Below are 71,641 nucleotides of genomic sequence, written 5' to 3' on the forward strand. Positions count from 1 at the left end.
CAAATCTGGCTGAGTGGAGTTAAGTACATGCAATGAAGCTTTCAACAGTTGCAGGGGTTCTGATGCAGGTGGTGAAGTGGGGTTTTGTTGGAGCAGGAGGCTGGTGAAGTTGCCTCTTGGTGTTGAGGTGGGAATGGGAATAGATGTGGGCAAAGGCTGGGGATCTGGCCTTGCTAGGACTTTATTGGGTCTCTTAACCCAGACTTTGTCACCTGGTTCAAAGCAATGGAGGTTACGGGGAGGAGTAGACTCGAACCTCATGTACAGCAGGCCAGAGTTCCTTCTGGACTCTATGGAGAACCTCCAAGCATTTTAAGAACTTATGTTGGTCATATTCAACTAGAATGTCAGACTGGAGTTTGGCAGTATGGGAGGGGGTTTCCCATCTAGGATTTCAAAGGGGGTAAGACCGAAGGTATAAGGAGTATTCCTGGCCTTATACAAGGCATAAGGTAGGAGAGACACCTAATCACTGCCAGTTTCAAGGGTTAATTTGGTCAAGGCCTCCTTCAGGGTCCTATTCATCCTCTCTACCTACCCAGAACCCTGGGGTCTACATATACAGTGTAATTTCCAATATGTGGGGAGCACATCTGGAGTCAACTTTGGCTGACTTCTTGCTTGTGATTAATCATGAATGAGTCCGCTGACATCTTTGTTTTTAGTTCAGGCATGTATTATATCCTGCCAAGTTCCTCCACTTATGCATATGTCCTTGAAGGACTGTCCAAGCCTGAAGGAAATGGCCTTGATCAAACAGAGATACTGTGTACCATAAACTTGCCAGGCAAGCATGTGGCCATTGTTTAACTTCCTGGAATTGGTCGTGCGTTGTCTTCTTTGCCTTTAAAAAGACACTGAGAGAATAAACTCACCACACAGTACTTACTGTTAGCCCTCCTGACTCCTAATCTCTCTGACTTCTTCTTTCAAATCCTCACTCCCCCAGTTGTAGTTTTTCCTGTTGATTGGCTGGCAGGCTCTGGCACCAACTGGTCCCCAGAACCTAGGAGATGGACGCTGGTCATTGTCAGACCCAAGCAGGGTAAGAAACCATACCTGGGTATGATGTCTTCCCCAGTGTCTGTGTTACTACTCTGGCAGTCTCCTCTGTAGGGTAGGCTTCTACCCATTCTGTTTATAAAAATTAGCAGATATTTGTATCCATATATGCCTGGTTTTACCTCAGTGTAGTCTATGTCTCAATAGGCTCCTGGTCGTTGGCTTCTGATTCTGGTTTCTGAAATTTCGATTGGTGCCAGAGGGGTTCATGGCCTGACAGGTAGGGCAATTTGAAATTACCTAGTCTTTTAGTTGGCCTATATTAAATATTTTGTATCATGGCTCTCAGAGTAGTTCCTTTAGCTTTTAGTCACCCAGTTGTGATGATTGATGAATCTGATGAATGGGTTGTTTAGTGAACTCGTGGATAAGATGGTAGAGCCCTTTGCAGTATGTAGCCATCTCTTTCCCTGGTAAAGCTCTTGACATTTGGCCTGATCCTATTTGTCCCATTCAGGGATGGCTGGGAGTGCTGTGATGGTAAGGCTACCAGAGTGTTGGTAGTGAATGCTTGTGTGGCCTCCCTGGCTGCTTAGCAGAACTCCATTGGTCAATATTAAACTTCAAACCTTCAAAATAGCAGAGGTAAGAAATCTGAAACATTTTTCTTACCTTAGATTGCTTTCTTATACCTTTATAACTTGAATTTACTTACCTTAAAACACCAACTTTCATATCTTCAGACACTTTCTCAGACCCTCAGAACTTACTTAAGGTCACACGTTTTCCATCTAACCATTTTCCAGAGACAGTGGTAGTCCTTACTGAGAGCAGTCATTGCAAAGTAAATTCCTTTAAATCTGTTTGTCTTGCTTTGCCCTTCTTTCTCTTCATAGTCAGGTGGCCTTCCAAATATAGAACAGATTTTACAGAAAAACTTTTAACAATCATGTTTGGTTCTGAAGGAGAGGGAGCTATAACCCAGCCCCAGAGCCAGCTTCCTAATAAAGAGGAACAGCATAAACCAACTTTAATATTATCCATACCCAAACGACATTTGAATTCTTGCTAAACATAATCTACTAACCAGAAAGCCCAGAGATAAATTCTGAGTCCTGGACAACAAAGCAGCCAAAGCGAGTGGCATTGGCATTAATGGTAGTGACCGGTTCAGCAGCATCAGGGAAAGCAGAAACAAAACCAACATAGACCCAAGAAAGCTCACACACACAGAAACAAAACATGTGATGGCTACCATCATTTATACATTCAACTGAGTCTGACCCATTTCCATCTTCAGTCCTTTGTTTGCCACAAGAAAACACCACTTGTGTCCAGAAAACAAGGACACACCAGAAAACACAGACCCACCTGCACACATAATGAAAAGTTCTCAGGGAGAACTTTCCCTCGGGATGGAGACCCTCCAACTCAATGACCAGACCGAGTCCACAGGATGCAATCAGCAAGAGGATTTGGTTTATTGTCGGGATACACAGGCACCTGTGGGCGCTTCAGTCACTCGGGGGACTGGCGCGCCCCACAGAACCAAGGATGGGCTTTTTATAGGATTCTGGGGAGCAGAAGCAAGCATACAGAAGCAGATGCATGGTTACAGGGATATAATTGGTGGATTCTAATGTGGCAAGGGTTCAGCCCGGGGGCAAGTTTCCTAGCTACCTTCTTGGAACATAAGGACTGACTCGGCCCCCCAAGGGTTCAGCCCGGGGGCAAGTTTCCTAGCTACCTTCCTGGAACATAACGGCTGACTCGGCCCCCCACCAGGGTGTGGGACCTCTCCCGGGGCTTTTCTCATTGTCAGGCACTCAACCGCAGTCGTCCTGTTGCCAGGCCTTCAACCATACACATCCTGCTTGGCAGCCACTGTGTACTCAGTGTTCTAACCTTTCCCTGAACCAGTCATCTTAAGTACATCCTTGCAAAATGGCGTTACTGCTGCTAAGCTGGGGTCTTTCAATAAAACAGACAAAAATTTCCAAACAACTAAAACTAGGGTGGGAGATATATCACGGTTTTGCTTTTGACAAGAGTAAAAGGTTTTTGTAGTTGAGGATGACATTTGACCATAGAGGGCTTTTGGGTATTCCATACTCAGAGATGTCCTTGGGAGGTTGACAAGAGATAAGGTATGTCACATTGAGTGATTTGGAAGAGAAAGAGGAAGGGAATGGTTGGTGAACCTTTTGTCAAGCTGTTGGGGAAAGTGAAGGAAATAGAGGCTCCTGCTTTGGCTAGGAGGTCCATCCCTAGCAAGAGGACAGGACAGGTTCATACCATTAGGAAGAAGTAGGTAAGAGGGTGTAGTGGCTATTCCTGTTTGTCAGCTTGACTAAATCTGGAATGAACTGCAATCCAGAATTGGAAGGCTCATTTGTGATCCTGATCTTGAGGCTGGGAGATACAAGTTTCTAACCTGGATCTTGAGGCATAGCAGCTATGAATCCCAGAAGCCCGAGGCAAGGAGATCTCTGAGTTCAAGGTCATTTGGAACAAAGCAAGTGCCAGCTCCAGGTGTGGTGCTACACAGCTTTAATCTGGGCCACACTGAAAGACTCTCAGCGAGAATCTTCCCTCAGGAGGGAGATCCTCAAGCCCCAATGACCAGTCCGAGTCCACAGGCTGCAATGTGCAAGAGGATTTTTATTGATCAGGAAACACAGGTATCTGTGGGCGTCCCAGTCAATTCGGAAGACTGGCGCGCCTAGCAGAACCAGGGTAGGCTTTTTATAGTATTTTGGGGAGCAGAAGCAGGCTTACAGAAGCAGATGCATGGTTACAGGGATGTGATTGGTGGAATAAATGAAACATACATGTACATTACCTATTTTGGCTATAATCATAACAATGAGTTAGCAAAAAGTACATGGTGGTCGGGTCTCCCGGGGGGTCAGGGACTGTTTCTTTTTCCCTGCCAGGTGGCCCATGGAGCAATGCCCATATTTTAGTCTAGTTTCTGCATTTTGTTTTCTTTTCGGGGCTATTTTGTCTCAATGCTGGGTCAGCTTGTCCCACAAAGCTTGGGACTCATATGAACTTCTTGAACTTTCTCATAAGGCTTATTTTAGTTTCAGGCCTGTGTATTAAAATTCATCTGTCATTTCTATGGTTGAGGGCCTAGGGATAGGCTTGTATAATCCCTTTTCTGGAAGGGGGTCTTTCATTCCCCCATTTTCTTTTTGTCCTTGAGTGGAATCTTTCACTCATTCATTGAGTCATTTAAGGTACTTCAGTCGGTTGTTGTTCTACTAATTGGTACTGTTGTCTTAACACAAAAGTTTGAATAACTGAAAGCCTATCTTTTATGAACTGTACTAATTTGTTTAGGATGCAGGGTCCAAATAGGAGAATCAGGAGAAGGATTATCAAAGGTCCCATCAAAGTTGATAGCAGGGTAGCAAACCATGGGGATCGATTAAACCACCCTTCAAACCATCCCTGCTGGGACTCAGACATCCTTTGCCTATGTGCTAAACGCTCACGGAGTTTGGCCATATTGTCCTTTACTATCCCAGTATGGTCAGCATAAAAGCAGCATTCTTCCTTTAGAGCAGCGCATAATCCACCTTCTCGGAGGAACATCATATCAAGCCCCCTTCTGTTCTGTAAGACCACCTCTGACAGAGATGTCAAAGACTTTTCTAAAGCACTTATAGATTCTTCGATTGCTTTCAAATCTGCATTCATAGCTGCTTGTAATTGACGGAAGTGGCCTGTCTCTATAAGGGCAGTCGTTCTTGTCCCTATCCCTGCAGCTACTCCTCCAAAGGTAATTCCTCCTATCAACAGGGCTAAAGTTAGAGTGATGGGCTCTCTCTTAATCCGTGGATGTTCCTCAAAATAAGAATACACATACTCAGGCTCATGATAGATGACTTTGGGCCAAATCTCTGTCAGTACACAATAATCAGATGTTTGATTTAAAATAATGGCTGAAATGCACGAAGTTAGTCCAGTATTACAGGCCCAATAAGTGCCTGGTGGGGCAGCCAAATAATATTTCCCAGTGGGAGCTTTTCTTGTGACATTGCAGAGTGCCTGATGAGTGGGTGGCACGGTTCCTATACAGAGCCCCTGTCCTGTGACCTCGGGCAGTGTCAATCTATGGTTGAGACTAGCAGAACATCTCTCTGGGGCTATAGTCTGGTTGGCGTAATTGCCTAAAACTGCTACTCCTTCATAGTAAGGTGGGCTGGAGACTAGACATAGCCAGCACTCTTGAGTTCTAAATGGATCTGAATAATTGAGAGTTAGATATGCACCCTTTACTAGATTAAGTAGCCGATCCCCTGTACCTGGGGCGTGAGTGGTCGGAGCGGCAGAATCTCTACTTGTGAAGGAGTGGGTTACTAGAGGGGTTTGAGTGAATCTAGGCAAATGGGCTGGAGCCGGAAGTAAGGGGGTTCTTTGATCCTTTAGGACTAGATTAGGTCCTACGGCTGGGGCAATTCACTCTCGAACCAGTTGGAGAGAAAACAACAGGCCCGGATGGGTCTGCCCAGGGGTATTGAGGCGGAGACCCCACCGTACCCCAGATTTCCAATCATGTTTCTTTCCTGCCTCAGTGAACCTCATTTGGATGTTGGATTCCCCAGCTAAGCCAGTAAAAGTCACGAGATCTCCCCCTTTAGCTTTCCAGGGTCCATTAGTATGAGTCTCACACCCCCATTTAGCACAGTAAAAGGTTTCTGGCCCCCCACATTGGGCGGTCCTTTTCCCTCCCGGACAGACATACCAACTAGAATGTCGGCAAGGGGGGTAAGAATTGCGGGGAGATTTCGCAGTACGTCCCCATGAATCTTTTGCCAACTGACATAAATCAAAGGTTAGAGTAGGCCACCAGGTGCCTGGAGAGTGAGCACCGTTGGCTAACACCTGTGTCCACCCCGTCTCCAGGTTGCCTATAACCCAAGAAAGGTTGACAACCTGGTGAGGGCTTGGTTGTCCAGCAACCCCCTCCCTCCAGCACAAGCTCAGGGTGATTAGTGACAGGAGTGTACGCGTGTGAGTCGCAGCTTTAAGGGGTTCCGGGTGCGTTGGGCTCTCCATGTCTGCTGTGCGGTGGCTTCCTCCGGTTGGGCTGCCTTGACGTGTGAAGAGTGGATCCACGCAGCAATTCCGTCCACCTTCAGGGCGGTTGGCGTCGTCAGGAGGACAGTGTAGGGTCCTTTCCACCGGGGCTCAAGATTCTTAATCTGGTGCCTGCGTACCCATACGAGGTCTCCCACCTGGAACGGGTGTGGCACAGTCGGCTGATCAAGTCTGTCCCGGTATGCCGCAGCTAGAGGTCTCCAGATGTCTCTTTGCATGAGCTGCAAAGCTTGTAGATGGGTTTCCAGGGAAGGGCTATTAGCAAGATTAGCAATATTGGAATTAAAGAAATCAATAAGTGGGGGTGGTGCCCCATATACTATCTCAAAAGGAGTCAACCCATGAGAGCCCGGTGTGTTCCGGGCCCTGTAAAGAACTAAGGGGAGGAGGGAAACCCAATCCTTTGTGCCAGTTGCAAGCGTAAGTTTGGATAAAGTCTCCTTAATTGTTCTATTCATACGCTCTACCTGTCCTGAACTCTGGGGTCTGTATGCACAATGTAGTTTCCAATCAATCCCCAGTAATTTGGCCACCAACTGACTTACCCGGGAAACGAAAGCGGGCCCGTTGTCCGATCCCAGGACTTGCGGCATACCATACCTGGGAAAAATCTCTTCAAGAAGTTTCTTGGTGACTACCTTTGCAGTCTCATGTTTGGTGGGAAAGGCCTCGACCCATCCTGAAAATGTATCCATAAACACCAGCAGATATCTGTAACCATACATGCCTGGTCTGATTTCAGTAAAATCAATCTCCCAATGGATGCCAGGACGATGCCCCCTGGGACGAGTCCCAATACCATTTTTCACCTTCCCTGGGTTCACTTGGGCACAAGCTTTACAGTTTTCAGTCGCTTCTCGCAAGGCCTGACCCTGTCCCAAAAGGTAAAGACCTACTTCCTCTCGCTCCAGGAGAGTTCTCATCTTCTTGATTCCCAGGTGAGTTAGTTTATGTAAATAAGATATTAATTCAAAAGTCAATTTTGTAGGCATGACAATCTTTTCTTTATAGACCCATCTTTTTAGTCGAGGAGAGTATACTGCCCCCATTTTCTTTAGGAGGTTTATGTCCTCTGAATCATATGGCCATGGGGAAACTTGCTCATGGTCATCTGCACTGACCAGAGTCAGGATCTGTCCTTTCTCCGCAGCCTTTCGAGCCGAAGCGTCGGCCAGCCGGTTTCCCCGGGCTTCTGGACTCTGTCCTTTCTGATGCCCTGGACAATGTATGATACTCAGTCCTTTTGGTAGGAATAGAGCCCTCAAGAGAGCTAAGATTTCAGCCTTATTTTTGATCTCTCTTCCTTCTGATGTAAGTAATCCCCGTCTCCGGTAGATTTCACCATGAATATGTGCGGTAGCAAATGCATAACGGCTGTCAGTATATACATTTAGTCTCTTACCTTCTGCCATCTTAAGAGCCTGTGTCAAGGCAATGAGCTCGGCTCGTTGAGCGGAGGTACCTGCAGGTAAGGCACTTGCCCAGATTACCTCATCTTCGGTGGTGATGGCAGCTCCGGCCCTCCGCTCCCCATCCGCAACATAACTGCAGCCATCCGTATACCAGGTGTAGTCAGCATTCGGAAGAGGCTGGTCCATTAGATCTGGTCTGGTTCCATGTGTTTCTGCTAAGATCTGCAGGCAGTCATGTGGCTCAGCTCCTTCCGGTAAGGGGAGTAGGGTAGCCGGATTCAAAGCCACTACTGGACCAAACTGGACCTTCTCCGTGTTTAACAACATAGCTTGGTAATGAGTCATGCGGGAATTAGAGAGCCATCGGTCAGGAGGTTGTTTTATCAGGGCCTCTACCGCATGAGGTGCCAAAATAGTCAGAGGCTGTCCTAGGGTCAGTTTATTAGCATCCTTAATCAGGAGTGCAATTGCTGCTACCATCCTCAGGCAAGGTGGCCATCCTGAAGCAACGGGGTCTAACTTCTTTGATAAATAGGCCACTGGCCGCTTCCAGGGCCCTAGTCTTTGTGTAAGAACTCCTTTTGCATAGCCTTTCTTCTCATCTACAAACAGCTCGAAAGGCTTGGTAACATCTGGGAGGCCAAGGGCAGGGGAGGACAATAAGGCACGCTTGATGTTGTCAAAAGCCTCTTGTTGTTGTGACCCCCATTGGAACAATGTCCCTTGTTTAGTAAGCGGGTATAGGGGAGCAGCCATCTCGGCGTAACCCGGGATCCAGAGGCGGCAGAATCCTGCCGTGCCTAAGAACTCCCTCAGCTGACGGGGGCTTTTTGGAACCGGGATGCCAGCCACAGTCTGTTTTCGAGCTGAGGTTAACCACCTCTGTCCATCTCTCAGCTGATATCCCAGATAAGTGACTTGAGTTTGACATATTTGGGCCTTTTTCGCTGAGGCCCTATAGCCCAGGCGCCCCAGAGTCTGTAGGAGGGATTCTGTCCCCAAACGGCATGCCCTCTCAGTGGCACCTGCCAAAAGCAGGTCATCAACATATTGCAGGAGTATAAGAGAGGGGTACTGGACTCGAAAATCAGCCAAATCTCGATGTAAAGCTTCATCAAACAGAGTGGGACTATTTTTAAATCCCTGGGGCAGTCTAGTCCAAGTCAATTGACCCGAAAGTCCCAAATCTGGATCTTTCCATTCAAAAGCAAATAAAGGTTGGCTTTCCGGGCTGAGCCGGAGACAAAAGAAAGCATCTTTCAGGTCCAAAACCGTATACCAAGTATGTGTGGGGGGCAGAGTACTGAGTAAGTTGTAAGGGTTTGGGACAGTCGGATGGATGTCTTCTACCCTTTTATTGACCTCCCTTAAATCTTGTACTGGCCGGTAATCTCCAGTTCCTGGCTTTTTGACAGGTAGCAAGGGCGTATTCCATGGCGACCGGCAAGGGACTAAAATGCCCTGGTCTAGAAGCCTTCTAATATGTGGTCTTATTCCCTGGTAGGCCTCCTGTGACATGGGATACTGCTTTATAGAAACTGGAACTGCCGTGGCCTTTAGTTGAATAATCAAAGGAGGCTGCTGAAGCGCTAGTCCCATTCCCCCAGTCTCTGCCCATGCTAGTGGGAACTTCGTGACCCAAGAGTCTATTTCTGTAGTTTGTGGCTTGTCATGTCCCGGTTCATATAATCTATATTCGTCCTCTAATTGAAGGGTCAAAACTTGGAGAGGGGTCCCCTGGGGACCAGTTATCCGGGCCCCTCCTTCTTCAAAATGAATTTGTGCTTTTAGTTTAGCGAGCAAGTCACGGCCCAGTAGAGGGTATGGACAATCCGGAACATGTAGAAAAGAATGAGTCACCTTACCAGTAGCCAGCTGAACCCGGCGGTCTGTTGTCCATCGATATGTCTTGCCACCAGTGGCTCCTTGTACCCAGGCTGTACGGTCACTGAGCTGTCCATGAGCCCGGGTGAGGACTGAATGTTGAGCTCCAGTGTCCACTAGAAAGGTAACGGGCTGCCCCCCTACTTCAAGAGTTATCCTGGGCTCAGGGGGGGGCTCCTGGCCCTGACCTCCCTAATCTTCATCTAGGGTCAAAAGGGAGGTCTCTGGCTTCTTCCGGGGTCCACGGGAGTTCTTAGGGTTCTTAGGGCAATCTCGGGCCCAATGTCCTTTCTCCTTGCAGTAAGCGCACTGATCCTTGTCCAGCTTCAGCCCCTTTCGATTTCCCTTCCTGTCTCCCTTCCTTCCCTGACTCTGAACTACGGCGGCCAAAATCCGATTCAGCTCCTTGCTCCTCTTTTTCTCCCTCTCATCTTTCTCCCTACGTAATCTTTCCTCCTTCTCTTCTTGGGTCTCTCTCTTATTAAAAATCCTTTCTGCTTCCTTAAGCAAGTCCTGCAGTGTATAACCCTGTAGGTTTTCTAACCTCTGTAACTTAGCCCTGATATCTGGCGCAGCCTGCCAGATAAAGGACATAGAAACACTCGTCATCTGCCCTGGGTCATCTGGATCATAGGGTGTGTACATGCGATAGGCCTCTTTTAGTCTTTCTAAGAAAGCTGAGGGGGTCTCATCGGCCCCCTGTAATACCTGCTTCACCTGAGCCAAATTGGTTGGGCGCCGGGCAGCCCCTCGGAGACCCGCTAAAAGCAACTGGCGGTAAAGGCGTAGGTGTCCCCTACCATCAACCGTATTGAAATCCCAGTTTGGCCTTGTGAGTGGAAATGCATCATCAAGTGCATCAGGCAGTTGAGTAGGACGCCCATCATCTCCCAGGACATGCTTCCTGGCTTCCAGAAACACCCTCTGTTTCTCCTCCGAAGTCAAAAGGGCCTGTAAAAGCTGCTGACAATCATCCCAAGTGGGCTGATGTGTAAGTAAAACAGATTCTATTAATTCAGTAAGGGCCACTGGGTCCTTGGAAAAAGGGGGGTTGTGCTGCTTCCAGTTGTAAATATCGGCCGCGGAGAAAGGCCAATACTGGGTCTGCCCTCCCGTTCCCTGTCTAAGGGGAAAGGCCTGCGAAGTCGAATCCGGTACTGTTTCCCGCTTATGGCGTAGTCTCCCTGCTATTGGAGAGGATGCTGCCTCAGACTGGGGTTCAGCTTCTGGGAGGGCAGACGATCTTGCTTCTGCCTCCTGAGGTGACCTGGTAGATACAGGGTATGGAGGAGGCTCCTCAGATAAGAGATCTATAAGGGGAGAGTTAGAATCTTCCGGAAGCACCGGCTTAGGTTTAGATGTAGTTTTAGGAGATTCCTTCTTGGTCCGGACAGGAAAGAGAGAGGAAGGGGTTGAGAGAGGAGCAAGTGGGGCCGAGGGAGTAGGGGGCCAACTTAAATCTACAAATGGTTGCACCCAAGAAGGGGGCTCAAAGGCAAGGCTTTCCCAGGTGATAATGTAAGGCACCTGGTCAGGATGTCCATGTAGTCCTTTATGGAAGATCTGATCCTTGACCTGTAAAATAACAGTTTTGTTAAAAGTACCATCCACCGGCCATCCGGCTCCAAAAGTGGGCCACTCAGAAGTGCAGAGAGTCTGCCACTTCCCCTTCTTAATTTCGACCCCTTGTTCATCTGCTCGGTCCCGGACGTCCTTCCAGTGGTCGAGAGTAAGACTCAACGGCGTTGTTAAAGACTGTCCCATGTTAGTTTCAAGGTAAATTAGAGAGCAAACAAGACAAACACACCCAACAATCAAACAAGCAACAGTCAAGCGCGCCACTCGGCTATGGCGCAAAATTGAAAGTAAAAAGTAGGAGGGACGCACTGAGGGTCCGGATCCCTCACCCTCCACCAAAACTACGTATCCTTCTGATACGGACTGAGCTCCGACAAATCGGGCTCCAAACACCCTTGGAACGTCTTCCAGGGCTGCGGGGGAGAAGTCTGAGCTCGTCAGCTCCTTCTCTGGCCCGCCCAAATACAAATGGTCTAGACCCAAGCCAAGTAACTAAGCATTTACAGAACAAGTCACAAAGCGAAACAAGACAAGACAAGACAAATGCTGGCCAGCTTACCTCCCGGTGGGTGGTCGGTGGTCTCTAGGCAGAGGATCTCCGATCCCGGACGAGCCCCCAACTGAAAGACTCTCAGCGAGAATCTTCCCTCAGGAGGGAGATCCTCAAGCCCCAATGACCAGTCCGAGTCCACAGGCTGCAATGTGCAAGAGGATTTTTATTGATCAGGAAACACAGGTATCTGTGGGCGTCCCAGTCAATTCGGAAGACTGGCGCGCCTAGCAGAACCAGGGTAGGCTTTTTATAGTATTTTGGGGAGCAGAAGCAGGCTTACAGAAGCAGATGCATGGTTACAGGGATGTGATTGGTGGAATAAATGAAACATACATGTACATTACCTATTTTGGCTATAATCATAACAATGAGTTAGCAAAAAGTACATGGTGGTCGGGTCTCCCGGGGGGTCAGGGACTGTTTCTTTTTCCCTGCCAGGTGGCCCATGGAGCAATGCCCATATTTTAGTCTAGTTTCTGCATTTTGTTTTCTTTTCGGGGCTATTTTGTCTCAATGCTGGGTCAGCTTGTCCCACAAAGCTTGGGACTCATATGAACTTCTTGAACTTTCTCATAAGGCTTATTTTAGTTTCAGGCCTGTGTATTAAAATTCATCTGTCATTTCTATGGTTGAGGGCCTAGGGATAGGCTTGTATAATCCCTTTTCTGGAAGGGGGTCTTTCAACACCTTCTGCTGGGGACCTACATAAGGACATTGGAAGAAGGAAGACTCTCGTTTCTTTGCCTGCTTGCCTTGTGGGACCGAGCCACTGCTTGATCCTTGGACTTCCATTCACAGCTGCTGCTGACCACTGTTGGGGAGTTGGACTATGGACTGTAAGTCATCAACACATTCTCTTACTATATAGAGACCACCCATAAGTTCTGTGATGCCAGAGAACCCTGACTAATACAGAAGTTGGTACCAGGAGTGGTTCTAGAGGAGCAGAAGTATAAGGATGAATCTTTTAAGAATCTGGAATTGGATTAATAATTCACCAGCATCTTCAACTACTGAAACCTCTCCAGATACTCTCCTGGGAGCTCAGAGAATATTGAAGATCCATGGTTGAAAATATATTTCAAACTTAAAGAAGCTAATGTCTTTGATTATCTTGATGGATTAGGTGACTCAGTGTACAAAACTTTCTACATGTTGGGGGAAAATTGAAAAATGACTTTGCTGGCTTGTTGCTTTTAGTATCTCTGGAAAAATTAGTGAAGGAAAAGAATGAGCTGTATGATAAAATCAAAAAGCTCCAGATGCAAGTACACAATCTAAAGGTTTCTAAGCTTGCCCTTGAAGAGAATCTTCTCTCCAGCAGCCATAGAGCTTGAGTTGCAGAAAATCAAACTAAAGCCTTCATTATAAGGCTGGGTGAGTTATAGCAAAATTCCAGTCTCAGCCTCAGAGGGTGTCAGCAGTTAAAGTAAGGACATTAATTGGCAAAAAATGGGATCCTATAACTTGGGATGGGGATGTGTGGGAGGACCCTGTTGAAGCAAAGAATTTTGAAATCTTCAAATTCTCAATGGTTCACCACACCTGAGGAAGCAGTACCCTCAGACCCACCCCTTGAAATAATTCCTCTTCCACATGAGGAAATTAACCCTCAGAGTCTGATAAACCGGCAGGGACTTTCGTGGAAGAAAATGCCAGACTAGACAATATTGATGTTTCTCAAGGTCCACCAATAGTTTCTTCTAGATCCATAACCAGACTCAGGGCAAAATAGGACCCTAGAGGGGAGGTAGAAAGTGTAGTCCATGAGGAAATGTGCTACACTACTAAGGAGCTTAATGAGTTTGCTAATTCATTCAAGCAGAAGTCTGGGGAATATGTGTGGGAAAGGACTTTGAGAGTGTGGGATAATGGTAGAAGGAACATAAAACTGAAAGGAAAATTATACACATTTAAGATTTAACAATATGAAGTTAAAAGAGTAAGTTTCGAAATTCACAAACTCAGGGCTAAGCACTGTGAAAAGCAAGTCCAGGCAGCCCCGTAACTATGCATCTGCTTCTGTATGCCCGCTTCTGCTTCCCCAAACCCTATAAAAGCCCCATGCTGGAGCTGCTGGGCACGCAAGTCCTCCAAAGAGACTGTGTGCCCGCAGGTACCCGTGTTTTCCAATAAACCCTCTTGCTGATTGCATCCGAGTGGACTCGGCTCGGTCATTGGGCGCTTGGGTCTCCTCCTGAGGGAAAGGTCCTCTTCGGAGGTCTTTCAAAACTAGATCAGGCTGAGTTTATTGACATAGGCCCTCCCAGTGGAGATTCTAGATTTAATATGGAAGCTTGTGAAGTTAAAAAAAGAAAAGGTGTCAGAAGTCTGTTTGAATGATTGGCTGAGTGTTTATAAAAAGATGGCCTACTGAGAGGGAGTTGGGGATTTCCTGATATTTCTTGGCTTAGTGTTACCAGAGGGATTTTACGGCTCAGGGAAGTTGCAATGCTAGAGTGGATATGATGGGAAGGCCCAGAAGATATGCCCTTCACGAAACCTAACTACCACTTGTAGTAAAAAATAAAAAAAAGGCAGTGGAACCAGTTCTTGCACATACCATGGCGATCGTGTTCTCTCACCAGTTCTGGCTCCAGTGGGCCATTGGAACTAGCACTAATTTATCTCAGTGGTTCCACCCTGCCCCCATCTACTTTCTGATCTGCTGTCCAGGAACCACTCCAACACTGCAAATTCCATGGCTGGCCTGGTGCCTCCTGCCATTATACACTCTCTTGAATTCAATTAAGTCGCCACATGAAAGAACACATCACACAATATCCTCTGATCCAACTGATACAATATAATTTGCTCATCTAGACAACACAAAATCCTGTATACACCTATCCCTTAAGAATAGTCATAACAGGGGTTGGGGATTTAGCTCAGTGGTAGAGCGCTTGCCTAGCAACCACAAAGCCCTGGGTTCAGTCCCCAGCTCTGAAAAAAAAAAAAAAAGAAAAGAAAAGAAAAAAAAAGAATAGTCATAACAACCCGTAATATGTGCAGAGGGGAATCTTAACATCTGCCTCCATGTTCTTTCGGCTCCTTCCTTGCTCTAGCCACCTCAGCCTCTCTAAAAATTTTCTCATCCAATGACAGGCCTAGTTCCACCCTGCACCTGCCTTCATCTGCATAATGACATCAACCTTCCAACTGAATTCCAACGACTAACTTAACTGACAAACTGACACCCTGTGCTCTTTTAAGTAGCCTCTCCTGTGCTGTTCTTGTGAAAGTTGAGTATATCTTATTTTGTCAATGCTTTCTCTGATTTGTCACCTTATCTGTTCCTCAATTAGACAACATTGTTTGGGATTGAAGGTGTGTATTAAGGGCATGTCTGTATTCAAGCCAGAGGGAAGGTGTGCCGCATGTCTGCATTCCAGCTAGAGCCCATAGACCTACAAAGTCTTGAATGTGATCAGAGCAGCCATGCTATGGGATTAAAACTCCTCTACAGTGATTTAAGAGGGCTCAGGCAGGCCTGGGCCCAGTGACTGGGCCCAAAGTCCTCCAGCTTTGGGAGGCAAGAGAGTCTGTGCAGTTGCTATAGTCAGTTGAAAGACCTTAGCCAACATCAGGTTCTTTTGTTTGAGGCTTTTTAGTCTCTCCCATGGTACACACCTTGAAGGCCACCTCTAAGACTTCTTCATTTAAGTTTGGCTCTAATGTTAGGGGAACTCTGGGAGAAGTAGGTCATGAACAGTTGTTTTCCATCAGGGATTTTGGGATCCAGATTGGTATTGTTAGGGTCCAAGAAATGTCCCACAAAATACTCAGACACTGATGTCAGTTAAACAGAGATATTTTATTGAATGTGATTAGTCATGGACTGTCTTAGTTTGGGTTTCCATTGCTGTGAACAGACAATATGACCAGGGCAACTTTTATAAAGGACAACAGTTAATTGGGGATGGCTTACAGGTTCAGAGGTTCAGTCCATTTATTGTCATGGCAGGGTGTCTGGCAGCATCCAGCTAGGGCATGGTGCCAGAGGAACTGAACATTCTACATCTTGTTCTGAAGGCAAAGAGAAGTCTTGCTTCCAGGCATCTAGGAGGGGAGTCTGAAATACTACCCCACAGTGACACACTTCCTCCAAGGTTACACCTACTACAACAAGGTCACATCTACTAATAGTGTTCTGCAATGGGCCAAGCATATTCTAACCACCAGAGAGACACAGGTCAGAATCAGGAGCTGAAACTGCAACCCTAAGTCAGAATGCTACATATCTTTTATGGCTGAAATCTACAAACATCTGTGCCAAATTATCCTACCAATCAGGATTTAGGAATATGGGACTTCCTTAGGAATGTCTTTGTGGTAGACTTATCCTCTTCCTATTGGTTGGGTTATTCAATTGTGGTGGGGCAACTTACCTAGCATTCATGTCTCAACTTGCCAAACAGGATGTCAGTTTCCAAGGGAGGTCTTTAATATTTAATGCATATGAATACACTGTAGATGTCTTCAGACACTCCAGAATAGGATAGCAGATGCCAATAAAGATGGTTGTGAGCCACCACGTGGTTGCTGAGAATTGAACTCAGGATCTCTGGAAGAGTGCAGTCAGAGCTCTTAACTGCTGAGCCATCTCTCCAACCCTCCCAGGGAGATTTTAAGAACTTAAACTTTACTGTGATTGGTTCTAAAGTAGGGCAATGGCTTGGGGGAGTTTCCAAGATCACCAAAGCATAGCACATAACAACGTACAATCAACTCAGGCATGAGAAAGTTTCCTAGTAACAGTACATAAGAAAGTTTACTTAAAAAGCATAAGATGGCTGGCTGCAGGCACAAGACAAAATGGCTACAGTAACATCAGATGGCAGCAGTTATCCAGGCCTTAACGGTATATTAGAAAAGGGCCTTTATAAGGGGGCCTAGGGTTTTTATGACTTGTCGTCCTAGAGGATTATTGCATTTTTCATAATTTACTGTTTTAATCGTTGCCTTAGAGAGACCAGTCAAATGTCAAGTTATACATTGATCCCTAACTAGAATACCCTCACTACCTCTCCAGAGTGTTGTAGTTCCTTTCAAGGTCCCAGTTGGGGACTTAGGGAGTGGTTTTGATGCCTTGATCGGGACTCTGCATGTGAACACTGAAGATTCTGTTCCCCAAGTGGTTCTTGATCAATCAATAAAGATGCTAGCCAATGTGCTGGGGAGAATAGGCAGCACATTCAGTTTTCCCGCAGATAGGCAGGCTAGCTAGTAGGGGAGAAGAAAAAATTGCCTTGCTTCAGAGGGGGGATAAAGTCATCAGCCATGAGAAATCTAGGTGGAGTGGTCGTTGGCGGAATCCACAGCTGGGCCTGTGTTAGCAGGCAGTAGGTTAGGAACATAACTAAATCTGAGGGCAGATTTAGGGTGTTGAGCTGGGAGTGAAGGAAGGCTTAGAAGAACCTAGCCATTGAGCTAAAGCATGAAGAAAATAAACTAATGTGTGTGTGACTTTCATCCGTGGATCTAAGGGAACCTAGGCAGGGTTGGTAGCGAGGTCCATTAGAGCCTAAAGTAGGGTAGTAAAAGCTACAGCCTCAGCCCTGATTGGGCGAACAGCATTCATTTAGTGAATTTCATTTGCATATGCGCTAGAAAGTTGTTGGTGAGAATCTTTAAATGTCATGGAAAATGCGGCTGTAAGAGTGGATGATATATTGGAACTGTAGAAGGTGGGTGAGTTAACAGTGAAAGATCCCCATCTCTTCTGTTTCTTAGAGAAAGAGAGATCAGTAAGAAAGTGGCTGTCCCTACATTGGAGAACTGGGGCTGGGCTAGGCCAGGTAAAGGAAGGCTAAGGGGATCCCATGGTGGAGCAGGAGCAAGTAGCAGGAGAACTGAGGCCTGTCATTGGGCTAAAAGTGGGTGTCAGAGAGTGGTAATTGGGGTGCCCTGTCTCTGGAGAGGGAGGAGGAACTGAAGGGAGCTGAGAATTGAGGCCAATAAGGGTAAGGCTTATTAACTTGATTGGAAGCAGGTTCTGCTTCCTAGCAGTTAGGCAGAGACGAGGGCTTGGAGTAGAGATCAGAGAATGCTGGAACATAGGGAATAAGGAATCTCTATTTCCCTGATATGAATAATGGGATCTCAGGTGCAGTTAGGCGGCCATTTTGATTGGTTATCTCAGGGATATTTAGGCCAAATATGATTGCAAAAGTGAATAATTTTGGGGCCCTTCAGTTGGGTGCCAGGTGGAGAGACTGAAGGTTTTCAAAGAGGTATTGTAGGACCCCCTCTCGGGAGACCCCACTCTAGTCGCGGGATTGTACTCCCCCAAGAAACGCGAGAGACCGGCTCTTGATGTAAGGCACACGAGGCAGTTTATTATCAGAGCTCTGGGACGGTTCGTATCTCACACAGGAGACAGAGGAGTCGACCCCCAGACTCGAAATTCAAGGATTTTTATAGGGAAGGCAAGGGGATTCAGTGTGGTTGTATTTGATTGGTTAATTCATACATCAGCAAGGGAAATGGGTACAAGGTCATATCAGCAAGCAGTACGTGCGGGCTGGAATGTTCATAATGTAGGAGAGCGTCTTATCTCTATTTGTAGAGCAGGGAGTTTGGTAGTGGCTAGCTAGTTCCTGGAACAATCCCATGACCTTGTTTTTAGGCTTGTCCGGGCATATCTCAGGCCCGTTCTGTCCTGTCCCTTTGTCTACTGTTCTTTTGTAGTTTTTATGAAGTTTTTATTTTAATTTCTTTAGTATCCCAAGTGGTAATGAAAGGGTATGTATAATACAATTCCCATGGTTGGGGGTGGTGTTGAAGCAGTGGTAGTTGATGGCGTCCTCAGGTCGGGTCTAAGAGCCTGAAGAGACTCATACCTGGTACCAGGCCAAAAGGTTTTCCAGAAGGCAATGAAAAACTGAACTCAGGAACGAGATCTCATCCATGGGAAATGAACTGGGAACAGTGTCTCATAGTAACATGAAAGCTATGAGGGCATTGAGAAGCTATGGGATTACAGGCAGCTCTTGAAGGGGAGGCAGGAGGGGTGGGGCATGAATGGTTTACAATAATCCAATCAGGCCTAGGGAAGCTGTAGAATTGCATCTCTGAGGTTGTGTTGTGGAACCAAAGGAAAATTCCACAAGCTACACCCCTCCCCTGATGGGTACATCGAGGCACACAGGATTGGTTGGAACCATTTGCCCTTTAACTTCATTGGTCCATGTCGTGGTCACATTGTCTTTGGTGACTGGAGCAATGCTGTGGTTTTGGGCGGTGGAAAGTCCCTGCTGGTCATAGGACCATGAGGACAGGGGGTAACTAGGTCATAAAACCACAAATGGGTGGGTGAGGTATAACTGGTGGAATTTCCCGGCAGGGGAGTTTTTCTTAGGGGAGGGGTGTAGCTTGTGGAATTTTCCTTTGGTTCCACAATATGGGTGTGTGTGTGTGTGTGTGTGTGTGTGTGTGTGTGTGTGTGTGTGTGTGTGTGGTATGGAGGGGGTGTCCGTGAAGAAGGCCCGCGGTAGCCATAAAGACCTTGGCTGGGGGTACCCTCACTTCCAAGAGTATCAGAGGGTACCAAACACTCAATGGTCACTTCCTCTGACTTAGGGAAACTTACCGAGTGGCCCCTGGTGGATGAGGTGAGCCAGAAGATGAGTCTTTGTGGTCTGAAGATAAGGGACAGGGTCCCAGTGTGGCTCAGACCCTGAGAGGGAGCACAGGCACCGGGAGAGCCTTTAACATCAATGTAAGGGCTTTTCTGGAACAAGGGCATCTTGGCAGTCCAAAGGCAACGAACACCACAGATTCACCCCATGGAACAAACTTCACATTAGAGATTTATTGGGGGAGAAAAACAGCGAGGTCACCACTTCTAAACAGGAAGAGAAACAGCAGGGAGTCGGACTGAGGGGAAGGCGTTATAAGGTTTTGGGAGCATGCGCAGAAAGTATCTTAAGATGGAAACGTTGTTTGTCAGTTAAGGAGGATTGGGAATTTTTCCAAGTCTCTGAGCTTGGCGTCAAACCATGGGCAGGTGGTTCTTCTTTCGCTAACTTCTTGGACTTGGGGTCAAGGCAGGGTTAGGATGTTCTTTCCCTGTCTTTTACCCTAGAGTTATATCTCCGACTAGCGGGCTACACTGTTATTGAAGCAGCTGGTCCAAAAGAGGTATATGTGTTTAATTTATTTGGCTAACTAACTCATAATCTTGTAGAGTTGAAGAGACAAAAAGCAGCCATGACTACACATGCGCGCGCGCGCGCGCGCGCGCGCGCGCACACACACACACACACACACACACACGCCCCCGTGTGCGGAGAAAGCAGAAAATGTCCTTGATGTGATAAGATCCCCACCCTTAAGCTATGGGAAAGATACAACCAAGCGTTCCCAGCAGTCAAAAAAGAGACACAACAGCTGTGGCCAGCTTGCAACAGGAAAGAATGCACTGCTCACTGATAACGGGAAAAGTTATCCCTTTCCAGGTCAAAGAGGTCCTTTTCCAGATGTATGGTCCCTCGTAGTCTGAACAAGCATTATCAGTTTGAAGGATAGCATTTCTTAACCCCTTTACCTAATCATGTAACTCCAAGGCTCAGAAGCCCCGGCTTTTTGATTTTGATGGCTGGACCTTGGCGGTCACAAGTCAGACTCAAGGAAGGGGCCAAATAAGAAGTTTAGTGGTTTAGCAAAAGAGAAGGGAGAAAGGGCAGATCCTGTGCCATGTTTGGACCTGTCAGGACCCTTCAGCATTTTCTATTTTTTTTTCTCTGTATAACCCTATACAGGCCAGGATAGACTCATTCACTCACAGAGATCTGTCCGCTACTCTTTCCCAGATGCTGGGATTATAAAAGTGTGTGCCACTAAACGCATAGAAGGTGCGTTTTCTTTCATGTACTTTGTAGATGGTGTTGCCATCCCATTTGCAGATCATGATAATAAGATCGTCAACGTCAACAGCTTATTTTTATTGAAGCCTGCCCCAACCAGCTGTAGCTATTTTGTTCCATGCCTACCAGCTATTTTATATTGTTGCTATAATATGTCTGCTAGTCATTGACACAGAAAAATAACTTGACTCAGAACTAGGCCCTGGTAAGAACATATCCTGTTGTGTTCTGTGTGATTTGTTAATCTTCAGAAATTCCACAAAGCTCTAGGTAGGACCCATCAAATTAAAGATCAATATGAACTGTAATGTCTAAAATGGCTTGAGACAGAGCTGGCCACCACATAGCACTTCCTGCATCTACGTATGAACTCGTTTTTTTGGGTTTTAGCCTCTATAAGCTAACAGAGAAAGATATTTGGTGTCCCAAATTCTGAGCTATGACTCTTATCAATCTTAGGGTGTGTGTTCAATAAACCATATCTGTCTGACTGAGATCAATGTTAGTGTGGTTTGTGGGGTGACTTCTGGACCCCAACAATCCTCACTGTAGTTGACCCATGATTACCAGTCAACGTAGGTACCTGGAATGGGAGTCTGGGAATTAAAGGACAGGGACCAGAGAAGAATGGAGCCAAGACAAATTTCTGATCAAGGCTCAACTTTATTGCGAGAAACAGCAGGCTTATAAAGGCAAAAACCACAAACCCAACCCCTAGACATAACTGACAACATAAATTACCTCATGCAGGGAAGCCAATGGCATAGATTTTCATTTGTGAGCACAGGTCCTTCTTTTTTTTTTCATAATTTTATTTATTATATATAACTACACTGTAGCTGTCTTTAGACACACCAGAAGAGGGCATCAAATCCTATTATAGATGTTTATGAGCCACCATATGGTTGCTGGGATTTGAACGCAGGGCCTTTAGAAGAGCAGTACAGTGCTCTTAACCACTGAGCCATCTCTCCAGCCCAACACAGGTCTCTCTTAAAAGGTGAAACTGAGATCAGGCCAAAAACAGAACTCCCAACCTGGCCGGGAAAATTCCACCAAGTGCTGTGATAGCAAAAATAGCTGATGGGGCAACTCCTGCTATGCAGGTTTGGACACAACCTCCACACCTCACAAAACTGCAACTTGTCTGAAATGCATTTTCAGGCTCATCCCACCCAACTGAATCCCTAATGTTATGGTTTGACGCCCTCCCCTGCAGAGGAGCTGTATCCCTTTTGTCTTATGCCTGCCAACTATTTAATATTGTTTCTATAACATGCCCACCAGTCATTGACACCGAGAGGTGACTTGGCTTGGAGTAGTGATATGCTGGCCATGTGCCTTCTTTTGTTCTGAATGCTCTGTATGAGGTTTGCTAATCTTAAGAAATCCCACAAAGCTTTAAGTAGGACCCATCAAATCAATGGTTAGTATGAACTGTTATGTCTAAAATGGCTTGTCAGAGATGATCATCGTGCAGTCCTTCGTACAACTGGATTGGAGCTCCCTGTGGTTTTTGTGGCTGACATTGAAGAATGCTACTAATATTACAAAAAGTTACGATTATAATACTCATACTATGTTATCCCATACATACCTTACCTGGGACCAATCAGCTTAAAGGGTAGCTGGTAATACTTTGCCTAGTAAGCCTACTGCTCCCCTTCTTGCACTTCAAACTTTTGAACCTGTTTTTCCTATAAAAAGCAGACTAGGACTACAATTATGTTTCCCAGTTCTTTCAGCCGGCCTGTACATTCATTAATAGGGTATGTGTTCAGTAAGCTATTCTTGCTTAACTGAGATCAGTGTTCATTTAGCTTTGTTGGGTGTCCTGTCCTGCAGGACAGTCAATGAGGGTCCAGAGGGTACCTGGAAGAGAATGGGGGACAAGAGGCGTAAAGAAGGATGCCAAGACAAGAGTCTGATCAAGGCAACAAATTTTATTTTTTCCCAAGGCTGAATTTATACCATAGCAGGGGTAACCCGAGGGAGTGGGGGAAGTGGGAAACATTTATGAAGGCCAAGGACATAGTGCTCTTGTAGTCAGTTGATGTCAACAGGATGTTGGTTGTTCAGAAAGGTCACATGTTTGTCCTATTGTTAGGCATCTTGATGTCAGATGTATTTTTCAGGAAGGTCAGAAGTTTGTCATATCACTAGTCATACTGATCACCAGATTTGTATGAGTCTTCTGAAACTGACTGGGGGTTTTCCATGAACCCAGTTATACTTAGTTCTAACTATAATATTAACATCAATAATGGAGGGTTTTAAGGGCACCGCTCCCAACATGAATAGCTGAAGAATGATACCCCAGACTCATAGTATGCAAAAGCAAAGAACACATTTGGCTATTTGGCCAAATTGCTCCTTTCAGTTTGTGTGGTGATTCCTTAACCCCAACAGTACATTTCCACTGGCCCTTGGCGTTTTACTCCATAAGCCTTCAGGTGATTCTGAAATGTTGTTCAAAAACTCATCCCTCTTGCCTACCCACTCAAGGCCTGAACCTGGCTTTCAGCCTGTACAAGTTAACTGTTATATGACCCATGTACCAGGAAGTTTGTGTTCCAGGAACTCGGAGGCATCATGAGATCAGATAGCTGTACTCCAAGGGCATAAATGACCTCCTCCACCCTGTAACTGTTGGACCCCCGAATCGGAAGCCCTTCTCAAGTCTCGGATATTGGGAATCCCCGAAGAACACTTGAGACACTTCTTGTTGCAAAAGCATGAGGTATCTTTAATGGCGGAGCTCCAGGCCGACACGTGTCTCTCGAAGGAGACAGAGGAGTCGACCCGGACTTTTAGAAGCAAGGGGTTTTTACAGGGTGAGGAACAGGGGGATGGGGAGAGTTGGCGCAGCTACAAGTGATTGGCTCATTCAAACATAGCAGTGAGATCACAACACAGCAGAAGAGTACGTGCTGACTGGGGCGTTCGGGATTTTAGAGCCAGGGGCTTATCAGGGTTTGAAGGACATCTGGTTAAAGTGTCACTCTGAGTAAGCTGGGGGAGATGCCCTCCTGCTAGATGGTTTATGAGTCAGCCATGATAGCCTGGGTTGGTTCCTGCATTCCTTTTCTTTATCTTTATGGTCTGTTAGTCCTAGCGGCAGGGCGGGCCCCAGCATGCCTGGACTTGCTTGGGCTTGTTTTTCACAGTGTTTAGCCCTGAGTCTGTGAATTTTGAAACTTATTCTTTTTTTTAAAGATTTATTTATTTATTCTATGTAAGTACACTGTAGCTGTCTTCAGACACACCAGAAGAGGGCATCGGATCTCATTACAGATGGCTGTGAGCCACCATGTGATTGCTGGGATTTGAACTCAGGACCTCTGGGAGAGCAGTCAGTGCTCTTAACCACTGAGCCATCTCTCCAGCCCGAAACTTATTCTTTTAATTTTACATTTTTAAACCTTAAATCCGTATAATTTTCCTTTCATAACCAGAGTTCCCAGAAAACCCACAAAGAACATCTGTGGGACCCCAGATACCCCTTTTGTCCGCTCAAAACTTGCTTAAGTTTGAATAAGCGTGAGGACCAATCATGTATCACCCCTCCATCCTTTTCCCCTGCTCCTTGTCCAAAACTCTGTGCTTTTGTAGTTCGGGACCAATCCCTTTGCCTCCTGTGAGAGGTACGTATTGGTCCAGAGCTCTGCCCGAATACAGCCTGTTGCTTTTGCATCGAACTGGGTCTCTTGTCGTTCTTGGGCGCCGCCCTTCCCGAATTGAGTGAGGCTGAGGAATTCGGACTTAACAATTCTTACATGAATTCTGTGTGCAGAGCTAAGTAAGCTTCCTTCTCCATTCAGACTGCAGAAGGCGCACCTGCCGGGCACTAGGACCTCAGCCCGGGCGCTGGCGCACGGGGGCGGAGCGGGGAGCCAGCTAGACCCGCCCCGACAGAGGCCGCCACCAAACCTCTGCGCGCTCTACGCTCGTCTGAGGCCTCGTTCGGTGCTATTGGCTTGTAAGCGCTCGCCGTGCGGCAGGGCCGCTTCGGGTCGGGCTTTTGTTCTGCGCCCTGGACTCGGGGCTGGGTTTCGTTCACCTCTGTTCTGGCGGAGGGCCGCCACCCGGGCCCTCGCTATACCGCGGGGTCGCTGCGCGCTGAGCGGGCGCGGTCTGCGGTTCTTGGCCAGAGGTGGCAGGCGGGCTTGTTGCAGCTTCGCGTTCCTTCCGGTTTCGGAAGGAGAAGCAGAGCTTTGTTTTGCTTTTCGGTTTCTTTCTGTGTCGGTCTTCCGCGCCTGGCCTCTGCGACCCAGTGGAATTTGCCTTCCACTGCCTCCCAGGAGCGCCCAGGCCTGGGTTTGCGCCGCGGCCCGCAGCATCTCCGAAGCTGTTTGCATTAAGAGTGCCTTCCTAGAAAAATGGAAAAACAGGTAAAGTGGGTGAGCTTGCGTGCATTTCAGTAGGCCAGGTACAGAACTTGCGTGGGTATTTAAATTGTCTGCTGAGTAAGTTACGTTTAAGGGGAATCTTAAGTTTGTTTCTTGTTAACATGCAGATATGCTAAGGTCTTAAGTTACTGCTCCACTCAGCCCTAATCAGGTTCTCCTTTATCAGTCCACTAAAATAACTAAAGAAATATTTTACTGCTTTGGTATTATAGGACTTAGAGAGGCCCGCTTGAATTCTATTAGCAGGGAATATTTTGAAAATAGCCTAGTTCAGTAGTTTTGTTTTTAACACACCGGATTCCAATTCAGTAAACTTAGTATGCTCCCGGTACCACTTTAAGGGAAATAGACTAGACCTTAACTCTTAAAAATGTTTCTTGCTTTTTTTAGGATTAGAGGCATGAATATACTCACTGTGGGAGAGACTAAAAGGTAAAATTGTATTCAGGTAAGCCTGTCTTTTATAAAGCCCTATCCTAGTTCTACATTATACCATGGAGTAACTCATTTTGGAATAAAGAATATCAACACTGGTCAAACCTACAGAACTTGGCCCGGCCTATGCTTGCCTTTAAATTTCCACATTTGGGAGGCAAAGGCAGTCAGATCTGAGTTTAAAGCTAGCCTTGTCTACATACCAAATTCCAGTTTTGCTAGGAATGCGTATTGAAAGACTCAACTCTCACCAAACAAAACCTTCACAGAACCAATGGGACACAGTGGATTTGATGGCAAAGCTTAAGGAAAAAAATGTTGATATGGTACTTAGCAGTTTGAATTTTGCCTTAATGAGATAGTGGAGAGATGATTTTTTTGTTTTGTTTCTGGTTTTTTTTTTGTTTGTTTTTGTTTTTGTTTTTTTTTGTTTTTGTTTTTTAAATTTTGTCAGTGTTGGAGCTGGAACTCTGGGCCAGATTGCTTCCGTGGGAAAGATTGTGGTAGGTGTTGAATTAAAGTTACTTAGGCAGAGGCTAGCTCTTATTTTTGATGGGACTGTAGTACCAGGGTCTGTCTCTTACGTATTTTAAGTTGCTTTATTTTATGGGCATAAGTGTTTTGCCCACATGTAACAACTGTATGCGTATGTGGAGCACAGAAGAAGGCCTGGATCCTCTGGAACTGGAGTTAAAGGCAGTTATAGTCACATGTTGATGCTGGAACCCCTATCCTAGGTCCTCTTTTAGGACCACAAGTGCTCTTAACTATTGAGTCATGTCTTTAAGCAGATACACTCAGTGGTCTCCGGGGTTCTAGTCAATGACCATAAATAAGGCTTGCCAGCCTCTTCTGCTAATGGGGGCTGTGGTTCCTACAGTTATGTTACTTGGGTTCAGGTCTTACTTGACCCTTCCAACTTGGCTCTACCACTCACTGTAAATTCTCCGAAGAATTTTACTTTCCTGCCCAGCTTCCTCATCTGTAAAATGGGATAGTGAAAAGTTCTCAGGGAGAACTTTCCCTCGGGATGGAGACCCTCCAACTCAATGACCAGACCGAGTCCACAGGATGCAATCAGCAAGAGGATTTGGTTTATTGTCGGGATACACAGGCACCTGTGGGCGCTTCAGTCACTCGGGGGACTGGCGCGCCCCACAGAACCAAGGATGGGCTTTTTATAGGATTCTGGGGAGCAGAAGCAAGCATACAGAAGCAGATGCATGGTTACAGGGATATAATTGGTGGATTCTAATGTGGCAAGGGTTCAGCCCGGGGGCAAGTTTCCTAGCTACCTTCTTGGAACATAAGGACTGACTCGGCCCCCCAAGGGTTCAGCCCGGGGGCAAGTTTCCTAGCTACCTTCCTGGAACATAACGGCTGACTCGGCCCCCCACCAGGGTGTGGGACCTCTCCCGGGGCTTTTCTCATTGTCAGGCGCTCAACCGCAGTCGTCCTGTTGCCAGGCCTTCAACCATACACATCCTGCTTGGCAGCCGCTGTGTACTCAAGTGTTCTAACCTTTCCCTGAACCAGTCATCTTAAGTACAGCCTTGCAAAATGGCGTTACTGCTGCTAAGCTGGGGTCTTTCAATAGCAGTAGTAGTCGAACTGTGGAACTGTGGTAAGTTAAAAGGGGGAACAGGCTGGCAAATCTCTTAGCTCCAGGCCAGCCTAGTCCACACAATGCAACTTTGTCTAAAAGAACCATTCCCAAACAAACCAGTCAAGCAACTGCTTAGAACACTCTTAAAATAGCTCCTGGAACTTAGTAATTGCTTGATAGAGTTTAGGTTAAAGTAAGTATATTTTTTATTGCCTTAAACATTTTGAAACTAGCCTGGCCTTGAACTTGCTGTCCAGCAAGGATGACCTTCAACTTGAAACTCTTCTGCTCTTCCTCATGAATGCTGGAATTAGATCTGTACTGTGAAACCCTCCTCTCAACCGGTTATCTGAGGTTAAAACCACCCTGTGCATTTCCTGGCTATAGTAAACTTGCCCTAGTCTCCACCCCCCCACCCCAACCCCCACCCCTCCACCCTTCCATCCCTCCACCCCTCCATCCCTCCATCCCTCCATCCCTCCACCTCTCCATCCCTCCACCCCTCCACCTCTCCATCCCTCCATCCCTCCACCCCTCCATCCCTCCACCCCTCCATCCCTCCATCCCTCCACCCCTCCATCCCTCCACCTCTCCATCCCTCCATCCCTCCTCTGCCCTTGTTTGATTAGTTCTGATGTCTTGTAGGAGATCAGTGTTTTGATTTTAGGAATTTAGCTGTTTAGGGAATTGTAATCTTGTTAAACTTTATTATAATTAAGATGAACATCAAGACTCTTTGGTTTAGCAGCCTTTTCTCCCCATTTCTTTGGAAACTAAGCCATGCAAAGCGGTAGGAAGCAGTCAGGTTGAGGTAAAGGAAGAGTCTGTACCGACCCCCATAGAAATGCAAACTAAGTGCAAATGAAAACAACCGTAGACCCTGAATTCTGTTTTTATTTTTCTGGTTTTTGGAGGCAGGTATTCAGTACTTAAAATTCTTGGTATGCTAAATTAACTAATAAATGAAGAGTGCAGTGAAATACCAACAAACAACACTAAAGATATAAAAGCTATCTTTGAGATGTGCTTTCTGCCTTGGGTTCTTAGCCAGTCTTAGAGGAGGCTGAAGTTTTTATTTTCATACAAACTAAAACGTATAAATTGGAAGACTTGGATTTATTTAGAAATGAAACAAACGTTGCTTTGAAGAAAATGTTTTTTTTTTTTTTTTTTTAAGGAGGAACAGTGACTTAAAATTACTTGTTTTGGACAGTTTTGATTTGCCTTGCTAGTTATTTAGAATTAATGTATATTGGTGGAGGCAGACTGCTTATACACTAAGGTCAATGTGATTGGTTGTTTCAGTTTTTAGTAATCTAGTAAGACTTTAAAGAGTGTGTAAGGAAGGGGTATGTGCATGTGAGGGCAGGTACCCTTGGAGTTTGGAGGAGGGCATCATATCCTCTGGAGCTAGAATTGAAGATGGTTATTGAGAGGACAACTATCAGTCAGGGTTCTCTGGAGTTATAGAACTTATGGAATATCTCTAAATATTAAGGGAATTTATTGTGATGATTTATAGTGTGCAGTCCAGCTAACCCGACGATGGGCAGTTATGAATGGGAAGTCCAAGAATCTAGTAGTTACTGAGTCCCACGAGGCTAGTTGTTTCAGCTGGACTTCTGTAGAAGTGGATTCCAACAGATGTGCTGGCAAGTAAGCGGAAGCAGTTGAACAGTCAATCTTTCTTCTCCTAGTGTTCTTATGTAGGCCTCCAGCAGGAGGTGTGGCCCAGATTAAAGATGTGAACCACCAGTTGGATCTGGGACTTGCTTTGTCCCAGGCTGACCCTAGGACTCAGAGATAAACCTTGCCTTAGGTTCCTAGGATTCATAGCCACTATGCCTCAAGATTACCTCAAGATCTCCATGCCAAGATCCAGGTCAGAAACTTGTATCTCCCAGCCTCAAGATCAGGATCACAGGTGAGCCTTCCAATTCTAGATTGAAGTTCTTTGCAGACACAGTCAAGCTGACAAACCAGGAATAGCCACCACAACAACATACACTCCATGTTAGGCCTGACTTCAAAAGGAAAGTCATCAGGCCTAATAATTGACCATAACATGCCCCCACACCTCCAAGTCATTAGTCCCAGGAACTAGGCCATAATCACCAGCTCCAGAAACAAGACCATAAAATTCACCATCCTAAGAACAATCTGGAGATAACCACAAGGATGGGGAAATATTTTAGGATGGGCAATCTGTGCTGGGCAGCCTTAAATGGCTTGAGTATTTCATCCTATGGTTAAATGTTCATGACACTGGAATGCAGTCCACTGAGCACCTGAACACAAGCCCCTCAAAAACGAACCCATGTAATATCCTTGGCACCCACCAATAAAGTTTTAAATTTCCTAACCCTAGCTAAAATTCCCCTAGTTCCCTACGAAAAGGCCTGCACGCCTTTTGGGGGGTGGGAGGGGTGTCACCATTTTTGTAAATGATTGAACCCTGTATGCAGTCTTCTTGATTTCTCGAAAGTAAAAATATTCTCCCCAAATGCATATGTTAGTGTTTGTCTCTATGCCCTGCTTTCAGACAGTTATGAGCTGCTTGATGTGGGTGCTGGGAACCTGGGCCTTCTGCAAGATTTTGTTTGTTGGTTTTTATTTTCTTTTTGGTTTGTTGAGATAAGAGTCTCTGGCTATCCCAGTGCTCACTATGTAGACCAGGCTGACCTCTAACTCACTGTGAATGCCCTCTGCTTCCAGAGTGCTGGTGTGCTACCATTCCTGGTTCCTTAAGGTTGTTTTTGATGTTACTAAAGTGGAATAACTTTCTTAGTTTCTGACTTAATTATATAGAAATACATTTGGGTTTTTTTTTTTTCTTTTAAAAAAATTTTTTTTTCAACAATGTCTTGCTCTATAGCCCAGACTATCCTCAAGCCGTAACTTCCTGATTTTTCTCTTTAGAGTGGTAGGAATAAAGGCATGTTACCAAACCTGCTTTACTTACTTACGTTTGAGACAGAATGTCATGTCACCAAGGCTGACCTTAGTAGAGAATGCTCTTCCTGCCTCTACATTCCCCCGGTAGAATTATAGACGTGTGCTCTCATACTTGTCTTCAAACTTAGTTTTTAACTAATTTATATAGAGGGTGCTTTCTCTACAAATATGTAACTGAAAGGTAACTTTCATTCACTGTAGATGTCTTAATTATTTGTAACTGCCATACCTAGCAAGTGCTGAGTAGAAGTGGCAAGACTGGGCATCCTGTGCTCTTTTCTCTTTCAGGAAAAAGTCACTTGGAGCATTACATATGAGTATTTTAATTTTTTTTTTCTTTTTTTTCGGAGCTGGGGACCGAACCCAGAGCCTTGCGCTCGCTAGGCAAGCGCTCTACCGCTGAGCTAAATCCCCAACCCCTTAATTTTTGTAGTTTTGTAACCCTCAGCAATTCTCAGATAGATTTTGTGCTTGTGGTAACAACAGTGGTGTAAGTACCAGCGTTTCTGAATTCCTGCCCTCTTTACACAGGACAATCATACAGCGATATGATTAATGAACATCTTTATTCCTCACCCAGGGATTTTATTGAGCCTGGTATCAATGTATAACCCAGAGTCCCCGTATCATTTATGGCAAAAACCTGGTCTGGTCAAATAGAGCTATGTAGTAAGACCCTATCTCAAAATACACAGAGGTTTTTGGTTTTGTTTTTCAGCTGACCGTATTAGCATAAGCCAGTAATACCAGGCCTCTTAGACTGAGGCCAGTAGGTCATAAATACGAAGTCAGCCTCTTCTGTGTAATGAGTTCTAAGCCAGCTTGTGGTGGGCATCATGACTGAAATTTACTGTTCACTATGCTGCCAAAGACTAACTGCTATAAATCCTGACAAGTCTGTATTTACATTCTATATTACTGACCTGGATCAGCAGGTAGGCAGGTTACTGAGAGGAGGGAGGATGAGGAGATGAGAAGTAAAGAAGACAGGAAAGCTAAGGTTTATGCTAAGCAAGTTTATTAAGAACAACATCTTAGGATTTACAGGGGGAAAATGGGAAACAGTCGTTTGGAAGCTAGTCAAGCATTGGTGCACACAGAAACACAGGATATCGTAAATGCATCACAGGCTGAGCACCCAACAAGTTTGAGAGACTGATAACTCCAGTCTTCTTCAGGGGGAAAAGTCATGTTCCCAGGAACTGAAACCTTAACTCCATTGAGGCCCTGGCTCTAACCTGGACCAGACTTTTATCAAATCTGCCTCTGGGCCAGGATATAGAACTAAAACTAGTTCCCTTTGTATTTTCATCAGGACTTCTGGCACAGAACACATATTAGTGGACAAATACTGTGATGAGGGTAGCCCAAATTAGTAACTGAGTGATTAAAGCAATTCTGCTTAGTTGGCTGCAGACTTTTTCTTTTCTTTTTTTTTCTTTTTTCTTTTTTTTTTTTTTTTTTTTTACCTCCTGAGACATTTCATCATTTCAAGTTCTGCAAATCTTATAAAGTTATCATGGAAATCCTGGGGTTATTCTTGTCACTCATTAGCTGCTCCAAGTTCTTCTTGCTGATAACCAAACCCTTGGTAACCTAGTAATGAATGGAAATAATCAACTCTGCTTGATTAGTCATGGTTTCCCGTGGTCTCCTGATGCAAAGAAAGTACCCTGTATGACTTCTGGATTGCAGTGTGACTCTGAACAGATGGCAGGGTCTGTCATACCCTGTTTATTGTGCTGACAAGAAGATGGACCATTGGCCCTTTCCATCATTAACTCCATCATTAACTCCAGCCTTCAGTTTGTAAGGTCTAGGCTTTCCTTCCCAGGTTCACAAAAAGCCTGTGTTGAAGTTCTTGTAAACAGTTAACTGAGCAGGATTTGAATTAACTAGCAAAGATGCTGGAGTGTGGCCCGTGTGACCTATAAATAACAGGGAAACTATCCCATCAAGGTATCTCTTTGAAACCATTTGGGCCTATTAACAGGAATTATTTAGTTCTTCATAAGGAGGTCTGTCTACCCCAAGAGGCACAATCGGCTTGTTCCTCATAAGGAATGATACTTAAAATTTTTGTATGTCTAACTCAGTTTTGTATTTCATTAGAGTCAGTGTGTCTGCCTGCCTGTCTCTCGTATGTTTGATAAAGGGTAACTCAGGGTGGCTCTGAACTTTGATTCTCCTGTCTCCATCTCCCAAGTTCTGAGATTACATGTGGTAAGTCTTGCAGGAGTGTTTCTTATGCTTCCCTACAGCATGTTAACTTATTATGTATACTTGGAGGTAGTTGTTAGGACCTTATAGATATTTAAGACCATCAGCTTATTAGCCATCCATGGTGGTGTATGCCTTTGATCCCAGCACCTTAGGGAGGATTCTACCACTTGGATAAGAGTATTTCTTTGAGTTTGAGACTGGCCTCAGCTACAGAATGAGACCCTCTTTCAAAAGAAAGTAGTTCTTTCAGGGATAGAAAGATGGCTCAGCAGTTAAGGGCAGTTGCTGCACGTCTGGAGGACCTGAGTTTGGTTTCCAGCATCCATATTGAACAGCTCTGCACCTCTAACTGAAGGGGCTCTCACATCTCCCTCTGACCTGAGGCCCCCTGCACATGTATTGCATAGGCACAAACACAAATAATATATATCTGTTTAAAATAGTCTTTACCTCTCTAGTGGTAATAAATTGGGATAAATACTAAAACAAGACACTGGGCAGAATTCCAAGAATGATATTTTACTTCTGTATATGTTCTCTGCAAAGTTTAATTCCAGTGATGGGGTAGGAGTATAGTCATAATGGGTAGGTACAACACTGAGTAAAACTACAGCGCCTTGTATATATGTAGTCTGTTGTTAGCTGAGATGTTGTCTAGTCTGTGACATTAAGTTATCTGATTGAGTGGCCCATGCTTCTGAATAGAATTTGTATTGTAGTTGAATTCTTTTTTTAAAAAAAAAGCGAACTAACAGTTGCCATAGTGATTTACTATTATTAATGACTGCTCCAGCTTAGGTCACTGCTTGCATACCTTGTGAGAACTGTGGAAGTGCTAAACTCAGAACCACAAGAATCAGACTTACACAGCCACAGGTTGTTCTTCTGCCTCCCTAGTTCCTGTTGACAGGACCTTACAACCTTCCTCTTCATCCAGGTATAAGAATGGCCCACTTCCAAGCTGGCTTTTCAGTAGCCCATGTTTTGACTGATTAATAGAATCTTTACCTCCTTTTCTGAACTATTGTGGAACCATGCCTCCTGTGTTTGACCATTGAGCTACTGGCGCCACCGGGGTACTAAGAGCTGTACATAGTCCTGGGGGATTTAACAAAAGTCACAGACTCGGGTTATTTGTCAAGAGAGAATGCCAAAGCTTTACTGAGGTTCACACAATATGTACACCAAGTCCACCGGAAAACCCGGGAAGCACAGTGGAAAAACAAGTTTACGGTCTCAGGATAAAAACAGGAACATGGAAATGACTCAAGACCTTGTCGTTTGGTGGTTTTAACCATAGCTGCTACATTGTGTGCTACAATACAGCCTTGGCCAATTGCTAGCGGAGCAACTCATCCCACAGGTGTTGGGGCTGGGCCCAACAATTGAGTCTCGTTCTCAGCTCTAGGTCTAAAACTCCTTGAGGTACCAAAATCAGATGATGCTTACATTTGTATTTTGTAAGTTCGGCTTATTCTCCTGGGTACCTCACATCATTTCTAGGTTATTTAAAATGGCTTAATACAAAGTAAGTACTATGTAGACTGTTGTTATGCAGTAGTGTTCAGGGATTAGAAACATGACAGAATGAGCACCAACACGGTTTATCTTGTTTTTAATCTTTGATTAAACTTACAGTTTGTATATGATTGTATTTTATTGTCTGATTATGACCAAGTTAATGCAGATAAATTAACCAAGTGCCACTGCCAGTAGAGAGCTGCTTGACTTTGTTAATAAGGGTTCAGCACAATTATTTCTTGTTCTCTGTTCCTGTTTTTCTTGACAGGATCTTGCTGTGTAGGCAAAGCTGGCCCCAAAACTGTGACCCTCTTTCTCCAACCTCTGATGCTGGGATTACAGGTGTGCACTGCTTTGACCACCTGTAGTGTTGGAATATACACATTTCTGAAAGGTTAGCTTATTTATGATAGACTAGAGTTGTATTATAATGTAAAATTCAGGAAAGTTGATTATATAAAATCTATCAGACTAGGGAGCCTATTTAGACTGACCTTTTCCCCCTGTGGTTAAGGATATAGAAGGCTGGAGACACTATAGACATTATAGACACTAAATCATACTTTTGGAATTCCTGAAAAGTGGCATAACTTTGAATTGTTGGCATTTGTAATTTTGCAGATTTTAGTGGAAGTTCTAAAAATTTTTTTTTTTTTTTAGTGCTTTTATTGTAAATTAGAAATACTGGCTGGCTTTCACTTTAATCACATCAGTGTACTGTTTGTACAAACTTCATTTTGTAATGTGAAGGCTTCTTAAGGAACAGACTAGCAAGTCAAAAAAATATATCTACAGGAAAAGCTTAATGTCCTGGGGTAGGAGTTAAGGCAGCATGTGCAAGGGCCACTGAATGGCACTGGCAGGAATTCAGGATTTGTCCTAGGGCAGACAGCAGGAAAGTGACCCAGACAAGGAGTGAAAACAAAATCCCTCACAATGTGAGGTAATACTGTGGTGTGTTAACTAGTCCTTTCCTATACTGTCAGCTTCCTTGGGGACTCAGAACCCAGAGCTTCGGTATAGCTCCTTGGTCAACAGAGTTCTTTGAACAAAAGCAGACCAAAGAACTCCGATGTAAGCCTCTCTCTACTCTTCTCATCCTCCTATCTGTAAACCCCTCTTCATGAAGCCATCCACAGAATGTGGGAAAGATATTTTGCTCTCTAACCTCTCTCTGCTTCTTTGTAAGAACTGGCTGTAAGAGTTCTGACTGACCTGTTTATTAGGACAGTAGATTGCCAGCCTCACTCACAGAGGTTCTTGCCCCAAACCCAAAGGAAAGAGTACCAGGAGGCCAAGAAAAAGTTAGCCAGACAGACAAGCGTGGCTGAATTTTCTATTATGTCCATTCGCCATTAACTTTTTTATCTTGTTGTTTTTTGGGGTAAATTAGTTTATGTATGTGTACCATTTGAGGCCAGAAAAGTACAGTGGATCTTTTGGGACTGGAGTATCAGATGGTTGTGAGCCACCATATGGTTGCTGAGAATTGAACTTGGGTCCTCTGGAAGACCATCTAGTTCTTAACTGCTGGGCCATCTCTCCAGCTTTCTCTCTAATCACATGTCTACATAACTGTTAATTCTTTAAATCTAAGCATGAGAATGGATAGTTTCCATTAATTATGATTCTTTGCTAAGTCTTCATTTCTGAAGTTTCCCGTCACATAAAGTGTTGTTGGTTGTATTTATTATTGTTACTATTATTTTAAAAAATCAATTTTTTTAGTGTTCAGAGATTTCTGATAATACTTACTCAGCAGGCATTGACTCTCCTTCAACTCAGCTTGCTTTATAACTTCCTACACACTTTTTTTTTGATAAGCACCTTCTTGGGTTCCTTATAGGAAATAGTAACAGTAGTGTAATACCCTATAAGATTAAATCCCCTGCAAAACTCAATGGCAGACTTTGTCTGCTTCTAGGTAGTCAACATTACCCAGACACTTCTAGTGTTGACTACCTAGAAGTAGGTACTTCTGGACATTGATGTGTGGTTTGGGCTCTCCAAGGTGGATCTCTTATGTCTTCGTATGATGTAATAGCATCTGTCCTAGTTTACTTCCTATTGGCTGTGATAGTGTTGTGGTATTCAAATCCAATGGGAAAGACCAAATACTTAGACTCAATTCAGATTTAGATGAAATGAATTTATTCTTACTGTTAGCAGAAGGAAAATAGCCTTATTGCAGAACAGCATGCTGTGCAGAAGGTGGGTTAAGGTGAGGTTTAAGGGTGGACATGAGAAAGGTGTGTATTGCAACAATTCATGGAACTCACAGCTGGGCAGGAGAATTGTTTTACTGCCCTTGGTTGGTTTTTACTTTCCCACTATATGGTAATAAAAAGACCATTTCATCCCTTTCCCACAGCAATAGGCAGGTTTTACAGAAACAAAGGCAGATGTTAATACCTCAGGGCCCGTTATCCTATTCTTAGTCATCTCCCATGTAAGCCACTAGGACCTCCCAGTCATTCCAGAGAAAAAGGTCAGTGGCCCTTAAGAATGGATTTCTGGCTCTATATTAAGTTCCTTTATGGTTTATCCCAGAGACTTACATAAATTATTACTTAGGTCTGAGCACTCTAATGACTGGGATAGATAAGTTCATTTCTGGGTAGACAGAAACACAGTGGCATCAGATTAAGGCTGGCTGTCATGTCTCCACCATAAAATAACTCAACAAAAGGTATAAGAGAGAGAGTTTATAAGGCATACAGTTCTAGGCTACCCTCAATCCTTGTGGGGAAATTGAAGCAGGAATGTGAAGCACCTGGTTCCATCCACAGTTAAGAACAAGTATGAGAGCGTCCGTGGTAGTGTTCAGTTTGCTTTCCTAGGATGTCTGGGACTTAGAACAACCTCAGTTAGCATAATCAAGATGCCCATAGGTCAGCTTAATCTAGGTAATCCCTCATTTGGCTTATTTTAGGCGATGGATTTTAGGTTATATCAAGTTGGTTGTTAAAACTAACCATCACAGAATCTTAGTACGATCTTCATAAAATTTTTGAGTGAAGTATCTTTACCTAGTCATCTCCATCCTCCTTCCTCCTTCAACTTAGTTTTATAACTTCCTACACTTTTTTAAAATAAGCATCTTCTCAGGTTTCTGGTAGGAAATAGTAACAGCAGTAATATTATATGAGATTAAATCTCCAGCCAAACTAAACTAATGGGAGACTTCATCTGCTTCTAGGTGGTCAGTCTTGTTGCTTTGTAGTAAGCTGTCCGAACTCTGGGGTTTAAGTGGTCCTCTTTCCTTAGCCTTTCAACTCCAAGTGCACGCTATCACACCTGGGTATGGTAAGGGTCCAAAAATCGATGAAAGAAGACGTGAGTCTTAGATAGTATGCAATGACAAAGGGTGTTCATTCTGCAGAAACATCTAGCATGCAAGGGTTATCATTGTTTCGAAAAGGCACCCCACCCCCCACATTCGAGTACCTTTTATAGCAGGACTGCTTAATTTTGTCTGAGATAACAGCCGACTTCTAAAATTTAGGACACATTCCAAGGGGTTGCAGAAACCATTTAGTGAAGGTGGTAAAGACAATATACGCCACCTATATACCACAGTGTACCCCGCCGGACCCCAGGTGAAAAAAGATAAGATATTGACAGGGATTTTCTAAACAAAACTTCAAGGACCACTTAGTTACAGTCTCTTCCCATGACCTTCTAAGCCAGTAACAAATAGTGAAAGTTAAACCAGATAATTGTCCCTAGTGTATATACATGTAGGCATTCTCTGTTATAACCTCTTATTCAATTTATGACTGAATTTATGTGCTTTTTTTTTTAACCATGTGAACACATGCTCTGAATGCCATACAAGTACCGAGAACAAAGGGCAGAGATAACCCCCCCCCCCTTTTCCTCCTGGTACCTCAGTTTAGAGCCTCATAATTTTCACAGGCTGCTTTCTCTAGCCTTCCAGTGTGTCACTTTGAGGTGCTAACTGGAGGCTGCAGAAACTAGCCTTAAAGGGACTCAGTCAGGTAGATCAGCCGCAGAACTGTATACAGAAGCAGAGTATCATTCACCCTGGATAAGATGGCAAATGATCCATGGCCTAGTTTCTGAGTGGAGATACAGTGGGATATGAAAAGTGAACTCCTCAGTTATAAGTGGGGTTTTGTTTGTATTTTTGTTTTGGAAACAGGATATTGTTTCCGAAGCTGGCCTCAAACCTGATAAATGCATCTTATAGGGGAAATGGGGTTACCTGTGCATGCTACTGTGCTGGGCTTCACACAGGAGCCAGCCATTACATTTCTTATGGCTAGTACTCAGTCCACTGCTATGATGTCTTTCATGTTGCTGTGATACTCTGGCAAAAGAGACTTCAAGGGATAAAGGGTTTATTTGCTTAATTCCAGGTTATAGTCTGCTATTGCAAGAGACGAAGGCAAGAACTTTTGAAGTATTCCTGAGTAGAGAGAGAGTGTATGCGTGTGTGCCTCTCTTTGTACCGCCCAGGGCCCAAACCCATGGACTTGTGCTGCATACAGTAGACTTCACTGTAAAGTTGACGTAATGAATACAGTCTTCCACTCACATGTCCACAGTGCGTCCTAATCTAGACAATTCTTCATCGAAATAAGTTGACAAGTACAGCTAACTGTAACACCCACTGAACCATCTCCCTAGCTCTTGTGAATTTTGAGACAGGGCCTTGCTGTGCAGCCCACATTGCCCTGGAATTTATGAAATTCCTCCTTTAGCCTATGAATTGAAACAGCTCCACTATGCCCAACTTATTTCTGGTTTTGGCATTGCATAGTAGAGTCAAGTCACTTAAGTAGAACAGAGTAGAAGCGGTATTTGATAAACTTAAGCTTTTAGAAATTTTTATGAGAATTTAAAAATAACCACAAAGTCTCTCTCCAAAATAATGATTGAAATTTAAACAGGTGGAAGGGCTTATTGCCTCATTTAAAACCTTTAACCATTGTGTGTTGAGAATATGTATCAAATTATACTGTGCCCCTGGACATGTAAAATATATTTCAGTAGATAAATTTTAAGAAAATCCTATGTTTTCACTCAAAAAACCAACTTATGCTCTGTCTTAGTACTTTTCTATCGCTGTGTAGACACCATGACTAAGACAGTTTAAGCAGTAGCTGAGAGCTTCTATCCTGGACCATCAACATGAGGCAAAGAGAGCTAACTGGGAGGAGTGTGGCATCAGAAGCTACCTCTGCTAACAGTACCTCCATTTTTTGATACCTCAAAAGTCCACCCCCATTAACATCACCCGCAGTGACCCACCTACTCCAACAAAGCCTCCTTTTCTAACCCCTTTGAAATAGTCCCACCAAGTGGTGGAAACTAAGCACTCAAATATGAGCCTACATGAGCCATTCTCCTCCAAATCACTGCATGGTCCTATGAAATAACTAAAATATATGGGGTGTAAGAAGAGTATTTACAAATGGACACCCATGTAAGAGCCAGGAATGCACATTTCATATAGACTAGTTGGCCAAAAAATTCCCAGATCCAGTGTTTTCCATTCTCCAGTCTTCGTCTGGGGTGGGGTGTTACCAGGATATATAGCTATGTTTTTAGTTGGTCATGGTTGAACATGCTTTGTAATTACAACACTTGAGACTTAGAGAGACAGGAGGATCGCCTCAAGTTTATAGTCAGATAAGGTAAAATAGTGAGTCCCAGTCTCAAATATGTTAGTATTTGGTGAGCTTTGTCCAGAACTGGGGCAGTGGTAAAGTACTGATAACATTTTGTACCACACACACACACACACACACACACACACACCCCAGAGGACATAGCAAAATGCTCAGCCAACATTCTCATCTCTGCAGTCTGGAAGTCCAGAATTTTTGTGTATCTTCTTTCAAAGTTTGTCTTTAGGGCATGTTCCTTGCAAGGTCCTTTGGTTTGCCAGCAACTTTAGTGTGTATCTTCCCCTAACCCACATGGTTTTAATGCTGTATTCTCATACTCATATAACACTTGAGACAACGGAATTTTCTCCCTGCCAACTTGCTCTCTAGGTTTTTTTGTACATACCTTCTGGGAAACCTGCCCTCACATCAATGCTATATCATCAAATTCTACCAGTTAAATGACTCAGTTCCATGGGACAGTCCCAGATCCTATTTCTGGGAGTCTTACACTCTGATGACTATTGTTAAATTAAGGATTATCTTGTGACAGTCCTTTCTTTCCTATACTCAGTAAAACTGAAGGATGAGGTGGATATGGCAAGCCCTTTTTTTTAGAGGGGTAGGTGGAGTTTCCATTTCTAGTCAGAGCACACTACCCTTTCAATACGACTTTGTATCTTGGGTGTTTGCAGAGTTAAACTCTGGCTCTCCCTGCTTTCTCTAAAGCTATGGGTGGGGTTGAAAGTTCTATCCTATTGGTGCTGAGTGCCTCCTGGGTTCTTCCTCTTATCTCAGTAGTGTAAACTCAAATGTGAGCAAAAGAAACTCTTGACAGAATAAAGGAAAAGAAGGTGCATCTTTCACCCAAAGCATTTCAAGTCATGTAGTTTTGTACTGGGCACGAAGATCAAATAGGTTTTTCTTTTTTGTTGTTATGGCTAGGCTAGCACAGTCACCAGCAGCACAGAGTCCTGGAAAGGGGGGCAGTGCTAGACAGAGACACAGGACTATGACTCTGGCTTCACTTCAAGAATGATCAAGTTTTGTTTTTCCACAGCTGTTCCTACAACAGTTTAGCTATCTACTAAAGATAGAATCGAATGCAAGGCTTCTGTCCCATTCCCTGAGTTCCTCTTCCACACTTCTCTAGTCTTGTGGTCTTGTTTGTGCGAGAGGACATTTCTACTTAGACATTATCTCATGCCTGCAGCTTCCTGAAGACATGTAGCCACACCTCAGTCAGGGTTTGTGCTTGAAAGGAATTGCAGACCATCTGGACCCTCGTACTTTTAACTTTTTACTTTGAGATGGGGGCTTCACTGAGTTGCCCAGGTAGGCTTCTTAAACTTGCTGTCTTCCTGCTTCAGCTTCTTGCTTATAGAAAGGAGCAACTAGTCCTGGCTCAAGTAAATTTCTTGGTGTGTCAGGAGTTGTTATATAGCCGTAAGTAGAATGCTATGTAGACAGATTTTTAGTGAAGTAAAATAGTCTGCCTTCCTATGTATGATAATGGAACACAGACAGACAGTAGATTGCGTTTGGTAGGATTCCAGCTTTCAAATAGGATCTCTCTACATTTTCCAGAAAATTTCACAATCCCATTTAGCTTCTTGAATAGCTAGAGTAGGAAGCTTTATTAACTTTTGTTTATGCTTAGAAATTTTATGAAAAGATAACACATAATTAAACAATTTTGGGAATGTTCAGTAAGAAATTTTTATGTAAGCCTTGCTTTACAACTAGAATGGATCACATAGAATAAAGAAATGATCAAAATAAGTGGAAACAGGTAACATATATAGTTAGGGATAGAGTGAATGCTTAGCATGCCTGAGACTATAGTCCATCACCTACACCTCAAAAATGATAAAAGCAGAAAAGTGCCACTTAAATGTAACAGAAGGTGATAGCTGGTTTCTTCAGAGTGAACCTTTACCATTGATCTTGACAATTTTCTCACTTATTATTGCAGCTTCCATTACTAATTCTCTTTCCAGATTTAAGGGTACAGAGTTTTAATTTGAGGTCCTTCTTAGTTACCATAGACATGGTTTGCTTCTATTTTTGTTGTTTAAGTTTTGTCTAGGCGGTGTGATTACCCTTAGTTTGAAGCCAATCTGGTCTACAGAAGGAGCTCTAGGTCAAAAAGACTATTTCCAAAAGGGGGGTGCGGTAGGGGGATGGGAAGAAAAAGTTTTTAATGAAAGATCTTTATTTGCATTTCTTGCAGATTTATGACATTCAAAACCACAGACTTTACAATACTGCTAAGCCAGATCAACTATGAGTTGGAATGCAAAACCAGAGAATGCTGTTGCCAAACCCCCAAAGTTTTCTAAAACGCAGTCATCTATATTACAACAGTTTTTAATGACTTCTACAACTTCTCAAAGTTCTTTTAGCTATCCTGCCCATAACCAAGAAGCATGCATGTATTCCAGTAACTCAAATTCAGTTTCCCAGCCACTTCTGAGCGGCAGAAATTATATGACTCCTCAGACTCAGATCTCTGTTTCTAACATGCCTAGTAGGACAATTGTGACCTCACAGTCTTCAATGGAAGGAGTTGTATGTACAAATGTTAAAGGGCCCCAACAACCAAACCACAATTTGCAGACAGTGTCTTCAGGAGTTATGCAGAATGTCTGGTTTGGCTCATCCGTGAAGAATTTTATGCCTTCCCATACAGAAGCAACCATATCCCATAATCCTGATGGAAGGACTAATATGCCTTACATGCAAACACCACAGAGTCAGCTCGTCACATCAGATACCTATTCTATGCAACTGCAAATGGTTCCTTTTAATTCTGGAAAAGTTCCTGTAGCGTATCAAGGAAATCAGGGACTCAATCACTTCATACCAGATCAGCTGGCTGACTGGACACAGTATACATCCAGTGAACTAACTTATCCAGAATACAGGCCACCTCTGAAGCAATACTCCCGCATACTGCCAGCCACTACATCATTACAAGTTAAAAATAATCCGCTTCCAACTTACACACAGGCCTTACAGTCAAAGCATTCTGCACCTTTGTCTTCACATCCATATGCTGCAGAAACCAGCAAAAGACTCTCTGCCCTTCCTTACAGCTGTAGATATGGAAGCCAACATGTACAAAATACTCAGCCTGTTTCTAAACACTTGCCTATGGAAGTCCCTCAGAGTCCAGAAGTGCACTCATCTGAAAAAAAGCAAGATTCTTACAGAGGCTTTAAACAGCAGTGGCAGAACCCCAATGAATCATTCACCATTGGAAAATTCTCTGATTTGAAAATAAATGCCAAGCAGTCTTATAGTGACACTGTTAGATCTTCTGGGGATGGTGTTCAGGCGCTTGTTCAAAATAATCAAGAGAAAAGAAAATATCCCTACAGTCCAAGTACAAATCAAGTAATAGACACAAATGCCACAAAAGAAAAACTGGCAAGGGATATTAAATCACTAGTAGAAATAAAAAAGAAGTTTACAGAACTTGCAAGAAAAATTAAAATTAATAAAAGTCTTTTGATGGCAGCTGGTTGTAGTAAAACAGCCAATACTTCTTATACTGAACCAATTCAGCATTCTGAATTTTCAGCAAAAGAAATGTCTGCTAAAAATGGCAACGACTGCTCCATGGAATTGCTAGCAACATGCCTTTCTCTTTGGAAAAACCAACCTCCAAAAACCACAGAAGAAAATGTCCCAAAACCTTTAGAAGAAAAACAGTGTAACACCTCACGAATCAGTACAACGGTAGTTGGCAGTTCACATCCCACAAACGAAGTTCACGTTAAGAGTTTTTGTTCTGGTGTTGGGAATTCTCAGAAACTGCTGAGCTCATCACAAACAATATTGTCAGTTCTCACTCCGAGTGGTGAGTCTTCAGGTGTAGCTGTTGGAAAAGGAACAGAGCTTCAGATTGCTGTGGTGTCACCTTTAGTTCTTGCAGATACTAATCCCTTACCTGGAAAAGAGTTAGCGCCTGAAGTTTTACCAGAACCGCCGTATCCAGTTGTTAAGGAAGGTAGTATTTGTAGCTTACAACACCAACAGGCAGAAACTGCTGCTTTACCTTTTCACATTACAGGAGTAGTAGCAGATAGTAACCTGTCAGTGGAGATGTCTCTGCCTGCTCAAAAGGAAAAGCAGCATAAACCAACACAGGGTGATCCAGACATAGCTGATCATGGTTTAGGAAAACTTTCTCCCCTGGGTACCGAAGCTGTGCCTAACTCTGTGGATAGCACCACAGTGAGTGGACCCATGTTACAGATTGAAAGTATCTGTTCTCTTGCAGAAGGGGATGTATCTTACAATTCCCAGATAGCAGAGATATTCAACTCTGTACAAAATGAGCCCGAGAAACCTTCACCTAATCAGGTAATTAATAATCAACAAGAACAAGTAGATGGCACCACTGAAAATAAAGACTTTAGCCTTCAGAAAGATAAGAAGTATATACGGTATACATATGTTCCTCGTGAGATCACTGAGCAGCCAGAGGTGCTGCAGCCTGAAGAGCCAGCATCTTGTGAGTACGTGGAAGCAAACACAGAAACCATAGAGGAAAGCGGTAGGGAATGCAGTGGTGGAAAAGAAAGCACAGCTGAGGATGTCTGTTCACCGGCTGGTTTTCAGCAGGATCCTCACCCTCAGGAAACTGATAGTTTAAGCAATAAGTCAGCCCACTGTCTGCCTGCAGTAAACGAGATTAATGATGAAAGTGAACCTGTCTCATACCTACATGACCAGCTGTCAGAACTTTTAAAAGAGTTCCCTTATGGCATTGAAACTGTTAGCAGGCATGAAGTGTCTGTGGACCAAAAAAAGACACACAAAATCTTAGAAAATGAAACTGGCGATAAGACTAGTAACGTGTTTGGGGATAGCACAGACCAAATAAAAATTACAGTGTTAAACTCTGAACAAATCAAAGAACTGTTTCCCGAAGAGGATCAGCCCTGTGACTTAGACAAGTTGGCAGAACCTGAGGGGAAAAATGTTGCAGAAGTGAAGAGCCCATGTGACTCACAGGTCCCCAGAGAAGAAAGCCATGACTTTGGAATGTTGGACCCAGAGAAAGACAAAATCCATTGCTGTGCCTTGGGTTGGCTCTCAATGGTTTATGAGGGTGTGCCAAAGTGTCATTGCAGTTCCAATGAAGAGAAGGGGAAAGACCAGTGTTTGGATATGAACAGCTGCAAACAAGGAGAGCAGCCCTGTAATAATGGAATCACTATTTTTGAAATTAATCCTGTTTCTAATAACCCCAAAACTCCTCTGACCCAAGCAGCTGAGAAAGGCCATTTTTCTGAAATGCATGGTGATAAGACCAAAGGATCTAAAACAAAAGACAGCAGAGAGGAACAGCAACATTTTTCAGCTAAATGTTACAAAAAAGATAAAGATAATTTAAAAATGAGACATGATAGCTCACTGAAAATGGAGCAAAAACTAAAAAATACTTCATCTGAATGTGACAGACTAAATCCCTCAAAAAGCAGTAAAATAGCAACCCCCGAAATACTTCATGTAAAAACTTCCAATTCTGATAAAAATATGTCATTTTTTAAACAAGCTTCTCAGGAAAGCCTACAGAGAAAACCCACTTCCCAAGATTCGAATCCAGTAAAAGCACCTGTAGAACTTCCTTCAAATACAGATCCATGCAGGAGGAACACCTCATTGGTACAGTTTGTGTCACCAGAAAAGAAAAAACTAAAATTCAAAGCAGGTGGCTCCAGACTGAAATATTTTGAAAAAAGAAAGACAGACAACATGATTATACCAGATGTGGAGATAAAAAAGAAGAAATATGAAAAGCAAGAGCAGAACAAAAACGCTGGAGAGACACTCAAATTGTGCAGTGCTCTGAGGGAATCCAATGAAAGAGCCAGTGTTCAAGAGAACGCTATCCCAAGTCCTGAGTCCTCAGACTCTAAGGGCAGCTCCTTGAAGAGTACTAGAGTTATAACAGTGCAGGAGTATTTACAACGGCGGAAAGACAAACATGTAACTGGGAGTGACGCTTCCGGAAACATTTGTGTAGAAAATGTGTTGTGTAACTCTGAACACATGAAGACCAGCAAGGATTCTGCAGAAATAAGCTGGGAAAAGTCAGCTGACGGGCAGAGCATCCGTGCAGAGACCTCAAAAGAACCAGGACGTAATTCTACCATCCATGGTAAAGCTTTCAAGATCCACCATTCTGAAGTGTCTAGAACACACAGTGTGTCAAGTAATAGTAAAGGGAAGCAGCCTGACAAAATCTATAAGGCCCGTACGAGTAATGAGCACAGCCAGGTGCCTCTTCAGGTAAAGGAACAAAGGAAACAGTACTTGAATCGAGTTGCATTTAAATGCACGGAACGGGAAAGCATATGTCTCACAAAGTTGGACAGTGCATCCAAGAAGCTTAGTACAGAGAAAAAGGAGAGTGAGGCACATACACTCAAGACAAAAAACATAGACAAACCTAGTATGCTAGAGTTTAAATTATGTCCAGACGTACTATTGAAGAACACAAGCTCTGTTGACAAGCAGGATGAGCCTGAGCCTAAGAAAGAGAAAGCACCTGTGCAAGGTCCAGTATAATCTTCTCTCTCCCTTTTTTTTTTCCTTGGGGGCAGGGGAGAGTTCTTCATCTCCCGAATGGTAGAAAAGTAGTAGGTCGCAGAGACCAACTATCAGTTTTATGTATGAGGAACTGTAGAGGTGTAATCCTAGGAGTGGGTGAATAAATAGGGCATCATTTGTTTTATGTTTGTTGCTTTTTATTTTAAATTATAGTAAATTAGTGCTGACAAGATTTTGAACTTCGATGTTTACTGAATACAAATATTTAGTCCTTAAGAAAATACAATGTGAAAAGCATTTCTTGTGGAAAAAGTTTGAAGAGTATCAAGTGTACATTTATTTCAAGAAGTTTTCTTTGTATTGGTAGTGAAACTACTAGTGTAATTTCAGAGGCTCTTACGTGAAACCGTTCCAAACACTGGGAGGTACTGTACCTGTTGCATTTGTTACTTTGACACTGAGGATGAAGATGCTATCCCCAAACATAAAAGGTAGTATCTATTCTGCCTATTAAGTAGCAGGCATATAGGATCTGTGTAATTGCTTGGAACAAATTAATCTCAAATTAGTCACAAAAGTCTAAATGTTGAGTGGGCAGAGTGGTGCATGTGGAAAGCTGGTGGCAAAAGAATCTAGGGGGTTGAAGTTCAGTCTTGGCTTTAAGACTTTGTTTCAAAACTAAAACAATGAAGCCAAAATAACAATCATGTGTCATAGGTACCATGCTCTGCAGAATTAAAGGGGAATATGGATGAATAGTGGTCGTAAGGTTATGAAGTTATAGGTATTATAGCTAATACATTGCAATGAAACTCAGATTGGAAAAAATGTAGTATTTTAGTTGAAGTTTTAGTTTAATATGAGATTTTTTTTTCCTTCTGGTTATATCTGTTGGGGTGAATAAAACTATAGCGTAAGTGGTATTTCTTCGTGGGAGTTTATAGATATAGAATACAAAAATAATTTTGTTTAAAGTATCTGATTTCAAGGCCGGGCATGATGGTATGGGCCAACACCTGGGAGGCAGAGGCAGAGTCTCTGTATTTGAGACCAGCTTGGTTTACATAGTAAGCTCCAGGCCATCCAGAATTACATGATGGGATCCTGTCAACAACAACGTAAACCAAAAGGCCTCTTGTATTGGGTTTTTAGAATATGAGAACTTGGGTGTAAATAGAAGTTTGGGATTTGGCAGGGACAGGTACTTCCTCTCTCATTCCTGCAAATGCCCTGAGAAATGGTGATTCAGCCAAGGTGAGAATGGTTTCTTAATGTGACCATTAAAAACTATACATTTTCCTGTTGTAAAATACTCACATGTGAGAAATAAATCATTTTTCAAGCCCTTTATAGAAGGTTGTATTACCTATGGAATATAGGGATAGCATATCTTCGGTTCTATACATTTAGGTGAGCTTTTGGTTGTTTTTATTAAGCTAAAATGGAGGAGTAAAGGTTATATATCTGAAGACAAGTATTTAAACAGTTTCAGGAATAAAAAGTACAAAAGAAGACTGGTTAAAGTGCATCCCTACAAGGACAAAGATGCCTGAATCAAGCCAAGAAATAGGTAAGCCATCATCTGCTTCCTTTTTTGTTTTGTTTTTAAGTTGCCAGCTTATGTATGTATAACACGGATATAATTGCAATATTATCACAGTGCACAGTTTTATTCATAATCTTGTGTTTTAGTCACTAGGTGTTTGTTTGTTTCTGAAGGTAAGATACCATTGTTTTCTCTGTCAGTATGGATGAGGGAAGCCAGAATCTAGTTCCTTTTAACCGGAAAATAATGCTATCACAATGAATTAGGTGAGGGGACTTTGAATCTTTCCTTGAGTAGGGCTAGAGATAATGATTTTCTTGATCTGAGCTGACTTCAATTCTGACATTGAATCGAGTGATATGTAAATAAGAGTATTGTGTAATTGGGATTAAACTGTTCACTAAGCTCTGTGGCAGGATGGATTGTCCTCAAGTAATGTCTTTCAGCCTCCATTAAATTTTTTGCAGGCTGATTCATTCAATTACTTAAACAAGGTAGGCAAGTGTATTTCCATTTGTCATCTGGCTCACTACATCGCTAGAATGGGGACTTGGACCCGGTCTGGTCCCTTTCTTTAAAGTTTATTGAGGATAATGGTGTAAGTATTTAAAGGACAGAAAGCTAGTAGTTATCATGGTAGCTTTTATTTGTTTGTTGGAGGTTGGGCTCAGCAACTGTCTATCTGGTAGGCTAACCTTGTACCCATCATGAACTTCTTCTGTGCTGATGAGAATAGAATCCAGGGCTCTGTGCATGCTAAACAAGAACTGTATTAGACGGATCCTCGTTGTCTGTTTAACTAAAAGTGGAATAAATATACTGTCTTGCGTTTGTGCATTCAGAGTTAGAGGAGAAGCTGAAGAGTTGTGTCTTAAACTTTGCTTAGTTTAAAAATGTTTCAGAGTCTGGAAACTGGAAGCAATTTTACTAGGAACAATGATGGAATGTTTTTAAAAATAATTAAAAGATTTTTTTTTAATGAGTGGGTCTGTGGATCTGTGCACATGAGTGCCATTAAGGTATAAGGTACCCTAGAGCTGGAGGTATAACAAAAAGTTTTGAGCTACCAACATGGGTGCTGGGACTAGATCTTGTGTCCACTCCAAGATGGGCATGCACTCTTAATCACTGAGTCATCTCTCTCTAGCTCCAAATTAACAAAGATGAGGATAGAGATTCAAATGTTTATAAGCTAACATACACAGATTGAGTCATAGGGATGTCAAGATCATGCTTACATGAAAGGGCTCTGCTAGCCATGCCGTTTGATGCTTGTAAACCCTGTACTTGAGGGAACGAGGCAAGAGAATTGTAGAGAGCTGGAGACTAGGCCCCATTATAAACTGAGTACTGTCTCAAAGGAGGAGTAAAAGATGACCTGGGATATAGCTCAGTAGGTTGAGTGCTAACCTGCTTGCTTTGATTCATGAGGCTCTGGGTTCACACTCAGTGCTGAAGGGATTACCATAGCAGAAGAAACTCCATTTTGTTTTTCAGACTCCATTTTAAGTTAACTTGTCCTCAGAGTGGATTGAACCCCACCCTTGAGTTCTGAGAACCCCCCCCCCCCAGATATTCTCGGCTGTTGCAAAATAGACGTAACAGCTGTGGCCAGTAATAACAGACTAAGAAAACATGAGTTGTTCCCAGGTCCAGATGCTCTCTTTAGATGTGTGGTCTCTCGTGGTTTGACCAGATGCTGTGAACCAATCAGCTTAAAGGCCAACATTCTTTTACCCTCTTACCCAATCATGTACACCAAGGCTTGGAAATCCCTGTTTATGGGTTTTTTTTTTTTCCTTTATAAACCCCATTCCTTTAGAAATCGAGCTGCTCTCCTATCCTGTTTCATCAGGAAGGTTTGTGGTACAGGCTCGAGCCTGAATAAAATCTCTTGTGTGCTTGCATTGGAGTTGTGGTCCCTGGTGGTCTCTTTGGGGATCCCATGGATCTGTGCGTAACAGTGCCAGCCTGTGAAAGGAATGGCTAAAGTGGGATTGAAAGTGTAGGTGTACTAACAGGGGAAGGAGGTCCCTGAGGTGAGAGAGTTCCATCTAAATGCCTAGAAGGTAGAGAAGCAAAGCTAGAGTATCAAAATTTACTGTTTGGAAATGGCCACACTTTTCTTAAAGATGGTGCCTTACATAGCCCAGGCTGGACTTGAACTTTCTGTGTAGTTGATCCTGACCTTGCACTCTGATCATCTTGTCTCCACCTTCTAAGTGCTGGGTTACTGTCATGTGCCTGGCTACCTTTCTTTATTTTCTCCAGTTTGTTTTGTTTGTGTAGAGCTGGCTTTTCTGGAACTTACTCTGTAGACCAGGCTGACCTTGAACTCACAGAGGCCTGTCTGCCTCTGCCTTTCGAAATCTCTTTTTTGTTTTTTTGTTTTTGTTTTTGATCTAAGGTTTCGGTATTTTTGTCTTAGCTGGCTTGGGACTCTCTTTTTAGGTAGACCAGGTTGGCCTCAAACTCAGAACGACCTGCCTCTGCTTCCCAAGTGCTGAGACTAAAGACGGCCCCCACTAAACTATCTCTCCAGCTCCTTTGGTTTTTGAGGCAAGTTCTTGGCTGTGAAAACTCAGACTGGCCTTGAACTGAAGATCCTCCTGCCCCAACCTTGAAAATGACGAGATTACAGGCATGTACTGCCATTTCAGCTATCTAACTGTTTTCTGTTCCCACAGGTACTACACATTTTGTCTCACTTCTGATTGTATGTTGTACCGAACATTAAGTATCATTTCTGTTTTCTTAGATAGTGCTGGCTCAAGACTTTCTAAGAGAAGCTTCAGCGCAGATGAATTTGAAACACTACAAAACCCAGTAAAAGACTCAAATGTCATGTTCCGGACCTACAAAAAGATGTACCTTGAGAAGAGAAGCAGAAGCCTCGGGAGTAGTCCAGTTAAATAGTCACATGAGGGTAGCGGTTTTTGTTTTTACCACCAGGACATCTCTAGTTTTTGCTTTTAAGGCTCGCTTGCTGAAAATAACTCAGGACTGCCGTTTGGATTTCTCAGCCAAGGAATTCAGTTACAGCTCATGTTATATTTTTCACTGATAACCGTGTGGATTAGCTGTTGGTGTGCAGGCAAAAGAATGATTGCGTTTGTCTGGGAACTACAAAGTGTGTGATCTGCGTTATTGAACTACGTTTACTGTTTTAAGTCTTGCTGGCACTGTGGTGCACACCTGTGACCCTAACATTTGACGCCTGGAGACAAGGATCAAGAATTGAAGGTCATTCTCAGCAACATAGTAAGTCCAGTGACCTCTCTAAAAGCAAAGCAACAGCAACCAGAAAGAATATGAAGGTGGCTTGCACAAACCTTACTTTTAAATGCTGTTGTCCCGAGGTAACTTCATTCACCAAGAACTTGGTTATTTGACTGAGGCTGTAAATAGATTCTTGTTTCTAAGCACATTAGCAAAATTTATTTTTCAGAAAGTGCCCACTGTGAATGGCAAAGCATATTACTAAATATTTTGTACCTCATTGTAAAGGTTTTTTTTTTTTTTTTCAGAAATCTTGTTTTATACTTTTGTTAAACTGAATGGAGTTTTTGGAAGATGTCTTTACTTTACTTTTCATACTTGAAATAAACATTTATTTTTTAAAGAACTACAGTTTAAGTCTTCATGGTTCTGTAAGGGTCTGTGATTCCTAAAGAATGATACCCTAGATTCAAACAGTATGCAGCAACCAAGACCATTTATTCTGCAGAGAACCAGGATGGGGGAGGGGTAAAGCATACATAGGGATGGAAGACAGAGATATGGACTTTGCAGGGTCCATTTAAAACCTGTTAGGGTAGAAATAGGTGAATTTTACCTTTCTTCTCCTTGATTGATTGGCTCAATCTCCAGGGGTATGGGTGCCTTTGTGATTGGTTAAAGCCCTGGGGGATATGGGGAACTTTTGCTGATTAACTGTCTGCTCAGGCTAGGTAGTGGGGCAGCTTCTGATGGCTCCTCATTGGCTGCGCATGAAAGGTGGTTCTTCCCGGATTTGACTTGTTTTGGACTTTTCCAGTTCTGGGAAACAGAAACTTAGGCCTAGTCTCCCAAAATGGCAGTTTGGAGCCTGTCATGGAGTCAGCCTGGCTCTGGCTAAACTCAGTCCTCTCAGTTCCACTTCTCTGTTTTGTTTTGTTTTTTTAACCCTCACTAATGGACACATGTGGATGAGTCAGTCATGATGGCACACCCTCTGGGAGGCTAAGGCAGCCTAAGCACAGAACATTTGCTTCTAGGAGAGCATTGGTTATTTTTAGAAGTATCTTCCCTTCCCTTCCCTCTTGTAGTAGTGGAAATGGAATTCTAGGCCTCATGTGTGCTGAAGTGCTCTGCCCTTAACTAACCCCTAGTCCTGTTGGTTTTTAAATCCTAATGTTGTACATACAACTTTTAAGAAGTACATTGAAAGTGGAAGCTAGTCAAGATTTTAGTAGGGTTATGCAGAAAATTCCTTGTAGATTCATCTTCCATGATGCCACCAGTCTTGTAGGAAGCACCTGCTTACCAGCTTTTTTATGCAGTATCGAGGAATATATATATGGTTATCTGAAAATGCTAGTGCAATTTTTTTCTATGAAAAAACACTGAATGGAAGGCTGAGGCAGGAAGATTGCTGCTACTTCAAAAGTAGTCTAGACTAGGGGCGTAACATCCTGCCCCAATCAAAAGAAAACAGAAGTGCATAATGTACTACGACCAGAGTACATGCAGATATGAAAACAACTTGTAAATGAATTATTAGACTTGAAGAAAACCAAAAACAACATTGTTCACCATTCGTCTGTCTTAAATGTGTTTCAGTATTTTCATTATTTTGTGTGTGTAAATGTTGTTCTTGCATGTATATTCCTGTGCCATGTGTGTGTCTGGTACTTGAGGTTATAAGAGTTTTGGAGCCTCTAGGTCTGTAGTCACTAGTGGTTTTGATTGCTAGGTGGGTCTTCTATAACAGCAACAAGTATTCTTTTTTTTTTCTTTTTTTTTTTTTTGATTTATTTTATTTATTATATATCTAAATACACTGTAGCTGTCTTCAGATACACCAGAAGAGGGCATCAGATCTTTTACAGATGGTTATGAGCCACCATGTGGTTGCTGGGAATTGAACTCATGACCTCTGGAAGAGCAGTTGGGTGCTCTTAACCGCTGAGCCATCTCTCCAGCCCAGCAACAAGTATTCTTAAACTCTGAGCCAACTCTCTATCTCTGACTTTAAAGATTTATTCATTTTAATTATGTCTATTTGTGTATGTGCATGTTTGCCACTGACTGCAGAGACCAGAGAACTATTTGATTCTCCTAACCTGGAATTATAGGCAGTTATGAGCTGCCAGGTGTAGGTTCTGGGACCTGAAGTTGGATCCTCTGACAGAATAGCAAGTGTTCTTAAGCGTGGAGCCATTTTTCCGAAAGGTTTTTAATTTTTAAAACCTTGTTTAACAGTTACATTGCTTGAAAATATTATTTTTTTAACTGTTAATGTTTTCAATTTAGAAGTGACTTTTACATGTTAAATTTAGAACCTGATTTGTAAGTGCTAGTTTTTGTGGCAAATTGAAGTTCAAATCATTCTCAGGAAAGAATGGAAAAGAATAGTTTCTGTGTAAAAGATCAGTTAATTCCCAAATTTGCAGTTCTGTGCAGTAGGATTTAGACCATTTCTTCACCCCTAATAAGGCAGATTCTCACTGAAAGAAAAAACAGTTGAATTTACAGGAAAAAGAATACTTGAAAATGTTTTTATTAAGTGTATGTGTTGGTTGGGTACAGTGAGATATTCCACATGTGCACAGTGAGTACTGACTAAATTCTCCTCTCAGCAAGCTGTCTTACCCTCAGCAATCTATATTTTAAGAAGACTCAGGTTGACTTTTTTTAAACTTCCCTCATGGGTAAAGCTTAATTCATTAGACATTCCGTTTTCATCATTTTGTGGTAGTTAGAACTTTATTGTGACTTTATCCTCACCTGTTAGGACACCTAGGCTAGCTAGTGCCTTGCGTCGACTGTTATTAACCTGTAGGTGTTTGACGTGCTTATTCTTTGCTTGTGCACATAAGTGGCAGGACAGGATCAAATGGTAGTTCCATGTTCGGGTCATGTTCTGGGGTGGGTTTACTGCTGTTTATTTTGTTGCTTGTTTTTTTGTGTGTTTTGGTAAGGCGGAGTCTCACTGTGTAGCCCTAGCTGACCTGGAACTTGTTAGGAGAGTACTCTTATTTTATGAGTGTTCAGGAGGTGAGTAAGTCACACGGTGTTCAGTTTCCTTCCATTCTCAGGCTTTTGGGCCCTGAAGCCCTTGAAGCTGTTGGAAGTAGATGCTTGCTGACATATATGTACATATATGGAACTGAGTCATACACTACACTGTTCTATGACCTGAACATGGTGCTTTGAATACTTGTTGTCCATGTTCCACCCTGAAGTTAGCAAGAGATCTGCCTGCCTGTGTCCCTGAATACTAAAGACTAAAGGCATGGTATTCCAATTTTGAGCATTTATTCATTTGTATTAGCATTTCAAGTAATCGGTTATCTGTGGCTGGTGACTACTAAATAGGATGAAATGGGCCAGCACGTGAAATGTGTTCAAGTGGCCTGAGTATTTGGGTCATGGACAGTGTCCTTGCCTAGTCTGTGCAAAGCCTTGGGTTCTAAACCCAGCATCACCACAACAAAGGGGCTCCGTTAACTATAGATAAAAGAAATGCTTAATATTTTGTGGGGTTAGATTTGGCTTGGTTTGGTTCTAACATTTATCAAGTGCTATATCAGTTTATTGCTTGATTCTTGGTTCATTTTATATATATGATAATTATTTTATATATGATATATAGATATATATACCTCAACATGTAGGCTTCACTATCTTAAATGTCAAAAAGAAAATAATTTTTTCAGCATTATATGCTCATTTCCAACTCGTGTTTTCTTTTTCCTCCCTTCCTCCCTTCAGGGTTTCACTCAGACCTGGCTGACCTGGAACTAACTACACAGCTCATCTTGGCTTTTGCTCAATGCTGTTTCTCTCTCTCTCTCTCTCTCTCTCTCTCTCTCTCTCTCTCTCTCTCTCTCTCTCCCTTCCTCTCTTTAATGTTTGTTTGCGTGTGTGTGTACCTACCCATATATAATGGCCTGAGGAGGTCAGAGTGCAGCTTTAAGTCCGTTGCCTTCTCCTACTATGTAGATTCTGGGGAATTGAACTCAGGTTGTCAGACTTGGCTTCAAGTGCTGTTACCCACTGTTCCTTGGCTTCTATTTGTTTGGTTTTTGAGACACGGTCACTCTGTGTAGCTCGTCCAGTCCTCCTGCCTCAGCATCCTGAGTGCTGGTATCACAGGTGTATATCACAGCACCTGACCTTTCCCCATGACTTGCTAGTTGTTTACTGTTGCCTTTTTGCACTGCACCAGTTTGTGCTGTTGAAAGTTGAACAACCAAGGTAGACAGAATATTGTGTGGCACTCAGGAGGCTGACACAAGAGGTTGAGTTTGAGGCTAACTTGGGTCATATGATATGTTCCTGTCTTATAAAAGCATAGAAGAAAGTGGCTCAGGAAATGGCTTAGTGGGTAGAAAAGGGAGCCTGGTATAAAAGTGCCCAAATAAAAAGCATGGCGGCACGTGCCTCTAACCCCAGTGTTGAAGTGTAGAGAAAGGCATATTCTGGTAGTTCCAGGCCAAGATGGTGAAGATTTAGGTTCAGTGAGTGGCCTTGTCTCAACCAAAATGTGGAGACTGATAAAAGTACCAACCTCCTCTGGCCTACATACACACATGCGTGCATGTGGGCACCTAAATGCATGTGCACAGGGAATGTACCCTGACACAGAAAAAAAGCTAAAATGAAAAGCTAAAACCCAAACACCTAAAACCACATTAGAGAGAGAAGTCAGTTTTTAAAAAGGAGAGTATGTGTTAGGGAATTTGACAGACCCAGAGGAACTTTGTTAGCTTCTTAAAAAATATGGCTTGGGCTACTCCAATTTTGTTTAAACTCTACTACTATAACTGCTATAAGGCCCCTTCTTTCCTCTGGGTTGGGGGTGATTATTGTCATCGTGAAGCACTGCATTTGTTATTTCCATGCCATTTTTATGACATTGGGCCTATTAACATTCCCGTTTGGAACAAGAGACAAGTTCACGAGGCTGCTCCCCTCTAAGGTCATATAGATGTTAAACAATTGCTGGAAGACTTGTATGTATAGCTTGCCATTGAATTGCCCATATTCCTGTAAGTGACCCCAATAAGCTCACTTATAGCTGGATTTGGATAGAATCCTTTCTTTTATTGTTGTCTAACTGGAGCGAATAGAACTGGTTACCCAGGGAGTCTTATAATAGTAGTTCACTAAGGGTTCTAGGTCAGTACTGGCTACTGCTATAAATATGAGGTTAAAGAGTCTAAAGGAGTGTTGACAAGGTCCAGAGGCAGCTTGGGTAACTAAGAGACATGCAAAAGGATCTTGATGTTTTATTTGTGTACGAGTATATATAACTAACCCTGCTGGAGGTTTGCAGGGAGCCATTTACTAGGTCAGGTGTTAATTCCCAACTGAAAGGTTAGGAGATTGTCAGAAGAATTTGGCAACATAAGAACCTGGTAAGTGGTGTTGGGGATTTAGCTCAGTGGTAGAGCGCTTGCCTAGCAAGCGCAAGGCCCTGGGTTCGATCCCCAGCTCCGAAAAAAAAGAAAAAAAAAAAAAAAAGAAAAAAGAAAAGAACCTGGTAAGTAAAAGTATAGAAACTGATAGCAATTTAGGATTTCTTCACAGAACATTTTATCTTGTAAGGGTAGAGGTCCATCTGTATTGCCCCTGCCAGCGGGGACTCAGTTATTCGTGGGGGTTGAGGGGGGACCCATACCTGCGGGAGAACGGGTGAGAAAGAGGAGCAAGACCAAGCAGTGTCCTTGTCAAGGTCTTATTGGAGTTTATTGGAGTTTATCTGTTTATTAAATGCTGTGAAGTGTACAGCATTTAAAGCTCTGAAGCAGGAACTGAAGCTTAGGGCGGGGGGAGTACTGGGAAGTACCCAAGGACATAAGGTGAATCGTTAAACAGCAAGATGTTCTTCTTAGGCAATGAGGCAACAGTCTTCCGGGAACATGTTCTTTCTTTGAAAAGGTCAAGCCCTTCTCAGGAATCTGCTCTTGACCTGCCCAGTCCGGCAGTCTGGTCCCGGACACTGTATAAGGTCAGAATGTGAGTCAAATTACCAGGGTGTGGAATATGTCAAAGTTCACAAAATGGGTCCAATCCCAGTGTGGTGGTTTGAATGAAAATGGTCCCAATAGACTCAGAGTGGCGTTGTTAGAGGTGTGGCATTTCTGGAGGAAGTAAGTCACAAGGGGAAGGCTTTGAGGTTTCAGAAGCTTAAGACAGGCCCAGTGTCACTCTTAGAGTTTGAGAAAGGGGGCACCAGGAAGTGGAATGTAGTTAAGAAGAAATGTTCAAGAGGATAGATTAAAGAAATGCCTGGTGTTAAGTGGAACAAAGGATCCCACCCAGTTAAGCCTCCAACTTGTGAAAAGGAATTGAAGAAAAGCTTAGGGATTATCAAATAAAAAAAGAATACTACAGGGAAAAAAAAAAAAAGGAAAAGCTTAGGCTTTTGGGTGGGGGGTTGGTGTTGTGTGTTGGTGGTGAGGTGTGGTGGTACATGCCTTTTATCCCAGCACTCAGGAGGTAGAGGTAGGCATATCTTATGAGTTTGTTGCCATTCTGGTGTATAGATTAAGTTCCAAGACAGCCAAGTTTAGGAAGCAAAGGAAACCTTCAGGAACAGAAAGCTGGTGAAAATGTATTTGAATGACGGGGCCATGTTTGAGTCCCAGAAAGCATCAAAACTTGGCCGCTTGGGCCACATGGTTCTGGCTTTAGAGTCAAGGATAGAAGAAAGGGATTAGGAAATCTCTCTTCATGACTAAGAAAAGCTGCTGAGGCCAGCGATGTCCCTGAATAGAGGCCTACATAGGCCGTCTTGTGTAGAGTGAAGGCAAAGCCAGGATTATGTTGGAGACAAGATGTTGGAGATGCCAGAGCAGTTGAATACCTGCAGAGGAAAAGGAGATCTGAAGAGTGTTTTGACATCCGACATGGAAAAGCAGAGTTTGGAGTAAAAATTGGGCCTGTTTCCCCCCTAGATCCCAACTTGTTTTGGTTTATAGAGTGGCACCAATTCTACTTCTTAAAAAATGTAACTTTTATATATGTGTGCACCTGTGCAAGTACATGCATATGTGCTGCAACATGCATATAGAAGTCAGGGAACAACTTGTCAAATGGCTCTTTACACCATATATGTCCTGGGGATCGAGCTCGGTTTTTGACCTAATCCCCTTCTACTTTTAGGAATAAGATCTTTTACTGTGTGTGCATTGTGGGTGGTCCTAGATAGATGATATTTATGTTTGTGTATATACCAAGTAGTGGATCGACCTCCATCCTTAAAATGGAATTTCTCAGGGAAAGACACTCTGAGGAAACAATTTTATACACTAAGGAATAACTCACAGGAGAGGGTAGCCAAATCCAACACATACTGAATTGTAAGTGAAAACCTGAAGCAGTAAAGGAAGTAGAAATACCACAGTTGCCTCCTTAGATTGGATTACTGTTTTGAAGTGCTGTAAGACCCCATAGTGGCCTTACCTCAGGAGCGCCACCCACAGAGCACAGATTGACAAAGTGACCGCTGCAATAGCATGAGGGTGTAAGGTTTTTAATCCAGGTACGTGGGGTTGCTCATCCACACAGGGAAAGGCAACCCCGAACCCAAAAAGCACACAACTTTTATTCATTACAGAAAGCAGACTTCAGCAACAGGGTTAGCTGGCCCATTCTCATTGGTGGTACACAGGACAAAGGATCTGGTCAGGTATTGGCTGGCCTGCTCAAGGGGCAGTTCTTGGCTCAATTAGTCACTTTCCTCATCCAGCCCTACACCTGGCCTTGGAGAATCACTGGGAAAGGGCTAAGTTGGCACGTCCCTTAGAGGGGGGAAGTGAACTGGGTGGTCAGGAAGGGTCAGGATGACATTTTGCAGTTGTTCTTGGAATTTACCACAGGGAGGGGTAGGGGGTCTTTCCGAGAACAGTTGTCTTTTTGTCTTAATTAGCTTAGTCAGAATCTTGATCACCAAAACTTTATCTTATCACTGAGTGCCCCTGCCCGAAGAGGCTTTGTAATTTACAGGAACCGAGGGGGAGCCAAACCTAAAGAGGAATGAGCGAGAAAGAGGAGAGAGACCAAGCAGTGTCCTTGTCAAGGTCTGTTTATTGAGAGGAATGTACAGCATTTAAAGCTCTGAAGCAGGAATTGAAGCAGGAACTGAAGCTTAGGGCGGGGGTGGGGGGGAGGAGGTACTGGGAAATGCCCAAGGACAGAAGGTGAATCATTAAACTGCAAGATGTTCTCCTTAGACAATGAGGCAACAGTCTTCTGGGGACATGTTCTTTGAAAAGGTCAAGCCCTTCTCAGGAATCTGCTCAGGGCAGGGCTCTAGCTTTGCTTAGTCCGGCAGTCCGGTCCCAACAACTGAGCATCATGAGGTCAGATGTATCTCTCAGAAAGGTCACACATTTGTCATAGGCATCCTGACCACCAGATGTATTTCTCAAAACCTTGTTTTTGCAACTTTGTTTCTCATATCTATGAAACTTTATTTCTTCAGAAGGAGGGAAGGATCAGCACAATTCATCTACATTAAGATTTAAAATACCATTCAAAAGGGATGAAGGTGGGGAATGGCTGGCCTTTGTTGAGGCCTATTGAGAAAAGGATATTTTTCTCTTACTAAAACATGCGTATTTCTGAAGATTTTATAACTTTTTATCCTTTGTGCTTCTATCTGTTGCATTCGTTTTGGTTAAAAAAATGACATTGGTATTGTATTGATGCAGGAAAAACTTGACATAATAAAGTTGATGTTTTAAAGGATTTACCAATAAATGTTTAGGAAATATTATTATATAATACTGTTTTTAGCTACGTGCCCATTGCCTCTGATATGACTGGAAAGTAAGGAGCATTCCTGACTCCATTTGGAAGCCAGGGCTGTTTTATTAAATAGATTTCTATTTAAGAACTTTTTTGGTCTCTCTTTCCTGAAACCTGACCTGTTTTTAAGAACCTTTTATTACCAGTAACCACAACCCACATGATGACTTTTTCAAAATTTTCTGTACTTTGCTAACCACCATTGTCTCAATTTTGTAAACATACTTAGAACCACATGTTGTTTTACTCTTCCTTAAAAGAGCCCTGAAAAAAATGGACTCAGGACTGCTCTCTCTAAACCAACTGAGAGACAATAGCTGACTGGCTCTGAGTCCTCAAATAAGCTTGTTCAATTTAATCCAAAATTATGGTACTGTTCTTACTCTTTTCCAGTGGGATTTACAAGGTAAGTAGTATACTAACCAAGTTTTTTAGAAACTATAGGGATGAAAATATTATAATTGAAATTTATGGTTGCTGAGAAAGTTTCTTGGGGAGATTGAATACAACAACATGGCTGCTTCGGTAAGGGGTCACATCCAAACACCTTCTCTGGGTCTATGTGATTTAACTGGAATGTAGAAATGTCCTATATCACAGTATGTTCTGACTGGAGTACAGACACATTGTTAGTACACACCTTTAATTCCAAACTAGAAAGTGTTCCAAAGTCTTAGAAAGTGATGTCTAATTGAAGGGCAGACAAAGTGATGAGTCAGAGAAAGATTTGACAGAATGAGTCAGAGATGAGATACACCCAACTCTCATGAGAACAGAACAGGAGGAAAAGCTACTTAAGAGCAGTGCAGGAAGAGAGGAAGGAGACTTTTCACTGAAGTGGTTTTTACCAGTACAACTTCTCAGAGCCAGGTCATAGAGAGAATGAGCCAGAGAATGCTAAGGAGCCAGAAGATTTGAACATATTGCCAGAGATAGTTTGAGGCCAAGCAGAACAGTTCAGCTTGAAGCAGAGAGAAGCCAGATTGAATCAGTCAGCTTGGAGAGGAGTTTAGGCCAGAACAGCTGAGTTCAGAAGTGTCGGCGCCAGCACCGACACAGTACCGAGAATCGGGCGAAAGCCTACGGGATGAAAGAAACACACATACACACACACAGGTTATCGTGTCAAGCCAGGAGAGGAAGAGAGAGAGAGAGAGAGAGAGAGAGAGAGAGAGAGAGAGAGAGAGAGAGGAAGAGCGGAAGGAAGAGTGAAGAAAGTGAGGAAGAAGAGTGAGAGACTCCTGTAGCTTTATTCACCACTTATATACCCAAGTCTCCAGGAAGAAAATATCTGGGAAGCACAGTGGGAAACCCTGGCTCATGACTACCTGGCTCCTGACTTCGGTAACAAAAGACCTACTACGAGACCTGAATTAATTAGGGAGAAATCCCAGAAGACCAGCCTAAATCTCCAGGATAAAGGCTGAGGAAGTAAAAGGCAGAAGTAAATTGACCACCACCCAGGTGTGGTCCAGGTGTGTCAGTTCCACATTCATCAGCCGGGCTCAGCAGAGGTTATGCAGTGGAGACACCGGGTGTTTACTACTTGGTCTTTTCTTCCTGTGCCGTAAATACATGGGAAAGGCCTCTGTCCAACAATCCCATGACTTCTTAACTGTGGCCATGCAGTTACAAAGCGGCCAGGCCCAAATCCAATATGGCACTACACAGAAGGAGCTAAAAAGAACTTATTTAACAGTAAGCCTCTGAATAAAAGATACTTATACAGTTTCTGCTAATGTTTCTTCAAGAATGACCTCCAATTAGATTCCAAAACAAAAGGAGACCACCTTGTCCTGCAACCAGCCATTAGGCCCAGACCTCTAAGGGGCACTGACAGTATAGGATCACAACTATTTTCAAGCCCTAGTTTGTCATTGTCCCCTGTGCTCCTATTTGAAAAAAGCATAATTCTGCCAGGTGGGCAAGATGAACCCAGGTAATAACTATTCTAAAAGAACACCACTGGTATACTTAAAAAATTGTGGCAGTATCTTTGCTGTGAAACTCTCCCATCTGCCCAAATTGCCAGCCTTTCAGTGTCTGGTCTCTTTAAATTGTCCAAAGTGTAACCTGGGGCTGGGTCCTGAAAAAGAATCAAAGGTGACAGTATATATAAGATGTGTTTTAAGTGTGCAGCGTAAATAAGTTAGTAATATCTATTCTTGGCTGCCTCTTTGGGCATTAACCAGAGCCAGATGCATGCATTTGAAAGACCCCAGCTTAGCAGCAGTAACGCCATTTTGCAAGGCTGTACTTAAGATGACTGGTTCAGAGAAAGGTTAGAACACTGAGTACACAGCGGCTGCCAAGCAAGATGTGTTTGGTTGAAGGCCTGGCAACAGGACGACTGCAGTTGAGCACCTGACAATGAGAAAAGCCCCGGGAGAGGTCCCACACCCTGGTGGGGGGGCCGAGTCAGCCGTTATGTTCCAAGAAGGTAGCTAGGAAACTTGCCCCCGGGCTGAACCCTTGGGGGGCCGAGTCAGTCCTTATGTTTCAGGAAGGTAGCTAGGAAACTTGCCCCCGGGCTGAACCCTTGCCACATTAGAATCCACCAATTATATCCCTGTAACCATGCATCTGCTTCTGTATGCTTGCTTCTGCTCCCCAAAATCCTATAAAAGCCCATCCTTGGTTCCGTGGGACGCGCCAGTCCCCCGAGTGACTGAAGCGCCCGCAGGTGCCTGTGCCTGTGTATCCCGACAATAAACCAAATCCTCTTGCTGATTGCATCCTGTGGCGTCTCGGTCTGGTCTTTAAAGTTGGAGGGTCTCCATCCCGAGGGAAAGTTCTCCCTGAGAGCTTTTCAGCATTAAAGAGTCTTTCCTTTGTTATTTATCTCCTTTATTCCAAACATGTAGAATACATTCACACTGGGAAGCATATTGATTCTAAAATGATATCTTTGGATTTGGGTCTCCATTAACATTCCAGACTGCTCAAAAGATCATAAAGTTGCCTTCTCTGGGTCTCCATAAAGGGTCACCCTTGCCTCATGCCTGGCCTCAGAGAGGCCATAACCCCTTTCTAGAACTCTGTGCTGGGCTATCCCTGCCACACATCTAGCCTTGGTGACTTTCCTTAGTCATGGAGGGAATTTCTATAACCCCCTTTTTATATTCTTGACTCTAAAGCTGAACCATGTGGTCAAAGCAGCCAAGTTCTGCTGCTTTTTGGGAATGGAATGTGTCCCCTTTACCCTATCACATCTTTACCAGTTTTCTGTTTTTGATTTTCTTCACTGCCTAAGCTTACCTGTCATGCGGCTTGTTTTATAGACTGATCTTGAACTTGTGCTGGGATCAAAGGCATATACCACCATGCCTGGACCCAAGTGTTTCTTTAAACAGTTTTACAAGATGGAAGGTTAGCTGGGTGGGGTCTTGCTCCAAGTTCACTGTAGGGAGCCATATTGGATTTGGGCCTGGCTGCTTTGTAACTGCATGGCCACAGTTAAGAAGTCATGGGATTGTTGGACAGAGGCCTTTCCCGTATATTTACGGCACAGGAAGAAAAGACCAAGTAGTAACACCCGGTGTCTCCACTGCATGACCTCTGCTGAGCCCGGCTGATGCATGTGGAACTGACACACCTGGACCACAGCTGGGTGGTGGTCAATTTACTTCTGCCTTTTACTTCCTCAGCCTTTATCCTGGAGATTTAGGCTGGTCTTCTGGGATTTCTCCCTAATTAATTCAGGTCTCATAGTAGGTCTTTTGTTACTGAAGTCAGGAGCCAGGGTTTCCCACTGTGCTTCCCAGATATTTTCTACCTGGAGACTTGGATAAAGCTACAGGAGACTCTCCTCCTTCCTCTCTCTCTGACTCTCTTCTGCTCTTCCTCCCCCCCCCCCCCGCCTCTTCCTCTCCTGGCTTGACACGATAACCTGTATGTGTGTGTGTGTTTCTTTCATCCCACAGGCTTTCGCCCGATTCTCGGTACCATGTCCTTGCAGGCGCGGACAGTTCACCACTCCCTTAATTCCATTTAATATCTTTAATCTTTGAATATGGGAATTAATTCCACTTCTTGGTGCCCCTTTAATCATAGAACCATACATTTCATGGCTTTAATTTCTCAGCTTGCTCTGTTTCATCAAAATGCTCTTTATAATAATGAATCACAGGATAGCGTCTATGATAGGCTGTTTTGAGATTTCCTTTGCTAATGCCATCTTAAGTCACCTTAGCCTAAGGCAGACTCTTCAGACAGGGGCAAAAAGCAGCCACTTTCTTCTCTGAAACCTCTTGAGCTGGGCTCTACATTTCAAATCGCCCTCAGTACCACTGTCTTCTATGCTTTTTATTAGTACGGCTCACTAAGCAGAGCTTAAAGCATCCAACTGCTTTCCTAACCTAAAGTCTCAAAAATCCACATTTCTCCAAACAAAAGCACAGTCAGGCCTATCACAGCAATACCCCAGTCCCTGGTTTCTAGTGACTAGCATTACAGCAGGATTGTGGAATTTAGGATGGAGGGTGTATGGCAAGAGTGAGAACGAAGATACTACCAGTTGAGACCCAAGCAAGTGGCCTTAGAAGCTTGAACCATCATTTATACAATCATAAGCCTGCTAACCTGAGCAATGTTATTATTGTTTTTATTCAAAGAAATAACATCAGCATTACAAAAGCCTCATATGTCCCCCTAATATTTTCCCTTCCTCCTTCCTCTACCCTCTGGGTCTAATCACTCCCTAACCTTTTTTTTGTACTGTGAAGTACAGTTTGACTAAGCCAAAAATAGATGTCTAGCCAAGCATGTCTTATGGATATGAGCACATGCCCAGCTGGGAGCAAATGCAGTTATACAGTTAGGCAAGGGGAGAGACACATTAACCCTTTGTGGGTATAAGTCCATTCCCCTCCATCTTTGAAATTACAATATAAAATTACTCTTTTCCTCAGCCATTAAATATCATTCTCTGTCATAATACTTTTTAATTGCAAACACAGACATGCTCATTGTACCTAGCAACTGAAAGGAGAATTATACGAATTCTAGGTTTAGAGATACAAAATTAAAAGAATAAACCCCAAAAGGCCACAGACCCAGGGCTAAGTCCTGCAGCCAGGACTAGCAGGCCATAAAAATAAAGGAGCACAGGAAACACTGTCCAGGCAGGACTGGCAAGCCATAAAGATAAAGAAAAGGAATGCAGGAACCAGCCTGAGTTAATGGGACTGATTCATGGGACGTCTGGCAGGAAGACATCTCCCCCCAGCTCACTCAGGGCCATATTTCAACTAGGTGTCCTCCAGACCCTGATAAGCCCCTGACTTCTAACACGTACTCTTTCTGCTTTGTTCTCACTGCTATGTTTGAATGAGCCAATTATATGTAACCACGCCAAAACCTCCTAGCTTTCTCTATATAAACCTCTGACTTTTGAGTTTCGGGGTCGACACCTCTGTCTCCTGCGCGGGATATGTGTCGGCCCGGAGATCTCTGTAATAGGTCTCCGTAATAAACCTCGCCTTTGCTTATTACATCCAAAATGGTCTCTCTGTGTCTGGGGTCCGTGATTTCCCCCGACTTTAGAAAGGGTCTCTCTTCGGGGATCTTTCAGCAACCTTTCCTGCACCCATCAATTCCTGATACTATCATTCCAAGAACCATTTTTTTAAGATTCTGCTGATCAGACACAGCTTCCCAATTTTTTTAAGTCTCTGTTGATCAGATACAACTACCCCAGAACAGTTATGCAAGCAGGACTCATTGCTCTCTACAACCTTTACCAGCATACTTAGTTGAATGTAGCTGTCTCTCTAGGGACGTGATTATGTGTCCCAAAATGGCCAGGATTAATGACTACATCTGGATGATGATTGGTAGAGGTTGAGGGAAGAAAGGAGGGTTTTACCTCTTGAAACAGTTTTGAGAAAAACAGAATCATCCAGGGGACTTTCAGCTTACATGGTCCTGGCCTTGCCCTTGACTGACCCAAGTAAAACTAAATATCAATATGAGTACAGACAGCATAGCAAAGGCAAGGAGAGCCTGTAGCACACACAGTCTAGGGAGTAAGCACAGAGGCCACCAAAATTTTCCCACAAATCCTTGCTCCATTGTGAGGGGTTTCCATGGGCCTTGCTGCATGGAGAGAGTTCCATCATCAACTCCCTCATATGCTGTTCCCTACAGATGATGAATGGCCACCGCCATCTGGCACTAACTTCTATCTCAGGGCTTCATTGCTATGATGAGACATCATGACCAAGGCAAGTCTTATACAGAAAAATACTCAATTGGGGCTAGCGTACAGGTTCAGATCTAAACTTACTTTGCATGTCTGCTTCCTCCGGACTACTTATCTGAGTCAGATTAAAGTGACAGCGTAGTATGAGCCTAGAGAGTCAAGAAGGAAAAAACTAGCTAGTGTCTTTGAGTGTACACAGAACTCAGTCAAATCTCTCTTAAAGTACCCAATCAATATACGTTACACAATAGAGGACATAAAGAAGTGACAGATACATAAAAAGCTCTGCTTTGGGAAATTCATGGCTCGGCCTTTGAAGAAAAATTCCTAAGAAAAGATCCAGGCACACAATAGACACTGCCTCCTGGAAAAGAGCCTTGAGTTCTGTTTTCTCTGGTTAGAAAATCTATAACAGCAAAATTAACTTTGTGTCTGTGTGTATGTGGTGGTTCTGGGGGTGAGGACATATGGACTAAAGTTAGGGCCTTGTTGCATGACAGTCGTGTACTACTCTACTATTGAGCTACAACTACAGCTCTCTTTTCACTTTTTTTATTGGATATTTTTATTTACATTTCAAATGTTATTCACTTTCCCAATCTCCTGTCCCCTTACCTGACCCCACTCTCCCATCTTCTATAACCACCATCTCCCAAACCACCACCCCTTCCTACCTCCCGCCGTGATATTCCCCTAAACTGAGGGGTTCAGCCTTGGCAGAACCAAGGGCTTCTCCTCCCATTGGTGTCCAACAAGGCCATATGCAGCTGGAGCCATGTGTCTGTCCATGTGTACACTTTGGGTAGTGGTTTAGTCCCTGGGAGCTCTGGTATTGTTCTTCTTATGGGGTTGCAAGCCCCGTCAGCTCTTTCAATCCTTTCTCTAACTCCTCCAATAGGGACCCTGTTCTCAGTTCAATGGTTTGCTGCTAGCATTCACCTCTGTATTTGTGATGCTCTGGCTGAGCCACTCAGGAGACAGCTCTATCAGGCTCCTGTCAACATACACTTCTTGGCCTCATCAATATTGTCTAGGTTTGGTGGGTGTATAGGGGCTGGATCCCCAGCTGGGGCAGGCTCTGAATGCCATTCCTTCAGTCTCTGCTCCAAACTTTGTCTTCATATCTCCTCCTATGAATATTTTTGTTCCCTCTTTCAAGAAGGACTGTAGCATTCACACTTTAGTCTTCCTTCTTCTTAAGCTTTATGTGGTCTGTGAATTGAATTTTGGGTGATCAAGCTTTTGGGCTAATATCCACTTATCAGTGAGTACATGCCATGTATGTTCTTTTGTGATTGGGTTACCTCACTCAGGATGATATTTTCCAGATCTACCCATTTGCCTATGAATTTCATTAAGTCATTGTTTTTGATAGCTGAGTAGTACTCCATTGTGTAGATGTACCACATTTTTTGAATACATTCCTCTGTTGAAGGGCATCTGGGTTCTTTCTAGCATCTGGCTATTATAAATAAGGCTGCTATGAACATAGTGGAGCACGTGTCTTTGTTATATGTTGGAGCATCATTTGGGTATATGCCCAGGAGAGGTATAGCTGGGTCCTCAGGTAGTACAATGTTCAATTTTCTGAGGAAACTCCAGACTGATTTCCAGAATGATTGTACCAGCTTGCAATCCCACCAACAATGGAGGAGTGTTCCTCTTTCTCCACATCCTCACCAGCATCTGCTATCACCTGAGTTTTTGATCTTAGCCATTCTGTGAGGTGGAATCTCAGGTTTGTTTTGATTTGCATTTTCCTGATGACTAAGGATGTTGAACATTTTTTTTAGGTACTTCTCAGCCATCTGATATTCCTCAGCTGAGAATTCGTTGTTTAGCCCTGAACCCCATTTTTTAATAGAACTGTTTGGCTATCTGGAGTCTAACTTCTTGAGTTCCTTGCATATATTGGATATTAGCCCTCTATGGGATGCAGGATTGGTAAAGATCTTTTCCCAATCTGTTGGTTGCTATTTTGTCCTATTGACTTACAGAAGCTTTGCAGTTTTATGAGGTTCCATTTGTCGATTCTTGATCTTAGAGCATAAAGACATTGGTGTTTTGTTCAGGAAATTTTCCCCAGTGCCCATGTGTTTGAGGCTCTTCCCCACTTTTTCTTCTATTAGTTTGAGTGTATCTGGTTTTATGTGGAGGTCCTTGATCCACTTGGACTTAGGCTTTGTACAGGGCAATAAGAATGGGTTGCATTCATCTGCATGCAGACTTTCAGTTGAATCAGCACCATTTGTTGAAAATGCTTTTTTTTTAAAGGTTTATTTTTTTTTTATTTATATGAGTACACTGTAGCTGTTTTTAGACACCAAAAGAGGGCATCAGATCCCATTACAGATGGTTGTGAGCCACCATATGGTTGCTGGGATTTGAACTCAGGACCTCTGGAAGAGCAGCCGGTGCTCTTAACCACTGAGCCATCTCTCCAGCCCCGCTATCTTTTTTTTTTTTTTTTTTTTTTGTATGGTATTAGCTCCTTTGTCAAAGATCAAGTGACCATAGGTGTGTGGGTTTATTTCTGGGTCTTCAATTCTATTCTCTTGATCTCTTTGCTTGTCTCTCTACCAATACCATACAGTTTTTATAACTATTACTCTGTGATTCCCCAAGAAGTTCTTTTATTGTTGAATATAATCTCCTAGCTATGCTTTTACTATGTTTAGGTACTGGCCTTGAATTTCTGATCTTTCCAAGTGGATTACGTTGATGGTTGATGGATTTCCATATATTGAACCATCCCTGCATCCCTGGTATGAAGCCTACTTGATCATGAGGGATGATCATTTTGAAGTGTTCTTAGATTCGGTTTGTGAGAATTTTATTGAGTAATTTTGTGTCTATATTCATAAGGGAAATTGGTCAGAAGTTCTCTTTCTTTGCTGGGTCTTTGTGTGGTTTAGGTATAAGCATAATTGTGGCTCCATAGAAGGAATTGGGTAGTACTCCTTCTGTTTCTATTTTGTAGAATAGTTTGGACAGTATTGGTATTGTGTCTTCAATGTAGGTCTGATAGAATTCTGCACTAAACCCATTTTGTCCTGGGCTTTTTTTAGTTGGGAGACTTTTAATAACTGCTTCTATTTATTTAGGAGTTATACTGTTTAGATGATTTATCTGGTCCTGATTTTTAACTTTGGTACCTGGTATCTGTCTAGAAAATTGTCCATTTCATACAGATTCTCCAGTTTTGTTCAATATAGGCTTCTGTAGTAGGATCTGGTGATTATTTGAATTTCCTCAGATTCTATTGTTAGTCTTTCTTTTCATTTCTGATTTTGTTAATTTGGATACACTCTCTGTGTCCTCTGGTTAGTCTGGCTAAGGTTTTATCTATCTTGTTGATTTTTATCAAAGAACCAGCTCCTGGTTTTGGTGACTCTTTGTAGGGTTCTTTTTGTTTCTACTTGGTTGATATTAGACCTGTGTTTGATTATTTCCTGCTGTCTACTCCTGTTAGGTGTATTTGCTTCTTTAGTTCTAGAGCTTTTAAGTATGCTGTCAAGCTGCTAATGTATGCTCTCTCCAGTTTCTTTTTTGAGGCATTCAGAGCTATGAGGTTTCCTCTTAGCACAGCTTTCATTGTGTCCCATAAGTTGTGGTATGTTGTGCCTTCATTTTCATTAAATTCTACAAAGTCTTTAATTTCTTTATTTCTTCCTTGACCAAGTTATCATTGAGTAGAGCATTTTCAGCCTCTATATTTATGAGCGCTTTCTGTCATTTTTGTTGTTATTGAAGATCAGCCTTAGTTCATGGTGATCTCATAGTATGCAAGGGATTATTTGGAGAAGGTACAATAAGATGCTGAGAAGAAAGTACATTCTTTTGTTTAGGATGAAATGTTCTATAAATGTCTGTTAAATCCATTGGGTTCATAACTTCTGTTTGTTACTCTATGTCTCTGTTTAGTTTTTGTTTCCATGATCTGTCCATTGATGAGAGTTGGGTGTTGAAATCTCCCACAATTATTGTGTTGAAAGACCCTCAGAGAGAATCTTCCTTCGGGAAGGAGATCCCCAAGCCCAATGACCAGGCCGAGTCCACTCGGATGCAATCAGCAAGAGGGTTTATTGGAAAACACAGGTACCTGCGGGCACACAGTCTCTTTGGAGGACTTGCGCGCCCAGCAGCTCCAGCATGGGGCTTTTATAGGGTTTGGGGAAGCAGAAGAGGGCATATAGAAGCAGATGCATGGTTACAGGGACTTGATTGGTGGATTCAAATGAGGCTCGGATGCATGGTTACGCAGCAAAAGAGTCCGGAATGTCAGGGGCTAGGGGCTTATCCCTTCCTGCCAGATGGCCTATGAGTCAGTTCTGATACCTCGGGCTGGTTCTGCATTCCTTCTTCCTTATCTTAGTGGTCTGTCAGTTTTAGGGCCTGGGTGTGCCTGGACCTGCCCAAGCCTGTTTCAGCTCTGAGTCTGTGAATTTTGAAACTTACTCTTTTAACTTCATATTTTTAAACCTTAAATCTGTATTGTCGGCGCCAGCACCGACACGGTACCGAGAATCGGGCGAAAGCCTACAGGATGAAAGAAACACACATACACACACACAGGTTATACCCAAGTCTCCAGGTAGAAAATATCTGGGAAGCACAGTGGGAAACCCTGGCTCATGACTACCTGGCTCGTGACTTCGGTAACAAAAGACTAGGAGACCTGAATTAATTAGGGAGAAATCCCAGAAGGCCAGCCTAAATCTCCAGGATAAAGGCTGAGGAAGTAAAAGGCAGAAGTAAATTGACCACCACCCAGGTGTGGTCCAGGTGTGTCAGTTCCACATGCATCAGCCGGGCTCAGCAGAGGTTATGCAGTGGAGACACCGGATGTTTACTACTTGGTCTTTTCTTCCTGTGCCGTAAATACATGGGAGAGGCCTCCGTCCAACAATCCCATGACTTCTTAACTGTGGCCATGCAGTTACAAAGCGGCCAGGCCCAAATCCAATATGGCACTACACTGTATAATTTTCCTTTCAGTGTCAGGTGCAATATGTGCTTTGAGCTTTAGTAAGGTTTCTTTTATGAATGTAGGTGCCCTTGCATTTGAAGCATAGATATTCAGGATTGAGAGTTCAATTGGTGGATTTTTCCTTTGATGAATATGAAGTGCCCTTCCTTATCCTTTTTGATAACTTTTGGTTGAAAGTTGATTTTATTCGACTTGTTTCTTGAGACTATTTGCTTGGAAAATTGTTTCCTAACCTTTTACTGTGAGGTAGTATCTATCTTTGTCGCTGAGGTGTGTTTCCTTTATGCAGCATGATGCTGGGTCCTCTTTTCATATGAGGTCTTTTAGTCTATGTCTTTTTATTGGGGAATTGAATCCATTGATGTTAAATATTAAAGAATAATGATTGTTGTTTCCTGTTACTTTTGTTGTTAGAGGTGGAATTATGTTTGTGTGCCTCTCTTCTTTTGGGTTTGTTGCAAGGAGATTATTTTCTTGCTTTTTCTAGTTTCTCTCCTTGTTTTAGTTTTCCATCTATTATCTTTTATAGGGCTGGATTTGTGGAAAGATATTGTGTAAATTTGTTTTTGTCAAGGAATACCTTGGTTTCTCCATCTATGTTAGTTGAGAGTTTTGCTGGGTATAGTAGCCTGGGCTAGCATTCATGTTCTCTTAGGGTCTGTATGACATCTGCCCAGGATCTTCTGGCTTTCATAGTCTCTGGTGAGAAGTCTGGTGTAATTCTGATAGGTCTGCCTTTATATGTTACTTGACCTTTTCCTTTACTGCTTTTAATATTCTTTCTTTGTTTTGTGTGTTTGTTTTTGACAATTATGTGACAGGAGGAGTTTCTTTTCTGTTCCAATCTCTTTGGAATTCTGTAGGCTTCTTGTACATTTATGGGCTTTAGGTTAGGGAAGTTTTCTTCTATAATTTCGTTGAGGAGATTTACTGGGCCTTTAAATTGGGAGTCTTAGCTCTTTTCTATACCTATTATCCTTAGGTTTGATCTTCTCATTGTGTCCTGGATTTTCTATATGTTTTGGTTTAGGAGATTTTTGCATTTTATATTATCTTTGACAGATGTGTCAAAGTTTTCTATGGTATCTTCTGCTCCTGAGATTCTCTCTTCTATCTCTTGTATTG

The 71,641-nt window shown here is 43.2% G+C and overlaps 1 protein-coding gene and 1 long non-coding RNA gene across 18 annotated transcripts; one reads left to right on the forward strand and one right to left on the reverse strand.

The window, feature by feature from the left end:
* Positions 1 to 3,643: 3,643 nt before the first annotated feature.
* On the reverse strand, positions 3,644 to 11,760 carry LOC148006356 (uncharacterized). Its single transcript, XR_015687175.1, has 2 exons — positions 11,545 to 11,760; positions 3,644 to 6,366 (listed from the first exon to the last, which is right to left on the reverse strand). It is a non-coding gene; the product is annotated as an uncharacterized LOC148006356 (long non-coding RNA).
* A 12,571-nt stretch (positions 11,761 to 24,331) lies between these two features.
* Positions 24,332 to 50,928, forward strand: Resf1 (retroelement silencing factor 1). Of its 17 annotated transcripts, none has more exons than XR_015685607.1 (6): positions 24,374 to 24,796; positions 25,205 to 25,262; positions 41,424 to 45,764; positions 46,125 to 46,248; positions 47,244 to 47,327; positions 50,062 to 50,928. XR_015685607.1 is itself a non-coding variant. In XM_087657876.1 (6 exons), exons 4-6 carry the CDS (start codon positions 41,477 to 41,479, stop codon positions 50,217 to 50,219), a joined length of 4,530 nt encoding a protein of 1,509 aa, XP_087514002.1. In that variant the 5' UTR covers positions 24,374 to 24,796; positions 25,205 to 25,262; positions 33,823 to 33,948; positions 41,424 to 41,476; the 3' UTR covers positions 50,220 to 50,928.
* The last annotated feature ends 20,713 nt before the right edge of the window (positions 50,929 to 71,641 follow it).

This window comes from Rattus norvegicus, chromosome 4, assembly GCF_021556685.1.
Source record: "Rattus norvegicus strain SHRSP/BbbUtx chromosome 4, alternate assembly SHRSP_T2T, whole genome shotgun sequence".
Taxonomy (NCBI): domain Eukaryota; kingdom Metazoa; phylum Chordata; class Mammalia; order Rodentia; family Muridae; genus Rattus; species Rattus norvegicus.

Coding starts and splice junctions, on each gene's coding strand:
- Resf1 (XM_087657876.1), top strand. CDS start 41,477: ATGAGTTGGAATGCAAAACCAGAGAATGCTGTTGCCAAACCCCCAAAG. Junction 45,765..47,243: donor AGAGAAAGCACCTGTGCAAG/GTCCAGTATAAT, acceptor GTATTTAAACAG/TTTCAGGAATAAAAAGTACA. Junction 47,328..50,061: donor TGAATCAAGCCAAGAAATAG/GTAAGCCATCAT, acceptor CTGTTTTCTTAG/ATAGTGCTGGCTCAAGACTT.